The sequence below is a fragment of the Protopterus annectens genome, chromosome 3.part0 (genome assembly GCF_019279795.1).
Source record: "Protopterus annectens isolate FY-2018-M chromosome 3.part0, PAN1.0, whole genome shotgun sequence".
Taxonomy (NCBI): domain Eukaryota; kingdom Metazoa; phylum Chordata; order Ceratodontiformes; family Protopteridae; genus Protopterus; species Protopterus annectens.
The window spans coordinates 1,032,011,110-1,032,083,198 of record NC_056731.1 but is presented as its reverse complement, the minus strand read 5'-3'; positions in this window follow the sequence as shown (position 1 = coordinate 1,032,083,198).

Here is a 72,089-nt window from a genome sequence, read left to right as displayed (position 1 = left end):
CATAACAATGGAGAAGATGCTTGTGTGAGATAAGCATCCTTACATGAACAATGCAGAATACATCTACCAGGGATGTTATGTGCAATTGGGATAGGGTGTATATTGTGAAGCTGTCTAACCTGATCTGCCTGAATATGAGTGTAATCTCAATGGTGGTCTGTCACAAGTGGGACAGAGGTAAAGGCTCATAGACAGCATTAAAAAGAAGCAAGCAGAATCATGGACAATATCAGAATAATGCCACTAGTAATCCCATGTCTCTGACAAAACATATGTCATTTAGAGTGATCAGAGATGATTCTGTACAAACACACTTGCACAACAATTATGACATGTCTACACTCTATGAGGATAAGCACGCACACTGTGTAGACACATAACATCTGCTGGGGTGATAGGAGGGACACTACTATACCTGCATGCAACATTATGATCAATACAAGCTAGTTGACTGGTGTGCATGGGATATATATGTGGCACAATTTACACTGTCATGAATGTTACCCATGTCATTAATGTTGCCAAATAGCTATGTATGTACTGTGTGCATCATGGGAACAGGTAGCACACATGCATCTGGTGTAACATCTTGATAGGGGTTCCACACCATCAGACAGTAATATTTATGCCACAGAAAGATTACTTTGATATGGCTAATTAGATGTGTGAAGGCTCACTATGACAAAGGGGCTACACTTAAGTTACACATCACATGTCACTGGAAGATGTATAAGGAAGTACATGAAGAAGGGTGCATTGTACTTAGCTGTTGGAGTGATGATGGGTATGAACTATGGACATATTATGGACTCTGATGTGGATGCCCTTCATATACTCAGTAGTTGTATTGTATACAAGGGAGTAGTCAACACTGAGACCACATGCTGGTGGATGTTCCACTTACCATCTACCCAGGACACAAGTCACATGCCTATTGGTCTAATTATAGGGTGTGATGTTTACATTGTACTTGGGTTGTGTGTTTGATTCCTGAGCTAACAAATCCTCCAATGTTTTTGTGTCATTGCAAGTGCTGTCATGGCTGTGGCAGCAATCTTTAGTGTGTGTTGATACTGTCTGTATTATACTAATATCACAGTTTGAGTCAAGAATGGCCACAATCTGTAGTCCTTCGAACAGCTGTTTGAACACAGGATGTGCATATCAGCACTGAAATCTGTCACTTAAATAAAAAACAGGAAAGGGCCTAGCAGACAGCCCTGATGTATGGACCTAATCACTGGACCTGAGATACGTGTCACTTCACACATTTCAACATATTTAGATACCACATATGTGATATAGTGGTCTATTCACTTGGTGATATAGGTGTATATGGCCACATCTGATAGTGCTGAGTGAATATCTCAGTGTGGATTTGTATCAAATGCCTTGAGCCTATCAAGTTCAAAAGGATGATAGTGTTGTTGTTATGTATGACCTTGACGATATCTTTGAGGACATATAACATATGTAACAGAAATTATATACCGTTAACAACTCATACATGTCTATTGCATACAGCTGGGATATCACTATTGTCCATTTTGACAAGGTCCAGGATGACATGTGGGTCTATTTCAAAGATGAGGAGAGTCAGGATGTGTCTATACATGCATGAATTGGGTGCTGCCCCCTCCCCCAACTCAGATAGATGTCTGTTGATCTACACCCTTCTACAGGACCATAGTCTGTGTAGAGGGTGTGTTGAAGTGTATATGCAACCTTGTCAGGAAGATGTATGTGATGAGTCGCGTGATAGGCAATCTGTGATGTTGTCACAGCCCTTTGATTCTGTGTGATTGACCTGAATGAAGGTAAAACAGTGCATACTGGATATCTCCAACTGGCCTAGGCTTTGAACACAATCGTTTTCACAGGTGTCACTGAGAAACTCTCCCACCTGGGATTAAGCCTTATGTCACTAACTAATTGACTCTCCACTGACAGAACACATACTGTGAAAGTTGGTGAATCAACCTACACCAGTAGAGATGTCAACATTTGTGTACCCCAAAGGGATATGTGCTTGTCCCTTTACTGTTTAGAATCGTATTTTCAACAATTCAGGCTAAAGTATATAGCCCTTGGCTTACCACATTTGCTGATTCTTGCATACTGGGTGCAATCATTGAGTCCACCTACAATGATAACATACTACAGGAAGGGCTAACACAGACAAATGACTGGTGACAAGACCGCATGATCTACAAATAAATGCAAAAATGTGTCTTTATTTTGTCCTTCTGCAAAGCAAGCACTGTGAATACACATACATAGCAATCTGAACTTCAACCACGAAGTGCCTACATTGGTATTGAAAGCCTATGTTGAGCATAAGTCATGCCATCATATTTCAATCTCAAGTTTAAATTACAACACTGTACTTGAACCTCATCAAAACACTAAATAAGAGTTTAATGCTCTCTTTTGCATGTGTCTCACCAGAAACATGCAGCAGCCAGAGAGACCATAGGTACCCACAAATCAACTATAGCAGAGGACATTGGCAGTGTCTGGTGAGGAGAATATTGCAATAACAGTGTCTCACATGGTGGAATAAAATACTCCCCGTAATGTCAAGCAAGTACATAACACACACACACACACACACACACACACACACACACACACACACACACACACACACACACACACACACACACACCACGTCTGACTGCAGTGAGATTAGGACACCATACCTGTCTAAGTATACAGACTACAGAACTCTGTATTTAAGGCAAGTGCCACAGTTCAAATCTGACTTTGAGGGTCTCAGACAACACGTTATAGCTAATGACATCAACAGTGTCTGGTGAGGAGAAGATGGCAATAACAGTGTTCCACATGCTGATGTAAAAGACTCTGTGCAATGTCAAGCAAGTGCACACACACACACACACACACACACACACACACACACACACACACACACACACACACACACACACACACACACACACACAAACACACGCACACACATGCACACACACACATTCCAACTGACTGCAGTGAGAATAGAAACCGTACCTAAGTACACAGACTACAGAATTCTGCATTTAAGGCAGGTGCCACAGCTCAGACCTGACTTTGACAAGACTGCAGAACACCTTATAATGTATGACAAATTCAGAGCATGCTGAAGCGAAGGAGATGGAAGGCCTACATGAAATGGATGTGTAGGCATGTACAAGTATCAAAATGCTGTCAATCCATAGGATTGGAGCGGTAACTGTAGGGTACACACACACACACACACACACACACACACACACACACACACACACACACACACACACACACACACACACACACACGCAAACATTGTTGACTGCAGTGAGAACAGAACTCCTACCTACATACACAGACTGCAGAACTCAGTACTTTACACAAGTAACAGAGCACAATTCTGACAATCACAAGGCTGCAGGTCAACTTACAGTGTATGACATCAGCAATGCATGTTGGAGAGCTGATCTTGGGAGGCCTGCATGAAATGGATGTATAGGCATGTGCAAGTATCAAACTACTGTCAGTCCACGAGATTAGAGTGGTAACTGTAGGATACACCCTTCTGTTCTTCTGGCTAGACACATAGACACACACACACACACACACACACACACACACACACACACACACACACACACACACACACAGTCAGCCACTTTGCTACCCATCCAGTAATGCATGGGTTAATCTCCAGATGGGAGAGTTTCATTATGATACTTGAATGGGAGATTGTGTCAAAGGGCTTGGCTAAATCAAGATAGGCACTATGTCCTGTTTTCACTCATCAAGAGCTTTGGGGGACATTATTGAAGAAGTACACTATATTTAATAAGTAAGATCCACCCTAGACAAAACCAGTATTCGTTTGGTCAAAAGTACTGAAGGTCACCTATGTTCCTGTGCATAAGGTGCATGATGAATCTTTTTCATAGCCTGCAGATAAGGCTGGTTAGGCTTATGGGTCAGTAGATCCCATGGTCAGTTGATGGATGTGTTGCCATGTTCAACTGTGAAGATAATTTTAGTTCTGCATGTTAACAGATTGATGTGCATTGCATATGATACAACATTTGATATTAATCTATGTAGTGTACTTCATATATTTGTGAAAAAGTACTGGAGACATCAGGGCTGCAGTGCATGGAGGGTGGTAACACATAGCTGCATTGTAAATCTGTGACATATTGTTCAGGTTGTTGTTTCCATGTGTAGTTTTATGGCATAGAGTAAAATGGACAGTAAACAGCACTAATACATGCTAAATTTGCCTTTGCATAGCACAACAGTGAGCAGTGAGTTTGCGCAAAGGTTAGCAAAGTATTTGCACATGTAAGATACACATTTCCATTAATTTTCCCTTTTTGCACATAGTTAAGCAATGCACAAATGTAAGCCACCTTGCTAAAATTCTGAGAGTTAGTACTGAATGTATGAAAAACACATGCTGCTTAGCTGACTCTGTGACAGCAGGTATAAATGCATTGATATGTTTATTTTTGAGCCCAGATGATATTGATTTCAAATCCAGGTTTATCTAGTACTTTTAAATAAATAGTGATAATGCAATGACATTATTTTTTATATTACATTCAGCATGTATTACTGTGTGTTGGCATAGCACAACAGGGTTAAGCAGCATTGTGAGATGGTAACTGCAGCACTACAGAGCCAATCACCATTGCTTGGTATTGGTGCACAGTGACAAACTCCCCACAAACACAGAGACCTAAACATAAAGGAATCCCTTGCTTTTTCTACTACTTGTGTGTGTTGTGTGTGATTCTTTTTTTGACCAGATTATAGGTATTAAAATGGTGTAGACAGGAAAGTGTTGAAATGGTAAGCAAGCAGGGGTAAGAACAATGGGAATGCTATACAGGAATGTGCATGAAGGAGGTAGGTAAGAAACATAGCTATCCATTTCTTCAAAAGTAAAAAATTATAATATGCACAGAATATTAACTAAATTTTGACCGTCACCTCCAGGGAGAGGGGCGACTACATAATCATGTTGTAGAGCCAATTGGACCAAATCAATTGTGTCAAGAATACACATGTGCAAAATGGAGAGCTATGTATGGGATGGTTTTTTTTTTTTTTTTTTTGAGGGTTGTAGTTTTTTGTGGGATGGGTACCCATTTTTCTTTTTTAATTCAGTAAGAGAGGAAATGATGGGTAAGGGACACAGGTATTTCTGTGCCAGGTAAGTTGGGTAGGTGAGGAAGCAAAAGCAAACAAACATGGCAAACAAAAGAGACAGGATGATGAGGAACATAAACGGATTTGGGGACACCATAATTGGGGTGAGGATGAGGATACCTCAGGCTCACCTTCAAACATGGAGACAGTCAGAATTGAGTTCTCACCCACTGGACTGTCATCATTGTCCATTACTCTGCTAGTGTCCTTGATGTCTTCTCCTCCTATGGACCATGAGGGGGTGCAGTGTCTCAATCTGGCATAGCGGTACATCAGTGATGCAATGCACAACCCTATGCACCAACCCTGGCATCTCCCAATGGGTGATGAAATCACCACCTCCATCAATGGTCCCAGAGGATACCACTATACTAGATGCCAGGTCAGTAGTACATGAGGCTGCAGGTGGTACAGTGGCAGCAGGGGCAGTGCTGCCAGTTTGGCTCCCCGACATGCTGGACATTGGTGCTGGAGCCAGTGGAGCAGGAGCTGGCTAATCCACAGGGTCTAGTGTACATCACTGTGCTGTGTAGCATTTATTGATTTGGTACAAATGGATGATATGGAGACATTTTGATGACACATAATATAAGATAAAAAAGGAGAGATTAGAGTTGGGGGTGAGAGAAAAAATAAATAAAATTAGTTCCATTATATGTGACTTACAATGCATTAACAGTAATATACAACTGTTTTATCTGAAGTATTACATTTAAGTACATGTCCTAACAAATTAACAATATAACTACAGATTGTTGAAAGCAGTCTTTGAAATATGCATATATTGCACATATATGTGTTCCAATTATACAGATTACAGTTAACAGCATGGCATTTATGCCAATTGTATTGAGTTTTATTTAATGTAAATGTCTATTAAAGAAATCCAGTACTGTATATTTGTTATCCGTGGTATTTGAACACAGAACCTGTGCCTAATGTCTTAGTTTTGACTCCTAAAGTTGGTTTGTGTTACAAAGTAATGCAGGCACATTTGCTATTACAGTTAAGATATGCAAGCTCAATTTCCTACAACTGTATAACCTTTAAAGCTACAATAATACTTCTCTTGTGCTGCTTACATACCACTTGCTTCCCTCAGTCTGTCCAATCAAGCAACATGAAGCCATATGTTGAACTCCATGTTGGCGTTAGCTGGGGAAAGAACAGAAAAAATGGGAGAGCATTATGTATACCAGTCTTGCCTACATTTAGCTTTCTAAGTACTATACGTTCTCTCTTATTGTCATGCTTACACAGCTGTAGGATTTCCGTAGTCTCAAATTTATTTAACCAATGGTTGAGTGTATCCATTTTGTGCCTATGTAGGCCATTAAAATGATACATACACTGTTCTCCAGTGCATGGGATACCAGTAGCTCTGAATACAGCCTAAGCTAAACTATTCCACACCTTAGACTTGTACTGGGAGGAAGAATATTCCCCCTGTATAAGCTTTTGACTGTGCCACTTTTCCAGGAGTCCAGTAAATATTCTGGACTCCAGGACATCCCACCTCTGTGCCCTAAACTTAGCAGCTTCACCACTAACTCCAGCCATGTCTAACACACAACCTAGAGTAATGGAAACAATGCTTTCCTGACAATTCCAGTTAACACATTTACTGGTAATGCACAAACCTCAACAACGATGTCAACTGCATTTGCATGATGTTAAGCAGACAGCAGCAGTGCCAAGAAGAGATGACATAAATACTTGAAACAGAAAGGTTAATCTGACACTTAACCTTAGTATGAGGGGTGCCTGCTGCTGTAGCTTGGAAATGGGAGGTAGCTATTAGGTGAGATATGCTTGCAGACATGCACTGGGGGCATAAATGTCATGACATGACATATTTGTTTTGGCTTTATACAAAGATAAAATTGATTTTTAAAGTGCGGGATTCAAACTTAGGCATAAGGGACAGAGCATTTTATTCAACAGCTTTGATTTTCCATCTTTGCCACAGATGAAGTGATGCTCAGACACAGTCAGGAATCATTCATAAATACAGCTGGCAGTTTGAGATGTTACACATTTGTATGTGACTTAACTAGGTTCTTCTATATTTATTCAGTTGTGTGTGTGTTTTATGTAATTGTGAAGGTCATGCAAGTACAGATAGCAGAATTATACTTACATAACTATAGTAGACAATATACCTTCAGTCATATATCTGAAAACACAATAAAGGTGTATTATCCCTCAAACATATAAGTCGTATCAGTTCCATTATCTACAGTGTTATAAGTAAGGGTGAATATAATGGGAAGTGGACCAACAGAAAAATGTCTGGAATTTCCTGTATTAGAACCCACAACCTACATTTACATCTGTTGCCACAAGAATGTTGAAATAAGACTTGTCTATTTTTCCATTCATTGCTATTAAGTACACTGTCACAGCAGTACCAATTGCTTGCACAGCCTGTACTAGAAACCAGGGCCATCTGTACCCTAGCCCTACACTTACTTACACCTACTGCCACAGGACTAGTTACATGACATTTCCATAATGTCTTACTCATTCTTAAGTTTCCAGTGTTAACTGTCACACAACACTTCTTAGTGTGCTTGCACAGTGCCCAACAGAACAAGTTGAATGCATCCATTTTTAATTATTGGCTGTCTGCAGGTGTTTTATGTCTGTAGGTGTTGGGAACCTTGCTAACTGCTGTGCAATGTGCTTAGCGGCATTGCATGACAGAAAGCAAAAATTGTAACAATGTTTTGTTTTTGACCTTTTCACTTTTTCAGATGCCCTGTCTCCAGGTGTTCTGCAGGGTTCTGTCTGCTTCCTATGTGGCCCACTAGTCTAGTTTGCATGCTGCTAAGCATTTTGCAAATGAGATAAGCACAACCAAACCTGACATTATTTTTTTTCTGTTTCCCTTGTTTACACTAAGCAGCGTACCATGCAAACACTGGCATTAAGAAAAAATAAATAAATAAAAGGAAAGTGTAGTTGAAATGTAAAAAAGCAATCTATAAAATAAACACTACAAATCATTGCTAGTACACATGACATATTTCTACATAGGTCTGGATTTGAAGTCTACTCCAATGAATCTTCAAAACACAGTAAGGGGATCTTACTGCTCCTTGCAGCAGGTAACTGAAACTTAAATAAAAGGGAAAGGTAGTTCAAATGAAGAAAAACAATTCACGAAATAAACACTACACAATGTCTGTTAGTACACATGAACTATTTCTAAATAGTTCTGGATTTGAACTATCTCTCCAGTGAATCTTCAGAATACAGTAAGAGTGCCTCATCTCTCTTTGCCACACAAACAGTTTTGCAGCAGGGGACTGAAATCATTCTGCATACAGCCAACTGCAACATCATCCACAGTACTAAAAAACATATAACACTTATTTGTGCATGCATTCATTTCAGATGTAGTCTACTGAGTGATCTCAGAACCTTTTATGACTACTGCTTGCAAAAATGTAGCTCAGTCTTACCTCTATGCGTTTGTTGAACATTCTTGTCTTACCTGACTAGTAATCTGAGTCATGCAGTCTGTAAGGCATTCCATATTCTTAACCTTAAAACATGTGAGAATATTACATGACAATGATATAAAAAATGAAGGAGAGATTGGATATCAATGAACGGAACCTGTGAATTGTATGCTACTTATTTACATTTCCAACCATGACAAAATGACCTCTATACACTTTGTATGTCTAAATTGACACACTCACTGGAGGTAGGGCAGTCTGTATTGCTGTTGTGTTTTCCTTCTCTCTGTCAGTATTCATTCACAGTTGCACTCCATTAGCAAAAAAGCACTGAGGGAGTGCCTGCACTATGTTTACATCTCATACACTTATTTGGGATTCAGCAATTCTAATGAGTTCTCACCTCATTTGCATCTTCACTGTGCTGACAGCCATGAATCTACACCATAAAAAGGCAAACATTTAGCTAGGAAAACGGAAGGTGAGGAGAACTGTGTGGAGAACACAGAAAAGAGATTATTACTTTGGGATATATCTACACAGAAGATTATTGAACTTGAGAAGATATGCTTGCATTTTTTAGCTATATACTGCATATAAAGACATGTCATTCATAAAAATCTGTTTAACATATATATATATATATATATATATATATATATATATATATATATATATATATATACATACATATATATATATATGTGTGTGTGTGTGTGTGTGTGTGCGTGTGTGTATTGATTAGCAAATACTATACTTTTATCTGAATGTATTAGTTTGAAGTGTACTGATGGGGTGGGCATAGTTGTCAGGGTAATACTGTAAAATGGAATGTTCTGTGTAAAATCTGTAGACATGTTTCAGAGGCATTTCATTTGATAGCACTTTTAGCATTTCACTGATGGTTTGTTAGCAAAATCTGTCACTCACCTGTTCTTTTGTGGGTGAGGAAGATAAGCAGCATTTCTGTTATTGCATAAACAAGGATATGTTGCTATTATTACTTTCTCTTATTTTTGGCATCCAGCCTGTTGTTTCAATTTTCTAGACTGTTATATGTTTCTTCAGTGGGCAATACTGAAATGTTACCCTTTTTGTTTTATCTGGGAAAAGTTTTTTTGAAGTCATATGATACTTATGTGTTTTATCCTTCTGCTGTGTTTTAGGATGCCTAAGACTATGGTTCCCAGGAGTCTCAATCCCTGAAAACCACCCTCCAGTGAACCTGAAAATCAGGTAATTGTGGAAGCTTTTAGACAAGATGGCACCTTTCTGCTTGAGAGGGGGATGTTGAGATATGTCAGGCAAAATTAAATTTTGGCAGCAGATAATTGCAGATGAAAATGCAGGAGGCAGCCAGAAAAGCAGATATGATCAGGTGCGCCATAGGACCACTGACATGATGTCATCTGCAAGGAGGAGAGCAGCTGCAGTGACTTGTGATTGGATGGGTGCTGGGGGTCTGCTACACAGCCATCATTAACAGCAAATGAAGAGTTTTTGTCCACTGTCAGGGATCCAAAGACCTCCCAGGAAAGTGCAAAACAGCACATCCTTGACATTGGTGCTACTGTTTCAGAGACAGCAAGTATGTCCCAGGAGGTGCTTCAATGTAGGCTTTTTCATCCCAGTTGTTAAATACTGTTGTATAGTAAAATGTTTACATCAATACATTAGTTCTGTTTAACAAGAAATTGGTTGGAGAGAGTGGAAGATTCCTAGTTACCAACACATTCTGATTGATTTCATATGGGGTTTAGGTTAGACATGTTATCCAAGTTGTTGTTGAAAGTATAATTATTGGACATATAAAGGGCAAAATGTGTTATCCTCTCTGTTACTATTAATTGTGATGATATTGTCCTTACCTTTTGCTTAACATCTTCTAGGACCATCTGGCATAGGGAGCATACTATCATCTGCACATAGTAAGCCAACCATGTTTATGTCAGTACTGATGAGCAGTCCAAAGAAATATTTTAGTATGTGATATTGATGACAGGACAGTTGTGTGTATTTCTGTACTGTTTAATAGTGGCACCAGTGTTATTTTGTTAGCATATATTGGACTATAGTAGTTTAGGTATTCATTTTTTTCCCTTTGTTTGTTGCTTATTATCACTGGTGATCCTGACAATGGACATGTGGGTGTTCTACCACCTGATGTCAAAGTATCACCTGACAATGATAATGAAGGTGGCCAAACAGAGGCACAGACAGGAGGTGCAGAGTTTGAATCTGACACTGAGGATGACATGCAGCCATCCCCTGAAATTCCATCAGACACAGCCAGTAGGCCTACGTCTACTTCCAGTGAGCCCTCAGATATTGGACAAGTGGAAGATGAGACAATCCATCAGGGAAGTGTGGTTACTACAGCTTCAGTGCCTGTTGACAATAGCCATAACCAATGTGTGGGCGAGGAGCCACACAGGAGGGTTGTTAGGCATGCTTGGAATAGGCCTGTTGTCCATCCTCCACCTAACCCAGGTGTCGCTTTCCATGTGACTCAATATATTTTTAGGGCCATCATGGAAGTATAGGCATGTTCCCATCGGTGCTCCAGAAAAATGCTTAGGGCTGTAGATGGGGCACAGGTTGACATGCCATTTCAATGGATCAGATAAATGACACATTGAAATGGGCATGCTCTGTGATGGAACATCTGCTGGGAGGGGAACGGCATCCTCATGGGTGTAGGTCAGCCACATCATCTGCTGTTAGCCAATGTGGTCATGCCAGATTACGCTCCTATAGTGGCAGTGCTTCCACTGTTCCTTTAGTGGTTGTGTTGTGCACACTCAGATGTGGCAGGCAATGGGGTCATGGTTTTGGGTGTCCTCATGAGGGGAACCTCGTCCAGCAGACATTAGTGAATTTTAGGTGCAGCAGTGCATCTGGCCATGTGAGTGTATGACAACAATGAACTGCCACCTCTACCATGCATGGCTCACACCTGTCCGACACACAAAGATGTAGCACTGGCACAGAGCTTGGCTGTGTTCAAGCAGACACTCATATGGCAATTTCACCTGGTGGACCCCTACCGACACACATACAACAGTTACATGGTTCAGCCATGAAGTTTAAAATTCATTTTGTTTCATTAGTCATTTTTTTACTTTATCCAAATGTCTGCCTGCTTCTCATTCTTACTCACACATACTCACCAACCTTTTGTGTCAGCATAAGCTCCCCACTCCACACAACACCCTGTTCAAGTGATGATAACTGTGCCATATCCCTGTTTTCTATCTTTTGGATTCAAGGATACATAAGCTTTGTGCCTGATGCTCAGGGTGCATAGCTGACTTAGTGCTTAGTATATCTGCATTTGTGGTCTTGGAAGTTGATAGCATCAACATTTTTCCATCTTTATTGTTAATGATTTTGCAAGGCTTGTGAATTCTGAAGATGAAATGTGTATCATTACTTTCTAACTTCTCTCTTTAATTTAATGATTTTCCAGTACAAATGTATGGTGCCAAACTGAGGGCATGCAGTGACCATCATGACTGTGTGAATCTTTGATGCCTGAAGTCTACTACTTAATAATGGACACATATAAGCAAAATAAGTCTCTGCTGTCACATATTAAGTTCATTTCTGGACAGATCTGCCAACTTTTGCTTTCTTACACCACCAAGTAACAACATGCAAGGGTATTATATTCATGTTATTACACAATACATGTCAGGTTCAACACTTAACTTGTAAATCCAGCAGTTGCAACAGTTTTAGTTCAGGGCTGACTCAGTCTGATGCAAGCAGTACACAGCCATTACATGGGTTGGTAAAGGTTGTGAGCATTGCCTGGCATCAATGTTACTATATGTATGTGCATAGGTGGAAGGCATTAACCCCTTAGGTGGTCAGTGAATGTGTAATGCATTGTCTCTTAGCCAATGTGATGGCATATTGAGCACACCTACATCTGCCTACAGCCACAGCAGCTGCTGCTTCCCCATCTGACTCTTCACCTGCATATGGATGTTGTGACCTTACTATTGGTGATGAAATGAGTGCCCCTTCCCCTTGTTGATCCTGCTGAAGCTGTTTTCTCAGGATAATGTTATGTAGCATGGCACATATGTATAAGATGTTTACTATGGGGGATATCCTGCAAGGTCATTTACTGGGGGATGCATGCTATGCCCCGGAACCATGGCTGATGACACACATCAGAAATGCACTTACACCCACAAAAGAATGCCATAATGAGGCACACACTCAAACTAGAAATATCATAAAGTGAGTGTTTGGGCTGCTAAAGTCCCAGTTCCAGTGCCTAGATAAATCCAGAGAAGTCCTGCAGTACAATCCGCAGACATGTACAGAAATATTTACAGTATGTGCCATGCTACACTACATAATCATTCAGAAATGGCTTCAGCAGGATCAGCAAGGGGAAGGGCACACATCCCACCATGGTGACCACAGACACAGGCTGATGAGGAGTCAGAGGGGGAACCACCAGCTGCTGTGGGTGTAGGCAGACATAGTTGTGCTATGTATGCCCCTGCTCTGGCTAAGAGAATATGCATAGCACACTCACTTACCACCTAGGGGCCTAAAACTTTCCTCTTACTTACATACATATAGTAACATTGATGTCAGGCAATTCACTTAACCGTTACTTCCCCATGTATTGGATGTGTACTGCTTGCATCAGACAGGTCATCCTGGACTAAAACTGTGTCAAATGCTGCATTTGCAAGGTAAGTCCTGAACCTGGAATGCATTGTTTAATAATATGAATGTGTGGCATATTTCCTTGTATTTCATTACATGGTCAGGTAAGCAAGAAAAAGGTGTACAATTTCTACAGAAAGTACCTTAACATGTAACAGCAGAGGTTTATTTGACTTATATGTGTTCATTACTAAGTAGTTTATTTATTTATTTTATTTATTTAACATTTGTTGACCGGGAATGTCCGACTAGGTTCCACAGAGCCTGTTTTCAGCGGAGGCCCGGGGAGAAATGCTCCAGATGCATGTCTTTGGAATGTGGGAGGAAACCAGAGTACCTGGAGGAAACCCACGCGAACACAGGGAGAACATGCAAACTCCACACAGAAGGCACCCCAGCCGAGAATCAAACCGGAGAACCTCTTGCTGTGAGGTGACAACATTAACCGCTGCACCACTGTGCCGCCCAGTGGGCCTCAGGCATCAAAGATTCACACAGTCATACCTCTCAAAAGTACTGATGATCACTGCATGCCTTCCCTTTTGTACCATACATTTGCACTGGAAAATCATTAAAGAGATAAGTTAGAAAGTAATGATACACATTGCAGTTTCTGACTTCACAACCCTCACAAGACAATTCACTATAAAGTTGGGTAATTCTGATGCTATCAACTGTCTAACTTTACAAGGTCAATATATGTCAAAGGTACAATTAACAGTTCAACACCACAAATGCAGATATATAGCTATGCATCCTGAGCATCAGTTACAAAGCTTATGTATTCCTGAAATCAAAGAGAGAAAACAGGGATATGGCACAGTCATCATCACTTGTAAAGAGTGTTGTGTGCTGAGGCACGAAGCCTAGGCTGGCACAAAAAGTCAGTGAGTCTATATGAGTGAGAAAGAAAAGTAGGTAGACAGTTGGATACACCAACAAATGGCCAGTGAGACAAAATGAGTAACTGTTGTGTAAGTTTCTGTAGGGGTCCTCCAGGTGAAATTGATATGTGAGTGTCTGCATGAACACAGCCAAGCACTGTGCTGGCTCTATGCCCTGGTATGTTTGACAGGTGCCAGCTGTGCAAGGTAAAGTTGGAAGTTCATCATTGCCATCTCTGACAATGAGAACTGGCTTTGCCATGAGTTGCACTGGCATTTCCAGGACCAAAGTCCGATGCAGTGCCACTACCTGAATGTGACTGATGTCTGTTGGATGAGATCCCTTCATGGGGATTCCCTGAACCACGACCCCATGGTTTGCCATGTCTGGGTGTGGACAGTACACTCACTGATGGAGAAGTGGAAGTACTGCCACTATTAGAGCATGATCAGGCATGACCACATTGGCTGACAACAGATGATGTGGCTGACCTATGCCCACTTTGATGATGTTCCCCTCTCAGCAGACTTTCCATAACAGACACCGCTCATTCCAATGTGTCATTCATCTGATCCATGGAATTGGCAACATGGTCGAGGCAGTCACACGTCAGACTACAACCCTGAACATTTGTCTGGACCACCTATGGGGCCATGCCTGTGCCTTCATGATGGCCTTAAATATACGTTGAGTGGTATAGGAAGAGACACCTGCACCAGGTGGAGGAGGGATAGCAGGCATCTCTGAGCACCTCTATCAACCCTCCTGCATGCACCTCGCCCACATTTTGGCTACGTCCAGACTCAACAAGCACTGAAATCACAGTAGCCATGCTTCCCTGACCAATGGTCTTGCCCTGCACCTGTCCAATATCGGTGGCCTCACTGGAATGGGTAGGCTGTGTCCAATGGAATTGCAGGGGATGGTTGTATGTCAACCTCAGTGTCTGATTCAACATGCACACTTCTTGTCTATGCCTCAGTTTGGCTACCATCATCAACAGAGTCTGTTGATACACTGACATATGGTAGCAGAGGGCCAACACTTCCACTGTCATGATCACCTGTGATATAAAAACAACAAAAAAATGAATAAATTAATACCTACACACTATACTGCAATACATGCTAACAAAGTAACAGTGCTGCCACTACTGCAGATCGTACAGCAATACACGCAACAGGCCTGACATCAACAGCATAGACTAAAATATTTCTTTAAATTGCTCAGCAGTGCTGACATAAAAATGTTCGGCTTACCATCTGCAGAAGAGATTCTCCTCTGTAATCCAGATTGACCTGGAATAAGTTAAGAAGGAGGTAAGAGCAACATCATCACAATTATCAGTAGCACAGGAGTAATGCTTTTACCCCTTTATATGTCCAGTAACTATACTTTCAACAAGAATATGCCTTACAACTCTTACATAAATTAATAAATGTACCAAACTTCAACCCTCTTCTTTATTTCAGTTGTTTTACTATATAACAGCATTCAGCTGTCCAGATACCAAAGCCTACCTGCATGCTTCTCCTGGTATGTGCTTGCTGTTTCTGAAACTGTTGCTCCAACATCCAGCAGATTCTGTACTGCACTCTCCCAGGAGCTGTCTGGATCCTTGATATTGGGCAGGAACTCTTTGTTGCGTGTTGTTGGTGGTTCCCTAGTAAGCCCTCTGTCAGTGAACATCTGGTCACAGCCCACTGCATCTGCTATCCTCCTTGCAGATGTGATCATGTCAGTGACCCTGTGGCCTAACTGCTCATGTTTAATAATGTGGGAACCCACAACATTCACATCAACAACTATCTAGTGCCATATTTCCAGCCTACTTGCCATATCTCCCCATCCACTTTTCAGCAGAAAAGCACAATGTTACGTAAAGGCATCTGCAATCACCTGGTTATCAGCATCAGTGAAGGAGGGTGTCTCTAAGGATTGACCTACATGTCCTAAAAGACAACAGATGGATAATGCACATAAGTATCACATAACTATAAAATAACTGTTTACAGAACAAACAGAAAAGGTAGCCAATCAGTATTACCCACTTCAGAAACATAAAGCAGTCTAGAGATGTGAAATATGAACAGCAGGAAGGATGCAAAACAAAGAGAGTAACAAGAGTAACATATCCTTGTTTGTGCCATAACATTAACTCACCTTTGCCCCCCAAAAAATAGTGTACCCTTGTTTGTGCCATAACATTAACTCACCTTTCCCCCCAAAATGAAAAGGAAAATGACACATTTTCGAACAAACCACTTTTGAACTGCTAAAAATGTTATCAAAGGAACTTTCCCTGAAACATTTTTACATATTTATTGCACATCATTCCATTTTCATGTGTTGATAATCATATATACCTCTGAAATGGCTTGACAAACATGTCTATGCCATCAGTACACTTCTAACTAATACATGCAGATAAAAGTGTAAAAGCCTTTGCTTCAGAATTTTCTTAAATACATTCCAGTAAATGCAGTATGTAGCTGAGAAAATGGAAGCATACCATCTGAAGTTCAGTACTCCTCTGTACAGATATATCCTGAAAAAAATAGCATTTGTGCAGTGTTTCCAACATAAATATCTTCACCGTCACTTTGCCTAGCTACACAGTTGCCTTTTTATATGGTGCAGATTCAGGGCTGTTAGAACAGTGAAGATGCAAATGAGATGTGAAGTCATTAGAATTGCTGAATTCCAAATACATGCATCCGTGTATGTGATGTAAACATAGTGCAGGCACTCCCTCAGTGTTTGTTGTCAATGAATTGCAACTGTGAATGATTACTGGTTTGGAGAAGAAAAACACAACAGTACTGCAGGCTGTCTTACTTCTACTGAGTGTGTCAGGTTAGATCTATAAAGTGTTAAATGTACAGTTGGAAATGTAAGTAAGCAGCATACAATTCACAGGTTGTGGTCCTTAGCATCCAACCTCCCCTTCATTTGTTTCCAACTGCATATGATAGTATTTCCGCTTAATATCCTCACACAGTTTAGGCCATTGATATAGACTGGCTACACTAGGTGCAGTACATCCAAGAATAACTGCAGAGGCTGTGTGCAGACTGACTTCAGGTCTTTGCTGCAGAGCTGTTTATGTGGCAAAGAGGGATAAGGCACCTATCCTGTGTTCTGAAGGTGCATTGGAGTGAGAGTTCAGATCTAGGTATATGTAGACATATCTGACATGAGCCAGCATTTTCTTGTGGGTATGTCATGCATTGATTTTCCTCATTTCAACTACTTGCCTTTTTTCTTTTTAACTTTTCTGTCTTTGTTTGTTTAACTTTTTTGGGGAGGGAGGAGGCAGTACTTACACATTGTGGTATGTACCATGATCATGGGAAAAAAAGAAATAAATGCCGGTTTTGGCTGTGCAAACTGGACAACTGGACCCCCAGAAAGCAGACAGGGCTCAGATAGTCAAAAATAGAAACCAGATGCATTCAATTAATACTGTTAGGTATCATGCAGACCCACTAAGTGGCATTGTCTGGCGATTAACAGAGAGACCTTAAGAATGATTAGTAAAAATGGAATGTCGTGTAACTAGTACTGTGGCCGCAAGTGTAAGTGTAGGACTGGAGTACAGATGGTCCTGGTTTCTAGTATGGAGTGTGCAATCTTTATTTTCCTTTGTGACATTGCAGTTTATAGCAATGAAATGCAACACAGACAAGGTTTTCCCAACCTTTTTATAATAACAGGTGTAAGCTTCTCCTGGTATGTGCTTGCTATCTCTGAAACTGTTACTAAAACATCCAGCACATGCTGTACTGCACTCTCTACATAATCCAGGGTTAGAATGTAGCATATTCCATACATTTTACTGTTGTTTTACTTCCATTATAATCACTTTCACTTATAGCACTTGATATAGTGGACCTGATATGAACTATATGTATGAGGTCTGAGACACTAGTATTGTTCCAATGATTTATGTATATATCTATGTATTATCCTATTTATTATCACATGTATGACTGTGCGTATACTGTTTACTATATTCCTGTAAGTGTATTTCTGCTATCTGGACTGTCATGGCCTTCACATTTGACTAACACACAAACACAACTGCCTGTACATCCAATAACCTTGAAATTGCAACTACAATGTGGTAATGCCTCACTGCTTGCCACTGTTGCGTTCTATTTACCATTGAGCAAACGTGGTGCTCAGGAATGTGCACTGCACTTTACATTGTTAAAGAAATGGATAGCTTTGGTTCATTCCTAGCTCCCTCCTGCACATTCCTGCCCCACTTTCCTTCTCTTCTTTCCCTTGCTTCCTTTCCATTTCACTACTATCCTATCTACCCATTTCACCTTATTAAGTTAAGCCAATTTTGCATGAAGGTGCACATCAAGCACCAACACGCAGCAACGGTGAACAGTGGTAATGTATTTACATGTATTTAAAAGTATTAGATATGCGACAATGTACTTGAATGTAATAACTACACCTGTATTCATACCCAATGCCACCTAACCCCAGCAAGGACTGTATCAATGCATTAACACCTACTGCAACAGAGTCAGGTAAGCAGCAGGTGGATTTTATAGACACAGTACTGTCAGATGTTAGCAATGTCACTCACATTTGCACACTGCTTACCTAAGCTTAAACATGTGTATCACACATGTGTATGCACTTTGTTAACTATCACATAAACCCGCTGCTCACTGCACTATGGAAATGTACATATTATGCTGTATTACTGCTGCTTACTGTCCAGCCACTGTGTATGACATGAAATTGCATGTGCAAACATTACAAACTGATGGCTCTATCTAACAATATGACACATATTTACAATACATCCATCTGTTGCCACCTCATCCCCATGCATTGCAACCCTGGTGTCTCACTACATATTCCACACTTATATCAACCACAGTACAAAATGTAATATCAAATGTTATGTGTTATGCACTGCACATCAATCTGGTAACATGCAGAACTACAACTATTGACCCATATACCTAAAACACTTATCTGCAAGGCTAGGGAAGGAATCAACATGGACCATATCCACAGGGACATAGTTGACCTTCAGCACACTTGACCCTATCCATTTTGTTTTTGTCAAGGGTAAATCTTCATTATTGAACTTTGGGGACATCTTGGATACTCTTCCCACAGACATGGATGAGGGATAACAGGACATATTGCCTATGATGATATATCCAAGGCCTTTGACACTATCCCCCATTCATGTGTCATAGTGAAGATCTCCCACGTGGGAATTAAGCCATACAGTAGTACAGGGATAGGCAAGTGGCTCACTGACATAACACACACTCTCAAAATTGGAGACTGGACCTCCATCAGTAGACAATTACCATTAGATTACCACAAGGATTTGTGCTGGGTCCTCAACTGTTTACAAAATACTTCCCTGAAGTGCAAGCAATGGAATATGACCTGTGGTTTAACAAGTTTGCAGATGACTGGTAACTTGATGCACAAATATAGAGTCCCCCAATGCCATATTACAGAAGGGGCTGGCACACACAAATGACTGGTGCCAAACTCATGGACTGAACCTTAAAGCATACAATGGCTCACTGCACTCTTTGGCAATGATGTACACCTGCTAATTATGATATACATGGCACCCTCTAATGCCATATTACAGAAGGGGCTAGCACACACAAATGATTGGTGCCAAACTCATGGACTGAACCTTAAAGCATATAATGGCTCACTACGCTTTTTGGCAATGATGTACTCCTGCTAATTATGATATACATAGCACCCTCTATGCTCAAACACAGTTTTGGGAGACTTGGGAACACATGTTGATAACAATCTACCCTTTCATCGCTATGTGTCCATAGTGGTGACACACACATTCTGCATTGCTCACATCATACATATGGACATCACATCCAAGACCAGGGTGGTCCTACTTCTGCTGTGCTCTACCCTTAACATACCATTAATTGAGAACAATACTCCCTTTTTTCTGTCCCTCACCAGACACAACTGCAGCAACTGAAGAAAACACAGGGTTGAGCCTGGTAGACTCCAGAGCCTCCAAACATGGTATACATGGAAAGACTGAAAGACCTGTCCATGTACTCCACATCATGCAGGCTGCAGAGAGGTGACCTATGCCTGCCTTACAGAGCAGTCTTAGACCCTGCCCTACTGAAAATGCTGCACATCTGTAAATAAAATGTAACAATAATAACTTGGCCTAAATTTGTCAACCTAGCCTGTGACATACACAAAACATGCTGGGGAGACATAAATATTTCCCAGTGATTCACACTCTTCTGTAATAGGTTCCCACTGCATGAGAAGCAATGCTTCTCAATGACCCTTTTCAAGAGCAACATTGACTACTGGTTGGATGATTGTAAAGCCACCTCTGGGGTGGCACCTATGTCCCTCATGGACAGGGCCAATTGGCGAGGCTCACAAAATCACTCTACTAACAGCAACTATCCAACTATGCTCAATAAAGATACTTGTGTTTTTACACAACTAGGATTCCAAACACCATAGGACCAGTAGTCTAGTTGCCTCCTATGTACATATTAAGCTATAAGCCTATGCAGGTATTCCAACATTTTTACTCACACATGGCCTTGTGATGTCATCTACTATAAGTTCACCTGCAGTCTTGTAAACATCAAATTTGTGCCATGGCAATTGCATTGCGTTTTGTGTTCTGTAGTCTGTGAATTTAGGCAGGGGTTCTGTTCTCACTGCAGTCAACTGGGCATGTGTGTGTGTGTGTGTGTGTGTGTGTGTGTGTGTGTGTGTGTGTGTGTGTGTGTGTGTGTGTTTGCCTGTCTGTGTCTAGGCAGAAGAGCAGAATTGTTTATCCTACAATTACCACTATAAAACCATAGATTTACAGCATTTTGATGCTTGCATATGCCTACATATCCATTTCATGAAGTCCTCACATCTTCTCTCCAACATGCACTGCTGAAGTCATCCACTGTAAGTTGGCATGCAGCCATATAAAAGTCAGACTTGTGCCATGGTGTTTGCATAAAGTACTGAGTTCTGTAGCCTGTGTACTTAGATAAGTAGGGTTTTTGTTCTCACTGCAGTCAGTTGTGTGTGTGTGTGTGTGTGTGTGTGTGTGTGTGTGTGTGTGTGTGTGTGTGTGTGTGTGTGTGTGTGTGTGTGTGTATGTGTGTGTGTGTGTGTGTCTAGCAATTAGAACAGAAGCGTGTGTCCTGCAGTTATTGCTCCAATCCACTGAATTGACAGTATTTTGATACTTGCACATGCCTACAGATCCATTTCATGCAGGGCTCCTAAATTCTTCTCTCCAACATGCACTGGCAATGTCATCCACTATAAGTGTTGAAGTACAGACATATAAAAGTCAGAGCTGTGCAGTGGCTGTTACATAAAGCACTGAGTTCTGGAGTCTGTGTACATAGGTATGGTTTCTGTTCTCACTGCAGTCAAGTGTATGCGTGTGTGTGTGTGTGTGTGTGTGTGTGTGTGTGTGTGTGTGTGTGTGTGTGTGTGTGTGTGTGTGTGTGAGAGTGTGTGTGTGTGTGTGTGTGTGTGTGTGTGTGTGTGTGTGTGTGTGTGTGTGTGTGTGTGTGTGTGAGTGTGTGTGTGTGTGTGTGTGTTTAGCCAGAACAGGAGAAGTGTGTATCCTTTAGTTGCCACTCCAATTTACTGAATTGACAGTGTTTTGATACTTGCACATTCCTAGAGATCAATTCCATGCAGGCCTCCCAACATTTGTGCACCAACATGCATTACTGATATCATCTGCTGTAATTTGGCCTGCATACATATAAAATTCAGATGTGTGCTGTGGTGTTTGAGTAAAGTACTTAGTTTTGTAGCTTGTGTACTTAGATAGGAGTTCTGTTCTCACTGTAGTCAACTATGTGTGTACATGTGTACGTCTAGCTAGAAGAGCGTATTCTGCAGATACCATTGCAAGCCCAAGAAATGACAGTATTTTAATACTTGCACATGCTTACAGATTCATTCCATGCAGGACTCCCAACTTCTTTTCTCCAACATGCACTGCTGATGTCATCCACTATAAGTTGACCTGCAGCCATGTAAAAGTCAGACTTGTGCCATGGCACTTGTGTAAACTACTGAGTTCTATAGTCTGTGTACTTAAAGAGGTAGGGATTCTGTTCTCACTACAGTCAACTGGGCATGTCTGTCTCTACACAGAATAGCATAAGTGTATATACCACAGTTACTGTGCCAATATCAAGGACTGACAGTTTTTTAATTCTTGCAGATGCAAACAAATCATGCATCCCACCCAACATTTTGTCCCCCATGTGGCCTGCTAATGTCATCTACTATGAGTTTACATGCAGTCTTGTAAAGTCAGAATTGTGCCATGGTGCTTGTATAAAGTACTGCGTTCTGTATTATGTGTCCTTAGGTAGCTAGAGGTTCTACTTTCATTGCAGTCAACTGTATGTGTTTGAGGTGTTGCTTGACATTAAAGAGACCATTTTACACCAGCATGTGGGATACTGTTTTATTCTACTAACAGACACTGCTGATGTCATCAGCTTTAAAGTGTTGTCTGAGACAGTCCAAGTCGGACTTGAGCTGCAGTGCTTGAATAAAGTACTGTGTTCTGTAGCCTGTGTACTTAGATAGGGATGGGTTCTATTCTCATTGCAGTAAAGTGTGTGTGTGCATGTGTGAGTGAGCTGTGGCTTGAAATTACAGACATCATTTTGCACCAGCATGTGTGACACTGTTATATTCTCCTTAACAGACACTGATGATGTCATCAGCTATAAACTGTTGTCTGACACACTCCAAACTGGACTTAAGCTGTGGTGCTTGCAGACTTGAGTTGTGGCATTTGTGTAGAGTACTGTAGTCTATGTACTTATAGAGGTAGGGGTTCTGTTCTCACTGCTGTCAACTGTGTGTGTGTGTGTGTGTGTGTGTGTGTGTGTGTGTGTGTGTGTGTGTGTGTGTGTGTGTGTGTGTGTGTGTGTGTGAATGCATGTGTGTGAGCGAGCTGTTGCTTGACATTACAGGAAGCATTTTACACCAAGTGGAACACTGTTATATTCTCCTCAACAGACACTGCTGATGCCATCACATACCTTTATATGACTTCATCATTTTTACCTACCTTATTTTGCATACTATATAAAAGATTTTTATTACCTTGTAATCCTTGTGTGATCTTGTAACATACATTTTTTGTTATATTTGTTTCTAACTACTTGTACTTTAACAAGTTTGTACTGTTCTGGAGCTTTTCTTCTCGGGTCTCTGCTGAAAACGGGTTTCCAACCCAGTCGAACACTATCCGATTAACAAATGTAAATAAATAAATATATCAGATTTTTGGATATGCAGTACTCCCACCAGGACAGGGTCAGAAACTGGCAGGCAAATGCCATCTTATCCTATACAATAAAAATTAGAGTGTCATGGCTTTTAATTTATCCACATACATCTGGCATGGTTTGTAGGCCCTGTGTTATCTTGCTGAGGAAGCTCTCTGGTCTCTCTAGATGCTATGTGTCCGGTGAGGTACACGAAAAAGACAGCATTATACTCTATTGATGTTGTGATAAGGTTTGACTACAGTGCTGTCTTACAATCCTAAGATCTCAGTATGATGACATGACTTATGATGTGCAGAAGATAGGCTTTCAATACCAGTGTGGACACTTGGTGGTCAATGTTCAGAGTGCTCTCTACATGTATTCCCAATGCTTGCATTACTGGATTTCTGCATAGCAAAACTATTTACAGTGCTGTAATTAACATAGAATTCCACTTTTCAGATGGACAACTTTACAAACACACATTTCTGCATTTATTTGTTGATGATATGCCTTTGTCACCATTCCGTTGTGTGTGTTAGCTCCTGTACAATGTTATCACCACTGGTAGACTCAATGATTGCACACAATATGCAAGAGTCAGCCAACTGTCCATGTACTTTAGCATGAACTGTCAAAAATAGAGTAAAAACCATGAAGGGCCAAGCACAGATCCCTGGGGTTTGCTAATGGTGACATCTCTACTGGTACAGGTTGGGTCACCAACTTTCACATGATGTTTTCTGTCATTGAGCCAATTGGTTACCCATCAACTGACATAAGGGTTAATCCCCAGCTTGGAGGTTTTCTCAATGATACCTGCATTGTGAATTGTGTCAAAACCCTAGGCCAGATCATGATAGGCAGTATGCACTGTCTTACCATCATTCAGGCCTATTACACAGAATCAATGGGCTGTGACAACATCACCAATCACCTATGGTGTGACTCAGCACATACACCTTCCTGATATGGTAGAATACACAGTTCAACACACAATCCACATGGCCTATGTTCCCATACAAGGGTGTACATCAACATGCATCTACCTGAGTTGGGGGGGGGGCAGCACATGATGCATGAAGGTATAGAGACATCCTGACTCTCTTAGACTGTGAGGTAGACCAACATGTCATCATGGACCTCTTCTACATGTGTACTAGTAATATTACAGGTGTGTGCAACAGACCTATGTGAGTTGTTAATGCTACATGAAGTCTGTTACATCTGACAGATGTCCTCAAAGAGGTCATCGAGGGCATGCATGTTAACAACATTATCATCTGGGGGAAACTGACCAGGTCAAGGCATTTGACACAAATCCACACTGAGGTATTCAATCAGCACTGTCATATGTGGCCATAAATAGCTATATCACCAAAAAGTTAGACCAGTCTATAACATATGTGGCATCACACTATGTTGAAATGTGTGATCTACATGTCAGGTCCAGTGATCAGGTCGGTACATCAGGGATGTCTGCTAGGCCCTTTCCTGCCCATTAAGTGACTGACATCACAGATGACATGCACATGATGTGTCTAAACAGCTGCCTGAAGGACTACAGATTGTTGGCAATCATTAACTCCAACTGTGATATTAGTATAATAAAGACAGTATCAACCTATACCAAAAAATTGCTGCCACAGCCATGACAACACCTGCATTGACAAGAAACATGGAGGGATTTGTTGAATCGGGAAAAAAACAAACCACCCAAGTATATTGTGGACATCACACTATAATCAGAGCAAGAGGTATATGACCCATGTCCTGGGAATGATGGTAAATTATACATCCACCAGCATGTGGTCACAGTTGTGACTACTCCCTTGAATGTAACACAAGTACTGGGTATGTGAAGGACATTCACTTCAGAGGCCATAATGCCTTCATGTTTCCCAGCCTTCATCACACCAATAATTGTGTACAATGTACCCTTCTTCAAGTACCTCCCTACACATCTTCCAGTGATATGTAACTAAAGTGTAGCAGCTTTGTCACAGTGTCCTGTCACACAGGTTATTGGCCATACTTAGGTATTCTTCTGTAGAATAAACATGACTGTCTAATGGTGTGGAAAACCATCCAGGTTGTTACACCAGATGCATTTGTGCTACCTGTTCTGCTTATGCACACACTACATACATAGGTGTTTGACAACATTGATGCCATGTATATCATTCATGACAGTGTGGATTATGCCATATACATATATATATATATATATATGTATATATATATATATACATATATATATATATATATATGTATATATGGGTCTACTTGAAAACACGGACACGCCAAAACACCGATGACGAGAACACTGAGACTGGAAGATCGACAACTGAGATGACCAACAGTTTAAAAGCACAAAACTTCACATGCCCGACAAACCACAATCCCGAGAATCAACAAAACAAAACAAATACCTTTTCTGAAAAAAACACACACAACACAAGCACACCAAAAACCTTACAAACCTACACTAAACCTTACATACACAACTATCTATGCACTAACCTTAACGCAAACCCTAAACCTGAGGTTCGTCACTATCGCACACTCACCTAACCTGCACCCTAACCCTAACTCACTTAACCCTAAAGTCTGTCACTATCGCACACTTACCTTACCCACACCCCAACCCTAACTCACTTAACACGCCCCTAACCCTAAAGTCTGTCACTATCGCACACTTACCTTAACATGTCCTTTGACCTTTTCCTCATAACATTTTTGTTTTCTGGCAAATCATTGGCATGTCATTGTGGAATGAAGTCAGAAACTGATGACTGACATTTGAGTTTCAAACCTAAAGCTCTTCAGAAAGCTAATGCTAATGTGCAGCCTATTTTTCTATCAACTTTCTTTGTCTGGAGGTGCAATATTAAAAATCTGTCCTTATTTTCTGGTTAATGTCCCTGCATTATGTTGGCCTTTATGGACATATGTTGCACTAACAGATTCACAGCTATCTGTGAAGTCCCAGTGGTCATTGTGGCATTCCACACAAATCTGTGGACAGTAGGTACACTGCTTTAAACAGAATTTTATCCGCATTTGTTTACGCAGCTTTTTGGTTGGCAACACTATTGCCAGCCATGAAACCTAACTTAGGTACGTCATTAATATGCATTGCATGCTACCACTCACCACACTCCATCACGCAAACATGTAAACTCCATGTAGGCACTGGGCGAAGCCTGCATGGAGTTTATTAAATCCTGGAGATTTTTTTAATATCTTGTTTAGAAATCACTTATTTTAGTGTACATGTTGAGTCCATTCTTCCTAAAATATATAATAAAGATTCACTTTCTTCCCTTATACGGAACTAAATTTGACCTTTATATCAAGTCTGCTAACTCTAAAATTCATCACAGGTTAGGAATGGTTTATTTAATTTATTTAACATTTGTTAACTGGAAAAGTCCGACTTGGAAATAAGCCAATTTTCAGCGGAGGCCTGGGGAGAAATACTCCAGACGCATGTCTTTGTAATGTGGGAGGAAACCAGAGCTCCCGAAGGAAACCCACACGAATGCAGGGAGGGCATGCAGACTTCACACAGAAGGCACCCCAGCCAAATCTGTCTTAGCACATACTGCAGTTTTCTTTAGACAACTTTGCTTGTTGCTTACCATCTTACAGTCATTCCACACTTTAATAAATATCCATGCTATTACTGCTCAAAAGCTAGAGTAGACCTACAGTCAAATATCATTCTTATTTGAAGATTACCATCTAAATGCCATTATTGCAAAGCATTAGATGGAGTTCAGTGGCTACATTAGCAATAATATAGATGAAGCTTGGCTTGATCACAAATATTTCTGATTAAGAAACTGACCTAATATAAGCAAACTCCATTTTGTACAGATTATTCTGGTGTTTAAGATCATCACATTCCAGTATTGCCAAAATATCATTGCCAGAACAGAGGCAGTGATCCACATTTTCTCTGGTTGCAGCAAATCCATGGAACAAGTATCCCCTGCCCTTAAGATAAACATCAAAAAGAACATCTTTTAAATCAGCCATCATACCTTAGTTTAATCAGAGCTACAAATGTCCATGAATTACTAGACATAAAATTAACGTTTGGCTTTCTTTCTTTTAACTCCTATCACTTTTCTATGTGCAGCCATTCAATTGATATTTACTTCTCACTTTTGCAATATTTCTCCCAATAACCTCATCCATTCTGCCAGATTTTCTTATATGTGTTTTTGTTCCTTCGTTTTTATTCTCCTGATTTCTTCCTCCTTATGAAATGACTTCTCTACTTCTATGTCCCAAGTCCTTCACTTTTTATTTGTTTATTTATATGTTTTATTGGGCAAATCATTTATAATTTTTATTAAGATCTTCTATTCATACAAAGTGAATGGGGTATTCAGCTCCTCTAACCTTGCAAGCTACATTGTACTGTTGTGTCTGTTTAAATTGGTTGACATGTATCACTGTATGTATTAGATGCATGCTATATTGACCCAACCCTATTTGCATGCTTTTGCAGAATAATGAAGCTTTTCGCACAGACCTCTACTGAAACTGGATCATGCTTAGTTGAAATTCTCATGCAGTAGAAATAAGAAGCAGAAGAAATAACCAAGAATTCAGTAGTAAATGAGAAATGCTGCTGCATGTATAACTAAAACGACAGAGTAAAGTGTGTCTCTTATTATCATGCCTTATGCAGCTTGCAGCTTGGTATAGTTAATTTGTGTTTCTCTGTATGTATTTTGTTAAGTATCAACGTCACTCTTTGAGGGTTGTCTGTCATGTGTATTTCTGTCCTCCTCATCATCTACCCACATCACTTCTGGCTCTAAAGCTTATCAACATACTTATATGTGATCTCCCTACCTACCCCTGTAGTCCCATTCTGTTTAACCAAACCAAGTTTCTAAAAAGTTTTATAAAGTAAAAGTCAAGGACATTGAGGAGTAATGTAGTTGGAACACTGGTATGCCCTTAAGAGATCATCTGCATATGTCCCATTGGCCTACACTACAGGAGGTTTAAGATACTACAAGGTGAAGACTCAAGCTTGGTGTGGTCTTTCTTGCAGTTTGTATTGAAAGGTTTTCTCTATGTGACCATGTTATTTATTTATTTTATTTATTTATTTATTTTACATTTGTTGACCGGGCTAGTCCAGCTGGATAATTTCCATTTTCAGTGGAGGCCCGGGGAGAAAAGCTCCACAGATTAAAATAAGGTTATAGAGATTAAACAATTACAATAAATGTGAGAAACTAAGACAGTGGGCAACAATGCATATATATTAGTTTAGATAAAGTAATACAAAACATATAGTACTATCTACGTATTGAGAAAGGCATTAATTGTTTACAGTACTATTGTGTGAGAATAGGGTAATTACTCATTTTAAAATGTATATACATAATTATAACAGACAAAATATTTTTTTTTTTTTTTTTTAGAGCAATAGAAATAGTACAGTCATACAGTTGTAATGTCATTTGTGTTGACAGAGAAAGATAGTTTTGAAATAAGAAATTCTGATAGTAAAAAGAATAAAGTAGATTAGTCTGGGTTGGTACAAGAGCAAAGCCAGAAGTTGGTCAGATGTAAAAAAAGTTGTTTTTTAAAAAGATGTAAGGAGCCAAGAGCAGTAATGTGTGAGGGGAGGTTATTCCATATTTTGCCTACAGAGTTGGAGAAAAGGCAGTTACCTGCAGAATTTGTGATCCTGGTTGTGTTGACTTGTAGCTTTTCGGCGGAGCGCAGTTGTTTCAAGTTATTATAGGGGGTCAAGAGGTTACTAAGAGCAGGTGTCTTAGATGGTTGATATAGAATGTTATGTGTTACTACTAGTTGTTGATAGATAAGTTTATTAGGAAGTTCCAACCAGTGTAACTGTTTTAAGTTTGTACAGTGGTGTGTTCTATACTGAGATGCTGTGTCAAAACGTGCTATGTTGTGGTAGGATGTAGACAGTTTCCTAAGGTTGCTTTTAGAGAGGTTAGTGTAAATGGAGGAAGCATACAGAAGGGTAGAGATAAGATGTGATTGTGCTAAGGTGGTCCGTGCTTCTGGAGTAAGGAAGGGTTTAATTCTGTACAGTGAACCGATCTTTTTATTAACTGCTTTTATAGTGTTATTGATGTGATAATCATAGCTGAGATTATTATCAATAGTGACACCAAGCAGTTTGGTAGTGGAGTCAGGGGAGATGAGGGAGTTGTCACTTGCAGTAATAGTAAAGTTTAGTTGAGAAGATTTGTGGGTAGGTGAGAATAGTAAAAGTTTTGTTTTCTTGGGGTTGAGTAGTAGACATCTTTTTGAGAACCACTGTTCGACGGTAGAAAAGGTAGATTGTGTCAGTGACTGGAGTTCAGATTGAGAGGAGGCTGTGCAAATAATGGTGGAATCATCTGCATATTGTATACAGGTAGTGTTTTGGATAGATGATTGAAGATCATTAATAAAGATAGAGAATAAGAGTGGGCCTAGTACAGATCCTTGAGGTACTCCTAGAGAGATGGGTAGCAGAGCAGATAGAGAATTTTTCCATAGTACTGCTTGTTGTCGGTTTTCAAGATAGGATGAGAACCAGGTTAAGGAAGAGAAATCTAAGGCAAGGGATTTTAATATGTGAAGAAGAAGTGTATGGTTGACCATGTCAAAGGCTTTAGACAGGTCTAGAAAAAGAGAAGAGGTTAGTTTGTTGTTGTTACGGTTACAGTTGATGGTGTTGGTAAAGGAAAGTAGTGCAGTAGTAGTACTATGTGAAGGTCTAAATCCATGTTGAGTGTTAGCTAGTAGGTTGTTTTGAAGGAGATGGTTAAGTAGTTGTTTCTGTATACATTTTTCCATGATTTTAGCTAGTGGAGATAATAGTGCTATAGGGCGATAGTTAGAAAGGTCAGTGGATTTGCCTCCTTTGTGTAGGGGTATTATATGTGATATCTTCCAAATAGTTGGAAAAGTACTTTCTTTTATGGATCTATTTATTAGGATAGAAACAGGGTAGGCAATAGATTTAGCTGCTATTTGAAGGAATTCAGCAGGAAGTTTGTCTGCTGAGGGGTAGTGGGTTTAAGTTTTTGTAAGAGAGATTGAATGTATGAGGTGGATATGGGTTGAAGTTGGAGGGGAAGAAGGGAATTATTTAAGTTACTTAAGAGCAGTTGCGAAGCATCCGGAGATAAGTGGTTAGCTAGACTTTGTATGGAAGTAGTAAAGAAGGTATTGAAGTTGTTAGCTATTAACGAGGGATTTTCAGAGTCTAAATCCTGTGGGTTTGGTGTAACTACTTTGCCTGGGGTAAGTAGATTAGTGATAGTAGACCAGAACTTTTTCGGTTCCTTTTTGGTGGATTGCTGAAGTTCGAGGTAATAATTCTTTTTATCGGAGAGGATAGATTTTTTGGTATTGTTTCTAAGCTCTCTAAAGGTTTCATGATCTGTTGGGTTTCTAGAGGAACGCCATTTTTTCCAAGATTTATTTCTCAGTTTGATTTTTTGTTTAGTATTAGTAGTTAGCCAGGGTGCTGTTTTGGTCTTTGTTCTAATGGTACGACTTGGGGCATGTAGATTTAGGATTGCGAGGAATGCTGAGTTGAAATGTTCAACGGCATTGTTAAGTGAGAGGTGTTTTAGTGGGGTCCAGTTGTAATGTGAAAGTTCTGTTTGGAACTGTTCAGGATTAAATTGTTTTTTTGAATATAGTGTTCTCTGAGAGGTAGGTAAGTTTAGATTAGTCTTAGTCCTAATGACATAGGTGAGGGAGTGATCGCTAAGGTCATCAGGAAGGATGCCAGTTTGGTAGGTTTGTAGGGGAGAGTTGGTAAGAATCCAGTCTAGGGTGGTTTCTTTTTTGCTCTTAGTATTTATTCTAGTGGGACTATCAATTAGTTGTTTGAAACCATAAAGGTTTATATGGGAAGTAGGGGTAGTATTGTTACAAGATTTCCAATCAATGTTAAAGTCCCCAAGGACTAGTGTTTCTTGGGGGAGGGTATTAGAGAGTTGTTCAAGAAGTTGTTCTAAAGTAGGGATGTTATTTCCAGGGGGAGGTATGCACAGATGATGTTTATTGCTTTAATAGTATTAATTTGAATTTTGGAGCAGATTATTTCAGCATTGTTTGTTTGGGTTAGGGTAAGGTCAAGAAGAGAAAGCTTCAGGTTTGTTTTATATACAATAGCTACTCCACCTCCCTTCCTGGAGGTACGGTCAAGTCTAATAATGTTGTATCCTGGTGGGGTGATTTCAATGTCTTTAATTGAAGATTTTAGCCAAGTTTCTGATAAGCATAGAATGTCAAATTTGTGGACATCTAATAGGGCATGGAGTTGACTAAGTTTGTTACAGATGCTACGTATATTGAGATGGGCCAAGGTTAATAAGTTAGAGTGTGTAGTGGATGAAATAGAGAAGGGTTTGATATGATTTTTGTGAGTTTTTGTAGTAGTAGCTTGAGGGCCTGGGTTGGGGTGTATGTCACCATCTAGTAGTAGATGGAGTAGTGTAAAATAGTTTTCAACTTTATATTTTAGGAGGGTGTCGAATATTTTCTTTGTTTTAGTTTTTGGTACTTTGTAGTGTAATAGCCTATGGTATTTGGCAAATAGGTAGATAGATTGTGTGGATGTGTGTATGAAGGTTGGAGTTGTGGAAATAGTAGTTGTACTGGTATGTTTTGATGGAAGGGAGAGGGAGGCAGTTATGGAGTGTTCATAGGAGGTTAAGAAGTAAGTAGTGATGAGGGGGAATAATAGTAAGAAGGAGATAGGTAATTTCAATTGGGACTGGAAGATAGCTGTAGTCATGATAAATTAGTTGTAAGTTTGAGTGTGGTTTGATGGTATGTTGTAGGTGGAAGTGCTGTGAGGATTTGGGGGAGTTGGTAGTGGTTGTATTATTTTAGGTGTGTTAAATAGAGAGGTGGGGCAGGTTATAATAGGTAAGTAGGTGTGGCTAATTATAGGGTGGTACACAATTTGAGGATGAGTGCGATTGGGTGTAAGAAGTATGAGGTGTGTCTAGAGGCTAGTTAAATGTAGGACCCCTGGGGGTGGGTGGGAATTGGGGGTAGGGTGGGGAGCGGAGTGAGCCCGCAGGGCGAACGGAGCAGGAAGAAACAGCTAAAGAAAAGAGAAGGAGGGGAAACAATCAGACATGGAGGTAAGTGAGGTAAATGTTATTCTTTGTACTGGATGTTATTTGTTATATTTTGCAGGTACTTTAATGTTTATGGACATGATATTTGATTTTATGCTTTGGGTTTATTAAGTATAGACAAACAATCTGTATATGCTGTATTAATGAGGTGAGGAAAAAGGCTGAATCATAGTATGTATACAGCTAGTGGTGTTTGGTATTATTGGCTTGAATGTATCCATAAAGACTTTAAAAGTAAAAAGTAATGGATTATCAGAAGCCACTCATCTGAAACACTGGTATATTCTTAAGAGGCCATTTGCATATATTTCGTGTATTCTTGAGAGGTCATTTGCATATATTTCATGGGTGTTCAGTACAGGAGGTTTACAGTATTACACTGTGAAGACTAGCTTTTCAAGGTATTCCTTATAGTTATTTGTGGACATCTACTAGCATATATTTTTAATGGGCAGCTCTGCTATGTACTCATTAAGTCAGCTTACTGTTTTAAATCATAGATCCAGAGTAGGAACACAATAATAAGCAGTGAGTACAAAAATGACAGGCATCATGTATTGGTGGCTGGTAAGATTCCCTTAACAGAGTGAACAATCATCATACTACAAAGCACAGAATATCATGTCAGTCCACCTTTAGCTATAAATAGTCTGTGAGCCTTATGTTTTCCTTTCCTTATGTTTTCCACCACAAGCCACACATGATGAATCCTGCACAATTTTCTCCATAGACTAAGCAAACTGGCCATTAGGCACTTCATCTAATAACCAATCCTGAATTCAGATCACTGAAAACACAGACAGACATCTTGCCTCTGAACCATTGGACTAATCTGAGCTCTCACTGCCCGTCTGTCTTTGTACCCTATTATTTATATATCTTAATTACTTTTATTACAGGCTTGTTTTACCACATAACTTCCATGCCTAATTTCTTGGACTACAGAAACCTATTACTCATCTTGTTATGAAAGAGGCCTGCTATTTACTCATCCTGTTATGAAAGAGGCCTGTTATTTTTAAGTCAGCAACATAGTTCTCTCTAACCTAAAGGAGAAGTCTGATTTTGCCATGCTGTCCTGATTTGCTCAATGCCAGATTAAGAATAAAGAGGTGATTAGTCATGTACCATTTCTTAGCATTCTAACATTCATTTTCTGGTTAATAGTGATTATTTGAAGTGTTGTCACTGAGATAAACTCCTTTTTATGTAGATTATCATGCTGGAACAACCATGGCCACCTTTTATACATGCCATATCTACATGGTGCATAGGTCAACATTTGCTGCATTACATCACTTGATTCTTAGTTTGTCAGCATGAGTGTGATTGGTATAGAGTCTCTATGGTCTTTCATATGAAAAATGCTTACATTTTTTTATGTCAGATGCTCCTATTTCCTTTGACATCTGAAACACATAAACTAGATGAACTGATGATAATCCTCAAAATTATCCACAGATGTAAATTCTACGTGACTGAGTCTATGCGGATGCCATGTGGCAGAATGTAATCATATAAAGGATTAGTTCCTCCAGCTACACTGATACTAAAGATAAGCTCATATTATCCGTTACCCTGACATGCATAAAGAGCATACCTTTCAACTGTTCACATTTTTGCAGAATGTCCAGATTTATGCCTCTTATTTTTGATCTGTTCCTCCTAAAATTTGTGGATTTCTGATAAATCATGGAGGAATGAAGTCAGAAAATAATGACATAGATTTGAGCTTTAGACTTCATAGCCTTAAAAAATGCATGCTAACACAAATCCTGTTATTTTGGCAACTTTTTAAGTTTATCAGAGCAATATTTAAAATATGTTTCTAGGTACTTGCGTATTATCGCAACCAGATTTCTAAGCTGGTGTAATACGTAAAGTTATTGCGAAACGAGTTCATCTTAAAGTGAAAAGTGTTGTGTACACTCTAAATTACTATTGTGTCACATTGCTTCTGGAACAGGAACAGGAATAAAGGCTAAATTTATCTTCCTGGGTAGCGTCCTTTAGCGCTATAACTCAATGCAAAATTTCAAAATAGCAGCTATTCAGGCTACCAGATTTACTGTTTATACATGTTTTCATGAGTTTCATGCAGTGAGCTGTGAGACCACTTCCTTCAATTCTTTACATGCTTTTAGCTGTATCAATTATCTTTACTTACATTTACTCTGCACCTCAAATTCATCGTTAAAGCACAGCTTTCTCTCCATCTGCACCACATGTTTCTGCCTAGCTGTTCATGTTTATTTGGCCATGTGGTATACTGTCTCCCTCTATAGAGCACAAGTTATCTGTCTCCTTGAAAAACATTGATGTGTAGCCCAGCCATTACAAATTCAGACTTAATATCCTTCAGAAAACACATGCGTAAACAAAAGGTGTTATTGTATCAAGTTTGTAAGTTTATTACAGCAGCTTAAGGACACCTTAAAGGAATTGACATGTTTTATTCTGCCGCTGTCACTTGTTGTTTAGGACAGACAGAATTTGTTCAGTAATGTGGGATCCGACCATTACTGTCATACAGGGTGCTGAATATTTCCTAAGGTCAGATTGCGAGTGCTGTACTTGAAAGCAGAACAGCGAAAACTAAAAAGGGTTACTAAAGCAACAGGGACTGAGCTTAGTGGGAGAATGAGGACTGTAAAAGGGCTTCGCCGTGATGAAGCTGACTGAAGCTTTGTGAATTATACAGGAATGTTCTTTCCTCAATTATTTTAAACCAAGACAGGAGTTAGATTACAGTATAAAATAATACAACATTAAATGCTCGTTTATGTTATATAGGTTACAACTTGCTGAGAACTGACACAAAGGAAGCATTTCTTCATGTCCAGCCATGGTTGCGATAATACATAAGTACCTGTTTCTATTTTTGAGCCTTTGTCCCCGATTATTTTAGGCTTTGCCCAGATTTCTTGTGCTACAAGGTTAAGAGGTATGATAAAGCAGGTACTGATGAAAGAGTAAGTGCCAAAATACATGCATTCAAGTATTACTAAACATCTTTGTCTTGCATCCTTTTAATCTCTTCTGTTTGTTATCTTTATAACAGATTTTCAAACCCTTCTCTTTCTTCCTAATTTGCCTTTATTGACTCCCAATGCCCATCGCTAAACCCTGATTGCTAGTAGAGTCTGCACCAATATACCATTATACATCAAATACTTAGAAATTAAGGAGTCCTGATTACACCTTACATATTTACATCCATGTCAAGGACCATGCAGAATGATAGCACTCTGTTTATGATATGTTATAATAAACTGTGACATTCACATCTATCATTCCTTCTTTCATGCATTTGCACCTCATTTATCATATTCTGGTTCAGTAGGGAACTCAGCCTATGCAACTTCCACACTTAAAACATCCCCTTCCTCAGTTTAGAGGATCTGTAGATCCAGGAGACAAGATGGAAGGTGGTGCAGCAAAGCCACTTGGCTTGCCCTGGATCCAGAGTCTATTACTCCGGAGAAGTACAGGCCATAAATGGTGTGGGGATTGTGCTGAGGGAGAGTCTTAAGAAGGGATGTCATCAGAATTAATAACAGACTCATGGCAATTCTACTCCAACCTAATGATAGGGCTGTATTCATAATCACAGCCTAGGCCCCACAGCAGGGTTGTGATATTGAGGAAGAAAATGCATTCATACAGCAATTGTAGGAGCTATTAGATCAAGCAGGACAGCATGAATTGGTGTTGATAATAAGAGACCTGACTGCACATATCAGGACAAACAGAACAGGGTCCACATGGGTGAGGCAACAGGAATAAAGAAAGAGAGGCTATTCTAGACTTCTGTCTGGCAAACGGCTTGATAATAGCACACATATGGTTCAAAAAGAGAGACAGTCACAAGATCACATACAAGAGTGACCAACATGCAACTCAGGTATACTCAGGTATACTTCCTCCTAGTAAGCCAGGTATGGAAGTAAGGTACATAAGGAAAGCTGGTAGTGGAATGTAGAAGTCTAGGAAGTCATCAAAAGAAACAAGTGCAGGAAACAGTTGGAGATAGAAAAGACAGACCAGGCTAGGAAGGATTTCTGGTTGGATAACATAGAGGCTAAGAATGAGGTTGCAATAGCAAAGAAAAAGGCATCAGAGGCACTCTACCAGCTTGCTTCTGGAAAGTGATTCAGTAGATGGCACAAAGAAACTATATCAGGTTACAAGGTAAAGACAGAAAAATAGAGAAGATAGTCAGACACCCTTCAAAAGGGATACCAGCAGTAACCTACTCATCAGTCCACAGGACATCAAAGGCAGATGGAAGGAGTACCACCAGCAGTCTCTGAATGAAGAAAACCCCACAGAAGCTGTACTGCCCTCACACACAGAAGAAGAGGAGGAGGAGCCCACCATAGAATAAGTAAGAACAGCACTAAGGAAAAAAGTCAGGGAAAGCAGCAGGCTCAGATGAGGTTACAACAGATATGATAAAAGATGTTAGGTGAAAAAGGGGAGAAAAGGCTCCTGAGGGTACTCATAACAGTGTGGAGAGATAGGCATAGCCCAGATGACAGAAGAATAAGCATACTAGTGCAGTGTTTAAGAACAAAGGGAGCATTCACAACAGTGGGAAGTACAGAGGTATCAAACCCCTGTCACATTGATTTAAAGTCCTGGAGATGGTAATTGATAAACCCATATGCAGAGTAGTTAAAAGTACAATGGGAGATGAGCAGTTCAGATCAGGATGCAGCACACCTGACCTGATGTTTGCAGTGAACAGATAGTCATAAAGAAGCAAGAGGTGAGGAAAGAGTGCAACTGGGCATTCCTAGACTTAGAGAAAGCATATGACAAAGTCCCAAGAAAGCTGATTCGGGTAGTCCTGTGGTGGTTTGAAGTCATTGAAACATTGGTAGAATTAGTGCAAACTATTTACAAGGACCCAGTGACTCAAGTGTGAACAGTGTTTGGTCTCACAGAGGGGTTCTCAGTAGAACTGGGTGTGCATCAGAGTGCAGCTCTGATCTGACTGCTGTTCATACTGGTGATGGATTACATTAGCAAACAGGTCAGAGGAGACAGATCAACAAAGTTGCTGTATAAAGATGATGTGGTATTACAGGCAGACTCTGCAAGAACTTCAGCAAAGGATAGTGGGATAGAATACAAAGCTGAAGGCACATAAATTGAAACTAAGCACATATAAGACAGTTTAATGGCAGCAAATTGGGCAAATCAAAAGAAGCTGAGAATTGAAATACAAGGGAAATAGTGGAACAGATCAAAGCTAGAATCAGAGAGGCTGCAGCCAACAGGCACATCATGTCAGGTGTAGTATATAACACAAGAAGGCCAACAAAGTTGAAAAGTAAGGTGTATAAAATAGTGATGTGACCAGTACTATTGTATGGTACAGCAACCTGGACAGTAAAGGCCGAGCAGTTGAAGAAGATAGAGGTGATGAAGATGAAATGCCTGAGATGGGTAGTAGGATGCTCACTGTGGGACAGATGAAATTTGAATATAAGAGCAGAAGCAAAAATAGCTCAAAATGCAGAACAAGTCAAAGAGAACAGATTTTGGTGGTTCAGGCACATGTGTGGAAAAGCAGAACACAATTTAGTGAAGACAATTCATGACAGACAGGAAGAAGGCAAGAAGAAAAGACTATGTACCGCAAAGAGGTAGATAGATTGTGTGAGAGGAAACCTGTGACAGTCAGACATGAAAGTAGAAACCGGTAGGAATGTGTCACTGAATAGAGAGAGAGAGAGAGAGGAGAGAGAGAGAGAGAGAGAGTGAGGAGAGATGGCAATAATTGATATTACACCCCATCCTCATGTAGAAAATGGAAAAAAAAAGGCTTGTTGATGATAATGATGATGACAAGAGGACATAGTAACTCTGGAAATGGGGGAATCCACAGCCAAAGCTCAAACCAGAGTATGCAGACCTGTGATTAAGCAATGTTAACCTCAGCTGCACTTTGACAACCTATGCCTATATCAGTTACTGAGAAAGGAACAAGCAAATGCATACTTCCAGATTTCTCCTTTACCAGATAAATACATAACTTAATTCTAACAGAAATCAGGAAAGGAAAGTACAAAAATACAGTAGTTTAGTAAGCACAGTATGCATTGTTCACAAGCTCCATAAAATGGCCTGCAAAGAAGGATGATATGGAAAGGGAAGTGTTTAATAGCCAGCAGTCTGATGTTTCTTCATTGCTGTGGATGAGGAACTCATTTACATCATTTTTAACAAGATGCACATGACTAAGGGCACTGAGACTTGAAAGTCAAGGCTGACCTACAGCCACATCTACTATTTGTGATTAACTGCATGTAGTAACATGGGCTCAGTCTGCATGAGCAGTTATAAAGAGGTAACATGGACACTGTGTGTGACTAGTTACATGAAGTAACCTGGGCACTCTGTGTGACTAGTTGCAAGAAATAGGGTAAATCAGTATGGTTACAATATGGGTGATTAGTTACATGTAATAACCAATAGCATTAGGCAACAGTGCCTGACAGAAATGATTACTAGGTTTGTGAAGAAAATTTTGAAACCATTAGACAATGAAAGAAACAGCTGCATTCAAGACACCACTTGTTTTCTTTGCATTTTGTCAGATTAGTGTGACTTAACAATGTTTTATTCACTGTGGATGTCAAATCACTCTACACAAACATCCCACACAGGGATGACATTGCTGCCTGTCTTAGGTGCGTACAAGAGAGAACAGATCATCACAACATTACTCCAGATAATTTGACAAATGATACACTTTATTCTGATGCATAACTTTAATTTTAATGGAAAACGTTATTTCCAGCCTCTGGGCTCTGCAATGTGCACCAGAATGCTTCACAATATGCAAACATCTTCATGGCAAATCTAGAAGAGTAATGTCTTCAACACTGTGCAGAGACCATTTGTTTATTTCCATTTTAATGACACTTTATTTGGAATCTGGACATATAACATTAACACCCTCAAGCAATTCCACCAAGAACTCAACAGAATCCATCCATTTATTCCTGAATGCAAGTAGAAACTTCCCTGATATTAAGGATACTATAACCAATGGGGCATAAATGTCTACAGAAAACTGATAGATGCATCTGCACTTAAGCAGTGATCATCCCAGTCATATAAGGAAGTCAGTTATTTACAGTCAATTACTTCAGTATAGCTGCATTTGGTCTAGTGAGGCAGAAATAGACATACATTTGGCACAACTGAAAGACATGCTTGCTGAAGGCCTCTCTTCCAGGGAGTCTATCAGGACAGTAGACAGCAATACATCAACCACAAGAACATCGGTTCATCTATTACAAAAAAAAAAAAAAAAAAAAAAAAACTTACAACAGAATTCCGACACATAATCCAGAACTTAATACTTTACAAAATTATGAGGGGTTTCGAACCAATGATCAGCAAGCATTACAAGTTAAGAATTATTTTTCAAGCACTTTCACTACTCTGTTAAATAACCTGCAAATCTAAAGAATCTTCTTGTAAGAAGCTGACTTAGACCAGAGCAGAATTTAGTCCAAAATCTCACTAAACCATGGAGACCAACTTTATTAGAAGTAGTGAATATAGTAACAGAGATAAAACAACTGAAACTGGGATCTTTAGAAAAGACAAGGAGGAAACTAGCAAACTACATAGGAAAAAATGGCAATTGTGGTAACAATATATGCAGAGCAGGAATGAGGTTTAAGAGGCAGGATTTGAATGAGCCATATAATGCTTGGCTGACAATGACGATGGTTTATAAGTGATGTATAACATTTACAATTACAGTTGTTTCAATGGTGTCTGTGATGTAAACTGTTTGCATCTAAAGTGATATAATTTTGTATATTTTTCATTTATATAAATGTAAGATTGCCTTTGTCATATGTGTAAATTTAATAAAGATGTTTGGGAAAAAAAAAACATGCGACCATCTAAGGCACAAAACATGTCAGATAAAGTGTTTTCAACATAATAACTTCATAGAACAGAAGTTTCAAAGAACGGGATTTGTTTACATGCACTTCTAAAAACATGGCTTATGTAATCATATGCAGGAAATGTTCAAAGGCAGGTTATACTGAAGAGACAGGTCAGTTACTCAGAACTAGGATGAATTTCCATAAACACAGATATAAGTAAACTAACTGACAAGTCAGTGGCAGCACACTTTTTTTCTTTCTGATCATTCTGTATTAGCTATTACAGTTACAGTTCTTCGAGGATATTTCTATATAACTTTTGAATGAAGAGCAATGAAGATTAAGCTAATTCCATAGTTCAACCTGACAGTCAGTGGTTTGAAAGGGAATATTGGTTTTATAAGTCAATATAGCACTTGTGAAATTTTTTTTTTTTTTTTTATCTACTACATTCAACGCAAATAAGATGTACTGAAGAACAGCAGATGTTTCTTATTTTGTTAATGTATGATTTTATGATGAATTTACCCTGAATCCAACTGCTGACTATCTCAGAAAGTTAAAAGCTGAACTGCAAGATTACTAATTTTTTTTCTTCTTGCACCTATGTTTAACAAATGAGATGGGAGTTATTATTTTCACACCAGATAACATTCAGTCAGAACATAACTTTAAGTTTAACAGTCAGCAAGATATTATAATTCACACAATTTTAACCATATGTCAAAACATGTTTATTACTGCTACACTTCATAGATATCTCTCAGAACTTCAGACTGACAAACATCTCTCTCTCTCTCTCTCTCTCCTTGTCTATCTCTTTCTTTCAGTAGGCTAAACCACCACCGTATAGTGTATCAACTACACACAACATCCTTACATTCTAACTTAATAAGTTCATAGGTGTGTCTAGGCTAATGACCACTGTGACAATCTCTACCAAATTTCTGACAATTTTGGTACTATTGATAAGTGTAAGCAGGGACCTGGGAGATGGACCATTATAGGTGGCCCGTGTTCATTAGAGATATAGGTACCAAACTACAGATGAATTTCCTGTTCACCATCCAGTTGTCTAAGTTACACCTGAATTGGGTTAGGGAGGAACTCTGCTTCACGAGGATGGGGAGCCTATTCCAGACAATGCGCAATCTCTGGGAGACATACCTGTTTCTCCATCAGGTTCTATTTATAGCATAGGCAAGGTTTGCACCTTTAGAATGGAAAATTCTGGTGCTGTTTATTTTGCAGATATGCAGGAGGTTCATCAGAGGAGGGCCTTATAATGCTTTGTATGTCAAGCTTTGTGAAGAAAATTTTGAAACCATTAGTCAATGAAAGAAACAGTTGCGTTCAAGACACCTCTTATTTTCTTTGCATTTTGTCAGATGTGTGACTTAACACTGTATTAGTCAATGTGGATGTCAAATCACTCTACACAAACACCCACACAGGGATGACATTGCTGCCTGTCTTAGGTATGTACAAGAGAGAACAGATCATCACAACATTACTCCAGATAATTTGACAACTTATAGACTTTATTCTGATGCATAACTTTGATTTTAATGGAAAACATTATTTCTAGCCTCTGGGCTCTACAATGTGCACCAAAATGCTCCACAATATGCAAACATCTTCATGGCAAACCTAGAAGAGTAATTTCTTCAACACTGTGCAGAGTCCACTTGTTTATTTCCATTTTAATGACACTTTATTTGGAATCTGGACATATAACATTAACACCCTCAAGCAATTCCACCAAGAACTCAACAGAATCCATCCATTTATTCCTGAATGCAAGTAGAAACTTCCCTGATATTAAGGATACTATAACCAATGGGACATAAATGTCTACAGAAAACTGACAGATGCATCTGCACTTAAGCAGTGATCATCCCATTCACAAAAAGAAGTCAATTATTTACAGTCAATTACTTCAGTATAGCTGCATTTGGTCTAGTGAGGCAGAAATAGACATACATTTGGCACAACTGAAAGACATGCTTGCTGAAGGCCTCTCTTCCAGGGAGTCTATCAGGACAGTAGACAGCAATACATCAACCACAAGAAGATCTGTTCATATATTACAAAAAAAAAAACTTGCGACAGAGTTCTGACACATAATCCAGAACTTACTACTTTACAAAATTATGAGGGGTTTCCAACCAATGCTCAGCAAGCATTACAAGTTAAGAATTATTTTTCAAGCACTTTCACTACTCTGTTAAATAACTCGCATATCTAAAGAATCTTCTTGTAAGTAGCTGACTTAGACCAGAGCAGAATTTAGTCCAAAATCTCACTAAACCATGGAGACCAACTTTATTAGAAGTAGTGAATATAGTAACAGAGATAAAACAACTGGAACTGGGATCTTTAGAAAAGACAAGGAGGAAACTAGCAAACTACATAGGAAAAAATGGCAACCGTGGTAACAATATAAGCAGAGCAGGAATGAGGTTTAAGAGGCACGATTTGAATAGCCATATAATGCTTAGCTGACAATGACGATGGTTAATAATTGATGTATAACATTTACAATTACAGTTGTTTCAATGGTGTCTGTGATGTAAACTGTTTGCATCTAAAGTGATATAATTTTGTATATTTTTCATTTATATAAATGTAAGATTGCCTTTATCATATGCGTAAATTTAATAAAGATGTTTGGGAAAAAAAAAACATGCCACCATCTAAGGCACAATACATGTCAGATAAAGTGTTTTCAACATAATAACTTCATAGAACAGAAGTTTCAAAGAACAGGATTTGTTTACATGCACTTCTAAAACATGGCTTATGTAATCATATGCAGGAAATGTTCAAAGGCAGGTTATACTGAAGAGACAGGTCCGTTACTCAGAACTAGGATGAATTTCCATAGACACAGATATAAGTAAACTAACTGACAAGTCAGTGGCAGCACACTTTTTTTCTTTATGATCATTCTGTATTAGCTATGACAGTTACAGTTCTTTGAGGATATTTCTATATAACTTTTGAATGAAGAGCAATGAAGATTAAGCTAATTCCATAGTTCAACTTGACAGTCAGTGGTTTGAAAGGGAATATTGGTTTTATAAGTCAATATAGCACTTGTGAAATTTTGTTTTTTTTGAGCTACTACATCCAACGCAAATACGATGTACTGAAGAAAAGCATATGTTTCTTATTTTGTTAATGTATGATTTTATGATTAATTTACCCTGAATCCAACTGCTGACTATCTCAGAAAGTTAAAAACTGAACTGCAAGATTACTAATTTTTTTTTCTTATTGCTCCTATGTTTAACAAATGAGACGGGAGTTGTTATTTTCACACCAGATAAAAATCAGTCAGAACATAACTTTAAGTTTAACAGTCAGCAAGATATTATAATTCACACAATTTTAACCATATGTCGAAACATGTTTATTACTGCAACACTTCATAGATATCTCTCAGAACCCCAGACTGACAAACATCTCTCTCTCTCTCTCTCTCTCTCTCTCTCCTTGTCTCTCTATCTCTTTCTTTCAGTAGGCTAAACCACCACTGTATAGTGTATCAGCTACACACAATATCCTTACATTCTAACTTAATAAGTTCATGGGTGTGTCTAGGCTAATGACCACTGTGACAATCTATACCAACTTTCTGACAATTTTAGTACTATTGATAAGTGTAAGCAGGGACCTGGGAGATGGACCATTATAGGTGGCCCATGTTCATTAGCGATATAGGTACCAAACTACAGATGAATTTCCTGTTCACCATCCAGTTGTCTAAGTTACACCTGAATTGGGTTAGGGAGGAACTCTGCTTCAAGAGGATGGGGAGCCTATTCCAGACAATGCGTAGTCTCTGGGTGACATACCTGTTTCTCCATCAGGTTCTATTTATATCATAGGCAAGGTTTGTGCCTTTAGAATGGGTAATTCTGGTGCTGTTTATTTTGCAGATATGCAGGAGGTTCATCAGAGTAGGGTCTGATAATGCTTTGTACGCCAAGCTTTGTGAAGAAATTTTTGAAACCATTAGTCAATGAAAGAAACAGTTGTGTTCAAGACACCACTTATTTTCTTTGCATTTTGTCAGATGTGTGACTTAACACTGTATTAGTCACCAGATGTCAAATCACTCTACACAAACATCCCACACAGGGATGACATTGCTGCCTGTCTTAGGTATGTACAAGAGAGAACAGATCATCACAACATTACTCCAGATAATTTGACAACTTATAGACTTTATTCTGATACATAACTTTGATTTTAATGGAAAACATTATTTCTAGCCTTTGGGCTCTGCAATGTGCACCAAAATGCTCCACAATGTGCAAACATCTTCATGGCAAACCTAGAAGAGTAATTTCTTCAACACTTGGGCTTTCAGGCCAATTATTTTACATTAAGAGGGTTCGTGGTCTGCACTCTTGTGGGAGGAGAGGCTGGACTCTGCCCTTCTGAGCTGGGAATTTCTGGTTAAAGGCTTATAGTGCATGTATATCTGAACTGCTTCTTACTGAAATTGGTACACCTTGTTTGCTGTAGCATAGACTAGATCCAGGCCTGCTGAATCTAGCTTTGTTTGTATAACTTGAGCACTAATCCAGGCATTATTTAAAGTATTCAGTTGTATTTATTACTGCTTGGTAGTAACTTGGTTAAAGTGTAGCTATCATTCTAAGTCTTTTGGATTAAGCACTTGGGCTTCAGACCAGTTGTTCTACATGAGGAAGGTTTGTGGCATGCACTGTGGTGGCAGGACAGGTAGTTTCATCCTTCTAAGTTGCGAACTGCTGATTGAGAGCTCGGTGTCTGTTATTCTTAAAGTGTATTAGCTCTGGTTTAAGCACTTGGGCTTCAGGCCAGTTATTTTACATTAAGAAGGTTCGTGGTCTGCACTCTTGAGGGAGGAGAGGCTGGACTCTGCCCTTCTGAGCTGGAAATTTCTGGTTAAAGGTTTATAGTGCCTGAATATTTGAACTGTATCTTACTGAAATTGGTACACCTTGTTTGCTGTAGCATAGACTAGATCCAGGCCTGCTGAATCTAGCTTTGTTTGTATGCTTGTTATTTCCTGGAATGCTAATTCCACCTAAAACGCCGCTTCTCAGTGCTTCTGTGGATCCCTAGTGATATCTGCATTGCTTACTGTACTTATTTCCTTGGCTTGAAAGAAAGTTACTGTTTGTCGTTTTTGCATTTAAGTTACCTGTAACACATTGCACTTGTTACCTGGCACTTGCTCACTAAAGCAATTATAAGTCAGCACTAAATATTAAAAGCACTACACCCTCGCTCCTCATTGGCCCTTGTTTTCAATTATAAAGGAATTCCCAATATTATTCTAGCATGTCCAAAGGTCAGTTGTCAATCTCCTCTCTGGTCCAGCTGGTGAATATGGGAATCTTGAGGCAATGTTACAACTGCCTCATGTACACAGACAACCCTCTCCTCCTCCCAACAAATTCCAACACATGTGAGAGATGCAACCATATAGCCAAACCGGAGGCTAAGCTCTCTCAACTCAGTACTGGCAAAACCAGTCAGGAGGAGAAGGAAACCACACTCACTACAATTCCAGTCTCACATAGACCTACCACGACAGCAAACCAAACACATAATCACACAAAACTTACTCGGAGGCTCTAAATAAAGATCTGCCTAAGCAGCAGAGACCTCCAAAGCAGACACCCAAGCAACCGCTACCCCAAAAAAAAACACGTGCAACACATATCTCACAAAGCCAGTGTGTCAACAGTCACAGCCCTTAAGGCTAAACAACACACCTGATACACTTGTAATAGGTGACTCTATTGTCAGGCACACTGACGTCCTGCTCACCAGGCTGAACAAGGAGAAGGTCACTGTGAGCAGCCTGTCTGGCGCTAGGATCTGCCACATAACACAAGCACTCAGGTCACTCCAAGGCAAGTACAAATATGACTCAGTCATTGTCCATGCTGGTGTGAATGACCTGAGACGTACCTCCCTGGACTACATGAAAAGAGACATAGAGGAGCTCTCTGAGCATGTAGCCCAGGCTGGTATGACCCTGACCTTGAGTAGCATCTTACCCTCACCAAGAATGATGCCACGGTATGAAGACAAGATGATCAATTTCAACAATTGGCTTAAGTATTGGTGTCATTCAAAGGGGATCCAATGCCTATTAGCTTGGGATGATATGCACGACAAGCCACGATGCTTTGCAAGGGGCAGCTTGCACCTGTCACCCCTGGGCTTTCGGATATTGGCAAAGGCTCTTGCTACCCCCATAGTGCCTTTTTTAGGCAAGGCTCAAAAGACAAACCCACCTCCATAGGTATGACAAGGGATAAGAAACTAAGAGTAATGCTACTCAATGCTAGAAGTCTAAACCTCAAGATGCACTTTTCTAAACTCTCCTTAGCATGGAGAACATCGATATCTGTGCAGTAACAGAAACCTGGTTCAGGGGTCCCAAGAGCACCCCAGCACTACCAGGTTATACCTCATACCATGCTTTTCGTCCCCAAAACTTGGACCGAACCACAAAAGGAGGGGGAGTATCGATATTCATCAAAGATACCCACACCTCCAGGTTGGTGGCAAATCACGAAGCATCCGAGACTATCCATGTGCAACTAACAGTGGGTAAAACTGCCTTCCAGTTTATAGCCTGCTACAGACCACCATCCCAAAGCCAGGAACCCCACTCGGCCTTCCTGAGAACACTGGAAAATATGAAGGTCTCTCCGAACACCATTATATTGGGCGACTTCAACTACCCAAACATAGATTGGGAGCATTACTCTAGCTCCAACACCCTTGCCCAAAGGTTCCTAGAATTCATAAACTCAAATGCTATGGAACAACTTGTTACCACTCCCACAAGAGGGGAAAACATACTGGACCTGATCATCACCAACATGGGGACTCTATGCTCCAGACCAGAAGTGCATCCCTCACTGGTAAGATCAGACCATAAAGTGATCTCACTGGATATTCACATCCCGACCCCACCCCCTGCCCAGAAAACCACAGTGAAAAACTTCTCTAAAGCAAATTTCACACTCCTCAAAACCGAGGTGGAATCCTTCAAAGCCCCCGGGCCTGTGGAAAATACGGCCCAGACCGCAGAATCCTGTATAAGTGCATTCTATGAACACCTTCAGGACTGCATGGATCATGCAATCCCAAATAAAACCAAGACCCAATCCTCCAAAGGCAGACGACCTGTCTGGTGGACCCCAGCCATAAACAAACTATACAATAGAAGGAGGAAGCTACTACATGATAGAGCAAAATCCCAAAAAGGGAAGGCATCTCTGATCAGTATTAGCAAAAAACTAAGGGCACTCATAAAATCGTCAAAGGCCAGCTTCGAGAGAAAAATTGCACAGGACACTAAGGATAATCACAAGGCTTTCTTTAGTTATGTTAGGAACTTGGGTGGGAATTCCCAGATATGCTCAGAATTAGTCCAAAATGACAAAAAATACACTGATCTCACAGACATTGCCAACATCCTAGCTGACAGGATCAGTGCAAACTTCTCCCCCCCCCACCAAAAGGGCAAATATCTATCCCAGCAGAGTGCTGCCCCCCTGACATCTCAGATGCTCAGGTGGGAGCCGCCCTCTCCAAAGGAAAAAACACAGCATCAATGGGACCAGACGGTGTCCCAGGCTGCGTCCTACATGAACTCCAAGAAGAGCTAAACCCAAACATAAAACTACTGTTCAATTTCAGCCTTACTACAGGATATATACCCAAAGAGTGGCGTACAGCAACAGTGGTCCCTCTCCACAAAGGTGGTGCCTCAGCGGACCCTGGAAACTATCGCCCCATAAGCCTGACTAGCTTGGTCTGCAAAGCTATGGAAAGGATCATCATGGACCTCATAAATAAAGATATTGGGGACCTACAGACACTGGATCCTACCCAGTTTGGCTTTGTTAAGGGCAGATCCTGCCTCTTAAACCTGGTTGACTTCTTTGAAACAGTCACCAAGGCCATTGACGAAGGGAAGGTGGTCCACACAGCCTATCTGGACCTCGCAAAAGCCTTCGATACAATACCCCACTGGGGCATTATAGATAAGCTCACCAGCTTAAATATAAACCCCTATGTCACTAGATGGGTTGCAAACTGGCTCAAGGACAGAACCCACATGGTTAGAATTGCTGGAGCCATGTCAGACTCCAAACCAGTTACAAGTGGCGTCCCACAAGGCTCAGTCCTGGGACCTCTCTTGTTTGGTATATATTTCTCGGAGGTACAGGCCAACACGGAAGGGCTGTGGCTGACCAAGTTCGCAGATGACTGCAAACTGGGTGCCATAATCGACTCTCCAGCTGACACAAGCATCCTCCAAAAGGGCCTCGTAGAAACAGACAACTGGTGCCAGAGCCATGGCCTCAAGCTAAACGCCAAAAAGTGTATAGTCATCCCTTTGGCAAAACAAAGTGCCCACAAATTACCACATAGGTGGTAATCCATTAAGTACAGAAGAAGTAATTAGGGACCTGGGGACCCAAGTTGATAGCAATCTCTCATTTGACAACCACGTGGCCAAAGTGGTTAAAAAAACATTTTATATAGCCCACCTAATCATGAAGGGATTCACATCTAGATTAGGGGAGGTCATCGTGCCTCTTTACTCAGCCCTCATCAGGCCCATAATTGAGTACAATGCCCTTTTGGGATGTACCTTACCAAACACCTGCAGCAACTGGAAGACCCCAAAAGTACCTCACCAAGAGGATCAAAGGGCTCAAACAGATGCCATATGCTGCCCGGTTAAAGAAAATCCAGCTCTACTCAGTGGCATACCACCTGCTCAGAGGTGACCTGTGCCTGACGTATAAGGCCATGTCCAACCCGGAATTAAGGGACATGCTGCACCACAAAAAATCCAAATCCCATCGAGCTACACGCTCGAGAGACTTGAACCTCAGCACTGAAATAAATAGGACATGCTGGAGGGACAGATTCATAACCCAGAGGCTCCCTTCACTCTGGAATAAAATGCCAGTCCAGGTTAGGCAGAGTCCCTCATTGACTCTTTTCAAGAGGAATCTTGATGAGTGGATGGGAGATCGTAGGTTTACCCCGGGTATCACTTCTGTGTCACTGTTAGACAGAGGCACAGTATACTAACCTCAAAAAAGGGCGTAGCAAAATTAATTTAAAATGGGTGGCGAAAGCCAAACATACTCTGGCTAGGCTTATAAATGCCCTAGGGCAGATAGCCTAGTATGAACCTATGAACCTATGAACTGTGCAGAGTCCACTTGTTTATTTCCATTTTAATGACACTTTATTTGGAATCTGGGCTATATTACTCAGACAAGCTCCTCGTGGTCCTGCAGAGTGGTCCTAGCTACAGAGAACTCAGAAAAGCGACTACTTTCTGGATTTAAGTATCTTTGCTGTTTTTTACTTGGAATAGCTTCTCTAGCTTACCCTAAACAAGCTTAAACTGTTTTTTAGCTGTTTGCTGCATTATTTTAATATCTGCACTTAAAGTTAAATTTTAGTCGAATTTGATCGAAAGTTTGTTTGTTTGTTTATTTTAACTGTTAAGGCTGCCCACTAAAGTGTGCTAGCCTGTGTAACTGATTTATTACTGTCTCTGAATTTTCTGTGTGTTTCTATCTAAAAAACAAAACAAAAAAAATCCTTGTTTTCCCGCCTCTCCTCGACTAGTTTAGACCAGTTTACAGGCATTGCTGTATTCTGGGCTGTGGTGTAGTTCCTGTGTTGTCCATTACCTTACTTGGATAGAAGGAAGTTTCTTTGCTCACCAGTGGGAGTGGGGAGCCTTGAGCAGCCTACCTGTCCCTGTAGGAAGTGACCTCAGCACAAGAGCTGTAGTAATTGGTTGTTTTGGACCATGCCTAGCTCTTTTGAAGTTCCCTGTGTAAAATCCGCCTCTGGGCGTTTTTTTCTGGCTATACTACTCAGACAAGCTCCTCGTGGTCCTGCAGAGTGGTCCTAGCTACAGAGAATTCAGAAAAGTGAATACTTTCTGGATTTAAGTATCCTTGCTGTTTTTTTACTTGGAATAGCTTCTCTAGCTTACCCTAAACAAGCTTAAACTGTTTTTTTAGCTGTTTGCTGCATTATTTTAATATCTGCACTTAAAGTTACATTTTAGTCAAATTTGATCGAAAGTTTGTTTGTTTGTTTGTTTGTTTAATTTAACTGTTGAGGCTGCCCACTAAAGTGTGCTAGCCTGTGTAACTGATTTATTACTGTCTCTGCATTTTCTGTGTGTTTCTATCTAAAACAAAAAAAAAAATAATCCTTGTTTTCCCACCTCTCCTCGGCTAGTTTAGACCAGTTTACAGGCATTGCTGTATTCTGGGCTGTGGTGTAGTTCCTGTGTTGTTCATTACCTTACTTGGATAGAAGGAAGTTTCTTTGCTCACCAGTGGGAGTGGGGAGCCTTGAGCAGCCTACCTGTCCCTGTAGGAAGTGACCTCAGCACAAGAGCTGTAGTAATTGGTTGTTTTGGACCATTTCTAGCTCTTTTGAAGTTCCCTGTTTGAAATCCGCATTTGCATGGCTTTGCACGGTTGTGCGCATAGCGCAGCGCCAGTTAAACAAGGTTAAACTTCTTCTGGCTCCACTAAGTCTGCTCTTCAAATTTTCCCTTAAGGAAGCTCTACTCTTAGTATAATCAGACTACTCGCTATATTATAAGCCTAGCACTTGTTCTCAAAACTTCTCTACTAAGTAAGCACTCTCGTACTAAGTAAGCACTACATCCACCTACCACCCCTGTGAATATCCACTTCCCTTAAAGGCACAGCACTCCCTTATACTGTTCTAGCATGTCGAGTGGCAGATTTCTGGCGTCCACTCCAGTTCAGCTGGTAAATCTGGGTATCTTGAGACAATGCTACAATTGTCTCATGTACACAGACAACCCTCTCCTCCTCCCAACAAACACAAATACATGTGAGAGATGCAACTATATAGCCAGAGTGGAGGCTGAACTCTCTCAACTCAGGGCTGGCACGACCAGACAGGAGGAGATGGTAACCACACACACAACAAACCCAGTCCGACATAGACCTACCACAACTGCAAACCAAACACATAAAAACACAAAGACATACTCGGAGGCTCTAATAAAAAACTTACCAAAACAACAGAGGCTCCCAAAGCAGACATCCAAAAACCCACCACCTCAAAACAAAACACATGCAGCACATACTTCAATAAATCAGTGTGTCAATCAATCACAGCCCTTAAGGCCAAACACCATGCCTGATACACTAGTAATAGGTGACTCTATAGTCAGACACACTGATGTCCCGCTTACCAGGCTGAACAAGGAGAGGTTGACTGTGAGCTGCCTATCTGGAGCTAGGATCTGCCACATAACACACGCACTCAGGTCACTCCAAAGCAAGTACAAATATGACTCCGTCATTGTCCATGCTGGCATGAATGACCTGAGACATACCTCCCTGGACTACATGAAAAGAGACATAGAGGAGCTCTCTGATTATGTAGCCCAGGCTGGTATGACTCTGACCCTGAGCAGCATCTTGCCCTCACCAAGAATGATGCCACAATACAAAGACAAGATGATCAGCTTTAATAATTGGCTCAAGTACTGGTGTCATTCTAAGGGGATCCAATGTCTGTCTGCCTGGGATGACATGTTGGACAAGCCACGCTGCTTCGCAAGGGACAGCTTGCACCTGTCACCACTGGGCTTCCAGATATTGGCTAAGGCTCTTGCCACCCCCATAGTACCTTTTTTAGGCAAGGCTCAAAAGACAAACCCACCTCCTTAGAAAACAAATATGGAAAAAAACTACGGGCAATGCAGCTCAATGCTGGAAGTCTAAATCTCAAGATGCAGGCTCTCGATGCACTCCTCAGTATGGAGAACATCGACGTCTGTGCAGTAACTGAAACCTGGTTCAAGGCTCCTGAGAGCACCCCAGCGCTACTAGGCTATACCTCGTATCATGCTTTTCGGCCCCAAATCCCGGACCGAACCACAAAGGGAGGGGGAGTGTCCATATTCATCAAGGACACCCACACCTCCAGGTTAGTAGCAACACATGAAGCATCGGAGACCATACAGGTGCAACTAACCATAGGCAAAACTGCTATACAACTAGTAGCATGTTACAGACCACCCTCCCAATATCAGGAACCTCACTCAGCCTTCCTGAAGACATTGGAGGATATGAATGTATCACAAAATACCATCATACTGGGAGACTTCAACTACCAAAACATAGATTGGGTACATTATTCTAGCCCTAACACCCTAGCCCAAAGTTTCCTGGAATTCATTAATTCAAATGCACTGGAACAACTAGTCACCTCTCCCACTAGGGGAGATAATATACTAGACCTGATCATGACAAACATGGGGACAAAATGCTCCACACCAGAGGCATATCCCTCACTAGTGAGATCTGACCACAAACTAATCACCATGGATATACATATCCCACCTCCACCCCCAGCACAAAAGACCACAGTGAAAAACTTCTCAAAAGCAGACTTCACTCTTCTTAAGACTGAGATGGCATACTTTAAGCCCACTGGGCCAGTGGATACCACGTCCCACAATGCCGAATCCTTCACAAATGCTTTCTATGGACATCTCCAAGAATGCATGGATCATGCAATCCCAAATATATCCAAGTCCCTCTCCACCAAAGGCAAGCGTCCTGTCTGGTGGACCTCAGCCATTAACAAATTGTATAACAAAAGAAGGAAGCTACTGCACGACAGAGCAAAATCCCATAAAGGGAAGACATCTCTGATCAACAATAGCAGAAAACTATGTTTTCTCATAAAAACTTCCAAGGCCAACTTTGAGAGAAAAATCGCTAAGGACACTAAAGATAACCACAAAGCCTTCTTCAGCTAAGTTAGAAACCTGGGCGGAAACCCTCAGATATGCTCAGAGTTAGTTCACAACAACAAAAAATACACTGAACCCACAAATATTGCCAACATTCTGGCTGACAGATTCAGTGCAAATTTCTCCCCTCCCTCACCCCCAAAAGAAGAAATACTTATCCCAGCTGAATGTAATCTCCCTGTCATCTCAGATGTCCAAGTGAGAGCCACCCTCAACAAAGCTAAAAACACAGCATCAATGGGACCTGACGGTATCCCAGGTTGCGTGCTACTTGAACTCCAAGAGGAGCTAAACCCACATATAAAAATGCTATTTAACCTTAGTCTTACTACAGGATATGTACCTAAACACTGGTGTACAGCAACAGTGGTCCCACTCCACAAAGGGGGTACCTCTACAGACCCTGGGAACTACCGCCCCATAAGCTGAACCAGCCTGGTCTGCAAAGCTATGGAAAGAATCATTATGGAACTCATAAACAGAGACATTGGGGACCTACAGACACTTGACCCCACCCAGTTTGGCTTTGTAAAGGGCAGATCCTGCCTTTTGAACCTGGTTGACATTTTCAAAACAGTCACTAGAGCCATTGATGAGGGCAAAGCAGTCCATACAGCCTACCTGGACTTGGCTAAAACCTTCGACACAATACCCCACTCAGGCATCATAGATAAGCTCAACAGCTTAAACGTAAACCCTTATGGCACTAGATGGGTTGCAAACTGGCTAAAGGACAGAACCCATAAAGTTAAAATCGCTGGAGCAATGTCTAAATCTCAAAATGCACGCACTCGAGGCCCTTCTCAGTATGGAGAACATCGATGTCTGTGCTGTAACTGAAACCTGGTTCAAGGCTCCTGAGAGCACCCCGGCACTATTAGGTTTTACCTCATATCATGCTCCGCCCCAAAACCCGGACCACACCACAAAAGGAGGGGTGTATCCATATTCATAAAGGATACCCACACCTCCAGGTTGGTGGCAATGCACGAAGCTTCGGAAACCATCCAGGTGCAACTAACCATAGGCAAAACTGCTCTACAAATTGTAGCATGCTACAGGCCACCCTCTCAAACTTAGGAACCCCACACAGCCTTCCTGAAGACACTGGAGGGTATAAATGTATCTCCAAACACCATCATATTGGGTGACTTCAACTACCCGAATATAGACTGGGAACATTACTCAAGCCCTAACTTTCTAGCTCAACAGTTCCTGGAGTTCATAAATTCAAATGCCATGGAACAGCTAGTCACTGTTCCTACGAGAGGAGAAAATATACTAGATCTCATTATCACAAACATGGGGACAAAATGCTCCACACCGGAAGTATATCCCTCATTGGTGAGATCTGATCATAAACTAATCTCACTGGAAATCCACATCCCGCCCCAACCCAAACAAAAAAGACCACAGTGAAGAAATTCTCTAAAGCAAACTTCACACTACTCAAGACTGGTGTGGTATCCTTCAAGGCCCCTGAGCCAGTGGAAACCACAACCCAAGCTGTGGAAGCCCTTACAAATGCCTTCTATGAACACCTCCAGGACTGCGTGGATCAGGCAATCCCAAATAAAACCAAGACTCTTTCCACAAAGGGCAAATGTCCAGTCTGGTGGACCCCAGCCATTAACAAACTTTACAATAAGAGGAGAAAGCTATTACATGATAGAACAAAATCCATAAAAGGGAAGTCACCCCTGATCATTATTAGTAAAAAAATACTAGCACTCATAAAATCAACTAAGGCTAATTTTGAGAGAAAAATTGCCATGGATTCAAAGGACAATCATAAGGCCTTTTTCAGCTATGTTAGGAACCTGGGTGGAAACTCCCAGATATGCTTAGAATTAGTCCAAAATGATACAAAAATCATGGAACCCACAGACATTGCCAACATACTGGCAGACAGGTTCAGTGCAAACTTCACCCCCCCTCTCCCCCCCTAAAGGAGAGATAACTATCCCAGCAGAGTGTAGCCTCCCAGACATCTCAAATGTGCAGGTGAAAGCTGCTCTCTCTAAAGCTAAAAACACAGCATCAATGGGACCGGATGGTGTCCCCGGCTGTGTGCTACACGAGCTAAATGAGGAATTAAACCCACACATAAGGCAGCTGTTTCATCTCAGCCTTACCACAGGATATGTGCCCAAGGAGTGGCGTATGGCAACTGTGGTCCCATTCCACAAAGGCGGTGCCTCTACGGACCCTGGTAATTACCGCCCCATAAGCCTAACAAGTCTAGTCTGCAAAGCTATGGAGAGGATCATAATGGAGCTCATAAACAAAGATATAGGGGACTTGCAGACATTAGACCCGACCCAGTTTGGCTTCGTCAAGGGCAGATCATGCCTTTTGAACTTGGTCGACTTCTTCGAAACAGTTACCAAGGCCATTGATGAGGGAAAGGCAGTCCATACAGCCTACCTTGACCTTGCAAAGGCCTTCGACACAATACCCCACTCGGGTATTGTAGAAAAACTTACCAGTTTAAATGTAAACCCATATGTCACAAGATGGGTTGCAAACTGGCTTATGGACAGAACCCACAGGGTTAGAGTTGCTGGTGCTATGTCAGACTCCAAGCCGGTCACAAGTGGTGTCCCACAGGGCTCGGTCCTTGGCCCCCTATTGTTCGGCATCTACTTCTCAGAAGTACAGGCCAAGATGGGAGGACTTTGGCTGACAAAGTTTGCAGACGACTGCAAACTGGGCGCCATAGTGGAAAGTGCATCAGACACGGATATCCTTCAGAAGGGACTCACGGAAACAGATAGCTGGTGCCAGAGCCATGGCCTGAAGTTAAACACCAAAAGATGTATAGTCATACCCTTCAGGAAAAACAAGGTAACCCCAAACTACCATATAGGTGGCAATCCACTAAGCACAGAAGAGTTTATCAGGGACCTGGGAACCCAGGTTGACAGTGGCCTTTCTTTTGACACTCACGTTGCTAAAGTGGTTAGAAAGACCTTCTACATTGCCCACCTGATCATGAAGGGATTTACATCCAGATCTAGTGAGGTCATTGTTCCCCTGTACTCTTCACTTATCAGACCAATGATCGAGTACAATGCCCCATTCGGGATGTATCTCACCCGACATCTGCAGCAATTGGAGAGACCCCAAAAGTTCCTCACCAAAAGGATAAAGGGACTCCAAAATCTGTCATATGCTGCCAGATTGAAGAAACTCCAGCTCTATTCAGTCGCATACCGTCTGCTCAGAGGTGACATGTGCCTGACATACAAGGCCATGTCCAACCCGGAATTAATGGACATGCTCCACCTCAAAAAATCCAAATCCACCAAAACCACTAAAGCAAGCGACTTAAACCTTAGCACGGATATAAATAGAACATACTGGATGAATAGATTTATCACTCAGAGACTCCCTATGCTGTGGAATAAAATCCCGATCCATGTGAGGCAGAGCACCTCGCTGGCTCTGTTCAAGAGAAATCTTGACCTGTGGATCGGAGATCGTAGGTTTATCCCGGGAATCATCTCTGTGTCACTGCTGGACAGAGGCACAACAAACTAATGGGCACAGTATTTTTTCATATAAGAAAAATTTGGGCTAGGCTTATAAATGCTTTAGGGCAGATAGCCTAGTATAAACCTATGAACCTATGAACTACTAGACAGGGGCACAGTGAACTAATTCTTTTATATAAGGGGACCGTCACTGTGTCACTACTAGTCAGAGGCACAGTATTCTAAATCTATTTTGTGCATTTTTTGCACCATTTCACGGGGTGGTGAAAGCCACATCACTATGGCTAGGGTTACAAATGCCCCGGGGCAGATAGCCTAGTACTAAACTATGAAACTATGAAACTATAACATTAACACCCTCAAGCAATTCCACCAAGAACTCAACAGAATCCATCTATTTATTCCTGAATGCAAGTAGAAACTTCCCTGATATTAAGGATACTATAACCAATGGGGCATAAATGTCTACAGAAAACTGATAGATGCATCTGCACTTAAGCAGTGATCATCTCAGTCATATAAGGAAGTCAGTTATTTACAGTGAATTACTTCAGTATAGCTGCATTTGGTCTAGTGAGGCAGAAATAGACATACATTTGGCACAACTGAAAGGCATGCTTGTTGAAGGCCTCTCTTCCAGGGAGTCTATCAGGACAGTAGACAGCAATACATCAACCACAAGAACATCGGTTCATCTATTACAAAAAAAAAAACTTACGACAGAGTTCTGACACATAATCCAGAACTTACTACTTTACAAAATTATGAGGGGTTTCCAACCAATGCTCAGCAAAAGTTAAGCATTATTTTTCAAGCACTTTCACTACTCTGTTAAATAACCCGCATATCTAAAGAATCTTCTTGTAAGAAGCTGACTTAGACCAGAGCATAATTTAGTCCAAAATCTCACTAAACCATGGAGACCAAGTTTATTAGAAGTAGTGAATATAGTAACAGAGATAAAACAACTGGAACTGGGATCTTTAGAAAAGACAAGGAGGAAACTAGCAAACTACATAGGAAAAAATGGCAACCGTGGTAACAATATATGCAGAGCAGGAATGAGGTTTAAGAGGCACGATTTGAATGAGCCATATAATGCTTAGCTGACAATGACGATGGTTTATAAGTGATGTATAACATTTACAATTACAATTGTTTCAATGGTGTCTGTGATGTAAACTGTTTGCATCTAAAGTGATATAATTTTGTATATTTTTCATTTATATAAATGTAAGATTGCCTTTATCATATGTGTAAATTTAATAAAGATGTTTGGGAAAAAAAAAAAAACATGCGACCATCTAAGGTACAAAACATGTCAGATAAAGTGTTTTCAACATAATAACTTCATAGAACAGAAGTTTCAAAGAACGGGATTTGTTTACATGCACTTCTAAAACATGGCTTATGTAATCATATGCAGGAAATGTTCAAAGGCAGGTTATACTGAAGAGACAGGTCAGTTACTCAGAACTAGGATGAATTTCCATAGACACATATATGTAAACTAACTGACAAGTCAGTGGCAGCACACTTTTACCTGTCTGATCATTCTGTATTAGCTATGACAGTTACAGTTCTTCGAAGATATTTCTATATAACTTTTGAATGAAGAGCAACGCAGATTAAGCTAATTCCATAGTTCAACCTGGCAGTCAGTGGTTTGAAAGAGAATATTGGTTTTAATAAGTCAATATAGCAATTGTGAAATTTTGTTTTTTTATGAGCTACTATATTCAATGCAAATAAGATGTACTGAAGAACAGCAGATGTTTCTTATTTTGTTAATGCATGATTTTATAATTAATTTACCCTGAATCCAACTGCTGACTATCTCAGAAAGTTAAAAGCTGAATTGCAAGATTACTGATTTTTTTTCTTCTTGCACCTATGTTTAACAAATGACACCGGAGTTGTTATTTTCACACCAGATAAAAATCAGTCAGAACATAACTTTAAGTTTAACAGTCAGCAAGATATTATAATTCACACAATTTTAACCATATGTCAAAACATGTTTATTATTGCTACACTTAATAGATATCTCTCAGAACCTCAGACTAACAAACATCTCTCTCTCTCTCTCCTTGTCTCTCTATCTCTTTCTTTCAGTAGGCTAAACCACCACCGTATAGTGTATCAACTACACACAACAGCCTTACATTCTAACTTAATAAGTTCATAGGTGTGTCTAGGCTAATGACCACTGTGACCATCTATACCAAATTTCTAACAATTTTGGTATTATTGATAAGTGTAAGCAGGGACCTGGGAGATGGACCATTATAGGCGGCCTGTGTTCATTAGAGATATAGGTACCAAACTAGAGATGAATTTACTGTTCAACATTCCGTTGTCTAAGTTACACCTGAATTGGGTTAGGGAAGAACTCTGCTTCATGTAGATGTATTCCAGACAATGCGTAGTCTCTGGGAGACATATGCAGTTTGGGACAAACTATGTTGTCCCGGTCCCTCGAGTAAGGGAGTAAAGTGTGTGGGGAGGGTATAGTGGTAGAAAGGAAGGTAAGGATTGCAGTTGGTTAGGATAGTGGATTTGTGGTGGTGAAAGGGTTAAGGAGAGAGGGAGATGTAAAAGGAAGTGAGGTAGGAGTAGGTGGGACTTCTGACAGTACTAAGGGTTTGGGATTAGAGGAAGTAGGCACATTTGGCGTGAGTTGGTGGCCCTCCCACCCTCCTCTTTTATATATGGATGGTAGATGTGGGCAAGGCAGAGAAGAGGGTCAGGATTGTCCTCTTCTGTTCCCCCTCTAAAGAAGGTGTATTGGTTTATGGTTTTGGTATGGTGTGAGGTCATCAGGTTCTATTTATATCATAGGCAAGGTTTGCGCCTTCAGAATGGGTAATTCCAGTGCTGTTTATTTTGCAGATATGCAGGAGGTTCATCAGAGTAGGGTCTGATAATGATTTGTATGCCAAGCTTTTATCTCCCCTTCACAGCCCGTAGGAGACAGAATACTGGGATTGGGCTTTGAGATGATCTGCAAACAGCATGTTATTTGAACCCTGTATTTTTTTAGCATGGAACCTTTGTGCACATTGCATTTGTTGGTTGTGCCTGGGTAGGTACATACTAAAGAGGGCATTGTACTCAATGTCAGGTCTGATGAATCCCAAATAAACTAAAACAAAGATCTCCTAGGACCTAGATACCATACATTTGTTTATAAGTTGCACAGCATAAAATGATTTCCTCACTACTGTAGACACATGATGGTCAAAGGCTAGATTACTGTCTATGTGTGTACTCAGATCCCTGACTACTGAGCTGACTCTTAGGGGTATGTTGTCAATATGATAGTTACCAGGTGGGGGTGTATGACTTCCTGTAGGAAACTATTATGTGTTTCTTGGCATATAAATTTTGTCCATGGTTCTGGCACAAAAATATTTGTCTGTGTCAGCCCTTCCTAGAGAACATTATTGTCAGTGGAGGATTCTATGAATGCTGCTAATTTGCAATTGTCTGGAAATGTGGTCAGCCAGAGGCCTTTGTTGTTGGCCTTGACTTCAGAGAAGTACATAACAAAAACCAGCAGTCCATTGACAGATCCCTGAGGGACCCGGGTTATTATTGGCCTCTTTGTAGAGTTGGTCTCCCCACTTCTGACTTAGTGGGTCCTGTCTGTGAACTAGCTGGCTATTCATCGGGTCACAACAAGATTTATGCCTAACCTCTTGAGCTTGTAAACAATACATGAGTGGGGTAATCTGTCAAATGCCTTGGCCAGGTCAGTGTAGAGGGTATGAACCATTTTGCCCTGGTACATTGCTTTGCTGACCTGCTCAAAGAAGTCCACCGGGATGAGTATGAATGACCTGCCCTTGACAAGACTGAACTAGGTTGGATCCAGTATCTACACATTTCTTATGTCATTGTTGATCCTTTCCAAGATAATTCATTTTGTGGCTTTGCATATAAGACTAGTGAGACTTATAGGTCTATAGTTTCCAGGGTCTGAAGATGGCCAGCCTTTGTGCATGGGATTATGGTTGTTGTTATTCATTCATGAGGCATGAAGCCTGTTTGCAAGCTATGGTTAAATAGTGATTCCAGAGACCCTGATAGGTTATGTTTCATGCTATTTAGATTTCAGCCTGAGTTACTGTCAGGGCCCATCAATGCAGTGTTCTTCAACTTAGAGAGAGCATTGATGACATGTTTTTTAGTGATACTAGTTGAGTTATATTTGATGTTATTTCCTGAGGAAAGATGAGGGGGAGAGATGAGTAAAGTTAGAGCTGAATTTGTCTGAGAGTTTGTTTGCTATACTGTATCTTCTGGCTCAGTATCGGTCGCTCCACTGAGATATGCACACAACTGTGCATTGTCTTTGAGGTTATGGACGTAGCTAAAGACTGCCCTGTGGCTGTCCTTGGCCTGGGAGGCCAAATTAACATCAAGTTTTGCTTTGGTGGACTTTGTTCTCTGAGATATTTGCTTAATTTGATGAAAGAGCTTTTATCCTGCTGGGTGCTACACATCCTAATATTCACCACGATTTTCTTGTTTCTGTTATACAGCTGTTAGGGTAAAAATAATACAAAACAGACAGACAGAATATGTGACTATACAAATATAATATTTATTCCAAACCATAACTCATGGAGGATTAAAAATTTTTCTAACATGATCCCAAATTAGTAGAACAAAGACAACCCTTTTTATACCTTAAAAGGCATTAGGCATAGAGTAAGGTGCATATGTTATGATAGAATTTTAACAGCTGAGAATCTTAATAATTACTTATGCTGTTCATGTGAAAAGTACATGAATGTGACCATATCATTCTTCTTTTAGAAAGGAAAGCTACATCCTGTCACGTCTGGAACTCTGTTTACTATCTTACAATGAACGTTTGCACTTCAGAAAACTTTACTAGGATAATTTATGGCATAGGCCTCACTGACAACTTCATGCTGTTTTTCTAGTTTTATCTAGATGTGCACATGGCCATTTACTCCCTTAGTTTGATTTAGTAACACAAATATAGAATTTGCATTTAGAAAAACAGGAAACATATGCCAGCTGCTTTGCTGTCTGTTACAAGAAAAAAAAAATAACATTCCATCTCAGGCTGCAGAGTGCCTATAACATGTCTCTAAGCATTCAGAATTATGGAATATAAGAATAACTTTTATTCATTATAATATATTTGTTCTGCTCCTATTACATTCCTTCCTTTGACACCCTTTAGGGGTCACCTTTGATTATAATGTAGTATTTTGTAGGCTAACAATGGCGTTATTACAATTGTGAAGCACACATGCCCTAGGGTGTCTTTGTTTCGGTGAAATCATTACTATAGTTTTTGGTTTTGTCATAAAACAGCATAGCAATACATTTTAATTAAAGAATATACTAAAACTATAAGACAAAGTGCAATTACCACATCAAGCTCTGAAAAATACTAGTTCCTATATGCCCAAGCACATTTCCTAAGTAGTCAAATAATGGTCATTCTGTTTCACTTCTGGTTAAATTTTAGCAAACTTCTCCAACATAATCAGTTTTTTTTCTTGTTCATCATGGAAATATGAAATATATGGACAGCAGAGCTTATCAAAGAGTCAACAGCCTCCTTTTTAGATGCTGAAATCATATCAATGGCCAAATGATTATGCAACACCATGGCCTCATTTCAGTCATTTCTATGTTAGCCATATGAATGTGTTGCGCAGTTTTGTTATCCAGTTCAGTTAATATATTTGATAAAGAATTCAGTTCAGCTATAGTTTTAAAGATGCCATCCTCATGCAGAAAGAAAGTCAGTACCTGTTCATATGGGTGTATTTATCTTTTATTTCTCAATTGGATAGTCAATCGTGATCAAAAATGCTGAATGGCTGGGGAAATATAGCCTACATAGCAGAAACTAGACCAATTAGTAGGAAGTCAGGGATATCAAAGATTAATTAGCATACTCGTATCTTGTCTCCAGCTATAACATTTTAGTTTGAGTTCATTTAAAACATGCTCATACCGAGTAACATTATGTATACTGTAGCCTACATGAACAGTCCACTGTATTTCATAGCAAATATTTCCCGGTGTGGATACGTATAGTTGAAAATGTAGCTTTTTTGAAAAACATCTCAAGTTAGTATTTTCTCAAACAACTTCTATTCAAAATCCCTTTGAAGTGCTAGAACCACAATCATAGGAATGACTTCTCTGCAGTCTACATGCACAAATGCAAAGCCCCAGCAATTACTGATGTTAAGATTTGCTGCACATTGATGTAGCAGGAGGAAGAGAAGTCAGGACCATTAGGGCTGATGTCATCAGGAGCAGGCGGGGTATCATATTTCATCTCTGTGCATACCAGGAAGGCTTTCTTGTAGTGGGAAGAATGGATCCAAGTTGGAAGGACAGAGGACCAAACAACAGTATGAGTTGAAAGAATAGCAAGTTACAGCCCCTTCCACCTGGGCTACAGGGAAGAATTTGTCTGAAAGACATTTCAAAAAAAACAATCCCCAGGCTGCAGATTATGGTAGGGTTGAGCTAAACATTGAGGAATGGCTTCACGAGTCTTTTGGTGCAGAGTCTGTAAAATAGAAACATGTTATGAATAATAATTTAACAGTTTATCATCAGTTAATGTAAGCACCGCATTTTGGACAGGTGGAGTGGATAACATTCTCATGGGACAGCTCATAAGAAATTCATGTGGACTGAGTTTTCTCTTTGCATTTACAGTTCCTCTTATATTTACGAGAACCAAGGTCAGTGCGTCAGGCCACTTTATCTTCACATATTTCCCCCAGCCTGGTCTTAATGGTCTGACTGATATTCTCAATTAAACCAGAGGATTGTATGTCATGAGAACAGTGGAGATGCAAGTTTACCTTAAAAAAAAAAAAACGGACACAATTTCTTTAAGATCTCAGCAGTAAGGTATATGGTCCTGACAGAATTAACAATGTAATGAACCACAAGCCTTGGTATAAAGTCCATTAATAATACAATGTTTGCATTATTTTAGCACATGGATAAGTTCTGTCTCAGGCTGAAAACAAGCAGACAGTAGGTAGAACAATTTCAAAACTGCTACATGACTTCTACTGGATGAAATCTAGCTGATGATTTACAAATAGTCTCCAAGGGGTGCCAGAACTGAATCTTTGGTTTTAAGATGAGGAAACACATTATAAGACAGACAAATGTCACACTTTTGTACATAATGCTGAATCAGAGAAACAGAGGATGGAGCAAACCAGTAGCAGTTTAACAAATTTGTTAAACTTATATTGTTGGGTAAATGATACAATCTTACCAGCCAAGGCAATATAGACTGATGTGCCTTAATGCATCCACCAGGATGTTGCCATACCAAATCATTAGTCTTTATGCTTCCTGATTTAATCCATTTTACTTTCTCGTTTTCTGATGCCACATCCTACAGAGCAATTACTGTATCAAAACTAATTACAAGATTACAAAGTTTTCAGATATCATTATTACAGAAGTCAGAAGATTATTATTTAACACCATGCCACTTCCTTTACTATGTCCTTGCACTTAGATCTACCTGCTTTGGCAGCAAAAGAGAGTCTAATAATAATTTAATATCATTTCCATTTTTTATTTCTTTGACTGCTGATGTCAAAAGTCCATTGTCTCTTCTGCGAAATCAGTCACCACCCAAAATGCATATATACTGCCCATATAAATGTTCTCTTCTGCTACCCCTAGCAAATGTGCATGCCTTAGTAAGTGCTACTAATTCAGCCACTTGAGCTGAAGTGACACTTTTGAGTCTTTATTGTATTATCACAGCACTTTCAGTACATATAGCCATTCCAGCAATTATTCTTAACACAGCATCCATCCACTAAGAGGTCTAATTCAGCACTGTGAATCAGGACATCAGTCAGTTCTTCCTAGCAGAAGGGAAATGGTTAGTAGCAATAATATAATCATGAGATTCTCTCTCTTCTGCAGTTGGTAACAGGGATGAAGGATACAAAACTAGACACCAAACAATTGTGAAAGCTGGGCCAGAAAACAGCAGCAACTCATTTTGTCAGCCCTGAATATGAGAAATGATGATTTTTTTTCCTTTAATAAAGTGGCAGCCTAATGCATGGGCGACTGCAATTTGTAAGTTCATGTCCTAGTACAATTGGATCAACATGTTCTACCATCATGGGAGCTGCAGTCACTGCATTTAGGTAAGCTAGCAATTATTTTGTCACTGGATCCAATGTCATACTGTAATAAGCTAAAGGTTTGGTATTTTCCCCTATGCTATTGTGTAAATCCACTTTTTTCATGACAGAAAAGTAGGAATGGCTTTCTGTAATACAGTTCTGCAGATCTTAACTATACTACATCATTAGAATGCCCACATACTTTTCTATACTTGGTGTAGTAATTCCTATCTGCCTGAAGTCATGATATTTGTAATTCATCTTCAGTGTACAATACTGCTAAATCTTCCTCCTCTGTCTCACCAGGGTCATCCAAATATATTCCCTCAGGGGTGCAATAGATGGCACATCCTAGGTTTACATAACATATCTCTTTCCATTAAATTTATAAGAGCAGTAGTACTAAAGAATGCATGTTTCTCTCCTACTGGATGTAAGAACATGGCTGTGAAACAGGATAAACAATGCAAACATTAGTCACACCAAATGTTTTTACTTCTCTCTCATTACATAAAGGTATTTCTCTACTGGAGCTCACTTAAGTACAGATGTGGTGGCACCATTATCAATTAAAATGGGATTTCCTTCTTTCCCATACTTAGTTCAATACAAGGTCCCCTTTGATTTATTTGCACTTAAGTATTTAGTCTTACCCCTAGTTTTGTCAGCATGGAGCTTCCTGACTTCTCTGAGTCTGTATTGGTGAGGGTGGAAGAGGAGCATTACTGTAGTCCATTTGCCAGATGCTCTAGCTCTACTGTTGACTTTTTCTATAAGGGCATTCTGCTCACCAATGCCCAGTCATGCCACAGATGAAACAGGGTTCATTGGCAGCAAATGGAGAAGGACCAGTAGTTTTAGTCTATGTTTCCCCTTGCATTCTGCTCTATGCTTTGTGGTGGCATTTGCCTATCATTTCCTCAAAAAAACTCCCATTATTTCTTCCCTTATTTCCCCTCCTTTCATAACTTCTGATTTACAAATCAATAAGCTTTTTTTCTGCTTCCATCATTTTTTCTCAATGCTCTTGGTGCAATGCTCGGTGTACTTAATTAAATTTTCTTGAGTTCCTCCTTGCTAGTTAAGGAATATATCCATTTCAGGGCAGCCTAAATCCGAGGTTGTATACCTTGCAGAAAAACACAGCCCACTGTCACTTTACTGTTTGTACAGAATCTGCAAGACAGAATACCATTTAAATACTAATCCGAGCCTCTCTAAGGAATCTAAAAGAGATTCATCTTTATTTTGCTTACAACCAGTTATTTTAGTTAAATTTATCATTTTAGGGCACACCTTACTAATTATTTCTAACAGTGGTTTTCTTTCTCTGTCAATCCTTCATATTCCTTCCCTCTTAACCTTGTAATTGGACCTATCTCCTCTTTCTTTAACCAATTTTTCCATAAATTTCAGAAGTAAATACTACCTCTAATAAATGTCACAGGTCTACCAGGCGTAGTAGCATACAATGATAGTACACATTTCTTCCCTAAGTTTCACAGGGTCTTTTATTTTGGAATAATCTTTAACTATGTCATGAAATTCAGTAAGGACCCAAGGATGATGTACATAAACTGCTTGCTCTCTTCTACCTGTTGGGATTTGTCTAACGATGCTTGTGTTATAATTTCTTTTTTCATCACTAGTTTCATTGCTACTTCCCACATCAGTTTCATGTTTCTCCTAATTTGCTTTAGAACATGTGAACTGAGTATTATAAGTGTTGCTGTTTCACATCTTTTCTCTGCCTCTTTCCTACTTTATTTTCCTGTTCCTTTTCTTCTATTACCACTTTTTAGGGACTGCTTCTATCAAAGGGAGGGCGAGTAAGAGATGGAGGAATGTCACCTTCAAAGCAAGTGGGTGAATGGGACTAGGGTGGATAATCATATTCATATGTATCTTCCTTCTGGCCAGATATAATATTTCTAAATATTACTAGATAAGGGGATCACATATTTCTTTATCCTGCCATGGTCTTCGGTTGTTTTACTTGTTGCAGCAGTTTCTGGTTTGTATTTTTAACCCATGTAATGCAGACTACTTTTCTCTTTTAAAAGCTTAGATATATCAGTCATTAAAAGCAGCCCACTGATCTGTCTTTATTTTGTTTTTTTTTTCCCTAAAGTTTCCCTTCAATTATTTTAATGTGATCAAAGTCCTAGTTAGTGGTAATTGTAAAGTGGAGTTTCCTCTTGTTAATAGTTAATAGTGAGGTAATTAAAGTCACCCAAGGATATGGTATTAGGCTAGATGGTGAATGTTTCCAGTAAACCTAAACATGTGGTATGAGTTTCCTGTATTATAGAGGGGGACCTTTAGCTTGCAATAAAGTGATAGTAGATTTTGCCTATGTTGATTTGAATGTGGAGAAGCTCAAATGCATCATTCTGTTTGACCACCCTTGAGGTATATTTATTTTTTATGTAAAATGAGACAATTCCACCTTTTGTCTCTGTCTGTAAAGTAGTTGGTCTAAATGTGTGGAAGGCATTACAGCCTTGTACTGCCTGGGTGCTCACTATGGCTTTAAACCACGTCTCAGTGACTTCACAGACATCAACATTCTCTAGTGTGAGGGTAGCTTATAGGGAGTGGAGTTTGTTTAGAATCATAGCAATAGGCAGTGATTTCCTTGGTTTTGGTTTGTTATGTCAGAAATATTTTTAGTTTGGCATTTTATAAAAAGGCACTATGGAGGAGATCAATGTTTTTGATAATATTTGAAAGCTTACAGGGGAGAAGTGCAGACTATCTCTGGCAAAGCAGTGTCATCCGCTGACCATGTCCTTTCATACCAACTAATATTGCACCTCCTTAGAATGACACCAGAAATTAAGCCCATTATTAAACTCAGACATCTTCTGCTCACATTGTGACATCATCCTTGGAAAAGGCAGAATATGGATCAGTGCTACGTTCATACCCACCTGGGAAACATATTCCAAGGACACCATGATGTCACTCTTCATATAGTCTGAATAGGTACACCTCAGGTCATTTACACCCACAAGGAGTATGACTTGGGGTCCTAAGACCTAAGCGCATGAGTAATGTGGCACATTCTTTCCCCTGATAAGCAACTGTCTGTGACTTTCTCCTTACACTGCCTAATGAGAAGGACATCAGTGTGTCTGACAATGGAGTCTTTAATGACCAGAATGTTGGATTGTGTGGTGGCTTGCCATATGGGCTCAGAAATGGAGTCTCCATGAGATGAGGCTATATGTGTTGATGTATGTGTTGTTTTGAAAAAGTGCATTTGGGGCTGCTGAGGGCATTTGTTTTGTGTACTTAATCTAGGTGGATTTTGGAGTTTAGTGAAGTTAAATTTAAGTGCCTCAGCATATGTGAGGTCTGTGTGTCTACTTGGGACTGTGTGGGATGGGTGCAGTTTGTGTATTACTCACAACCTGACTGAAATTAGGAATCCTTTTATGTAAGAACTTTGCCTCCAGTGATATTATGAAAATATATCTCTCACACACCTTATCAGTTTTTTTTTTTTGAGAATTAGCTGGGTATCAGTAAACATGAGACACTTTCTGCATTGCCTCTAGATGTCCATACCAACAAACTGTTAACATAAATAATGGGAAAGTTTGTTCATATCCATGACAACAGGCCCTTCTTTATTGATTAGACAGTTGCAGGGAGTATATAAAGTAAAGTTAAAAGTATCTCATTTACAACTCTTGAGGAGGTGTTGTCACTGCAAACTAGTTGACTTGTGTGCAATTAGGTATTGTTGAAACTGTAAGAGTGCTTTTACAGGAAAATGTCAAATCAAGGAGGCTGCTTCTATACAGGGCACTATGAAACACTTGAGAGGAAACTACAAGCAGTACTTAAAAGAAAAAATATATACCTTTGTCAATAATGATGAATATTGGGAATACACCTAACTGACTACTAGCTTGGCTACCACTAGTGATGGCCTCACTGGAGCTTCATGCTGTGGGGATACAAAGCCCCTTTACTTCTTCTCTTACCAGATGCAAAATATTAGCAGCAATTTAAAGAGGAGACACAGGTCACAGGCTCTGTGGTGATCAACATTCTTGTCCCAGATGATGCAGGGGTCTGTAGACTTCTAGCAGCCTTTTCCTGGTAGATGTTTTAAATAACAATATAGACTAATCAGTAAGGTCACACACAGACACACACTGCCCAATCAGAGACTGTAATGCCCTCTTCACCTTCTCTTACCAGGAGCAAAATAGAAGCACAGATTCCAAGATGGCACCAATGAGCAGTAATTAGGTTTTCTAGTGAGCAGCAGTCTATAGAAGATAATGTCGCTATGCTCCTTCTCTCACCAGGAGGAGGAGGATGACAGAAGCACTAATCCCACAATGACTGAAAGGCAGAACGTGGGCTTTCTGATGATTAGTGGTCTTGGACCAGATGTTGCAGATTTTAAAGGTAAGATGGAAAAAAATGGTTAATATCTAAAGAATCACAGTGTGCGCTAACCAGTAAGATATGAAAGAGGGGTTAACTTCAGCTTTTGCAACCTAAGAGGAAGGCCACTAATTTTAATAGAGCAAGACAGATTGAAAGGGAATGGGCACTTAGTGTTCTGGCTCAATGGAATACAGTGGAAGGATCAATAAATTTAACCGATGAAGGTAGAGTGACTTAACAAAATGCTAATTTTGTGCTTAATGATAATAGCCCGTGAAATAAAAAAGGGAAAGAAATATGTGGTCAAGTTAAAATAAGGGGCAGGAAACTAGAAAGTCAGTTGAGTTTAAAAATACAACAGTACCAGGGTGGGATAGTGGGGAAACTTTAATTTCTGATTGATTCAGATGAAACACACCTCTGGTCTCTTTCCTAGTTTAATTATGCAATAAAAAACAGAATACAATTAAATGACAGTGTAATGAAAATAAATCACAATATACAACACAGAAAAAGGCAATAAAGAATACTTCTCAACTGTCTAGATTTTTGCAGAATGTCCAGATCTTTGTCTCATATTTTTGACCTGCTTTGCATAAAAGTTGTGTTTTTTTATGAAAAACACTGAGGATTAAACACACTAAGTAATGATAAACATTTAAGTTTAAGGCTTCATATCCTTCAGGAAATGAATGCTAATACAAATTATGTTGTTCTAGTAACTTTCTTAACTTATTAAAAGCAATATTTAAAATATGTCCCTATTTTTGTGCCTTTCTCTTCCCATTATTTTAGACATTGTCGAGACTTTTTACTCCAGTAAGTTGAGAGGTATGCAATAAAGCAATTACAAGAAACCAATATAAGGAAAGCAAACTAACCTTTCCGTAACAGTAGTCAATGAGGCAGTGTGACTGAGATTTTACAGTAAAGCCTTGAATATCTTATTCTATTGATAGCACCTGTCTTTTTCATAATGCATCACTTAACAATGAACTGGACAGTATCACAAATTTATATTTTCTGTTAACCAAAACATTTAACAGAGAATATTGTTTGTTTAAACTATTTAAAACATTAGATATGATAATGTCTAGTTTTCCTTCTCTGGATATAACTAATTTCCATACCCATCTCTTTTATTGTAATGTATTTTCTCATTATTGTCAGAGAAGTCTCTTGAGCTGTCATTTTTTCAGTTACGTGAAGATTGACTTCAATGTAACATGCGGATCAATTCGTTTTAGGGAATGGGATAGCCTTCCACACTCACACACAATTGGATTCACAAACTCACACATACACACACACACACACACACACACACACACACACACACACACACACACACACACACACACACACACACACACACACACACACACACACACACGCACACACAAACGCGCACACACGCACACACACACACACACACACAAACACACACACACACACATGCACAGCACACATGCATAAACAGTTTGCTGTCCTGCATATGACATAGTGAATTGATGATGTTACCCCACAGAGAGGGGGAGGACGTCAGTAGGGGCATTTGGCCTAATAGACAATGTTTCCTATATTCTTGGAAATTATTATACACATGCATAAGTAGTTTTAAACTTGATTAACTGTATCTTTATGGTATTAGTTGGTCAGCCCAAAGTGTTTAGAATTATAGCTAGTTTTAGCCTTCATGTTTTTAATACCATATAAAGTTTTCTTCTTAACATATTTTTAGTGTACTGGCATGGGCTAAGAAGTTGAAGGCTTGAGTCTTATGAAAGGTTTAACCATTCATTTGAGTAAAGGTTTCTTCTTTTCCTAAACTTTCATGTATTTTAGTCTGTCTTAATGACAGAGTCCTTGCTTGGAGTTTATATGGATCTGGGTTGGGATCCCAGTTTGGGACTATCAATTAAAAATTCAACTTATTGAATTGCAAGTGATCAAGCACAACTTGTCAATCACCAACCAATCAAAAAAGAAATACTTTGAAACATCAGTTTTTTAGAGGCAAGCCCCCACCATCTCCACATCATGCCCCTGATAAGTCCCAAAATCACAATACACTGGGAAAGGGCAGATCCTGAGTTCCCCACTATGCTGCAATCTGGCACTGACAATATCCTGATACATGCAATAAGATGATTTTCAATCAGCCGTACTGGCTTTTGGTCCTTTGGCAATTTTTATTTTCATCCAATTGTGTATATACATCTGTATATACATCTATATATATATATATATATATATATATATATATATATATATATATATATATATATATATATATGTATATAGTCTATATCTGTATCTAAATGTATATCTATATCTATATCTATATCTAAATCTATATGTATTTAGCATGTTTTTGTTATTTGTGCATACCTCTTAACTGTCCAGATTTTTGCAGTGAATACAGATTTGGCTTCATTTATTTGATCTGTCTCTCAAAAGGAAATGTGTT